The following is a 71,305-nucleotide window of genomic DNA, read 5'->3' as shown; positions in this document are numbered from 1 at the left end:
GGCCATACTTGCCTTAAGGGGACTGAAGGTCCCTCCCAGGAAGGCCCCTCGAGAAGGGGCAGTGTGTAAAAGTCCTTTAGAAACCGGGCTGGAGACGGCACTCCGCAGCTGATAAAAGCCACATCCTATGAGGGCTGTGACTGAGGTCAGTAACACCCCCCCATCTCCCCAACCCCAACCCCCCATGAGGAGTTTTTTCCCCAAAGACAGCCCAGAAGAGGAACGTTTCCTGGGAATGCTGCACCTTACCACAAGACAAAAGGACACCCCTGAATGCTCCTTTGCCTTGGCAGACTTTTTTGTTTAACCACAGAAAAGAGGGACCCATTCTTCAAGAGAACGTAGAATCACCTGAACTGCCAGAATCAGGCACAGCCTCGGACAGAGCCAGGACTGCATCTGCTCGTAGCTGCAGTATTCGTACCTTCTCCAGAACCTGGACAGACCCCTTCCTTCTGACTCCACGTTTCCTTTGTTTACCGTTTGGTCCAGTTGCTGCAGTAGCTGCACCGCACCCTCAGCCTGACCGGTTCCTGTTCTTTGTTCAAGGTTCGATCCCACAGGCGCCCCTGTCAGAAACAGCAGCAAGAACAAAAACACAAGCTCGCTCTCTCCACACTCCCTGCACACCCAACGGCAGACCCTGAAACCGAGAGGTCGGTCCAGACTCTGACTGACATCACGCCTGGGAGCTTTCAAAGCAATCACAGTGCAGACTGGTTGGAGGTAGGCTCCCATCTCACAGCCCGGCTCTGAAAGAGCTACGTAGCCTGGCTCTGTGGGTGGGAATTGCTTACAGCCAAAATCATTGCTGACCTACTGCTCTTTGGTGGTTCTAATTCCTAGTCTCACGTGCTGGAAAATACCAAACACCACTTTTAAAGGAAAACTATTACCAATGTCATCCTTGCGGCTTTTGACTTCATATGACCAATTCGAATGAAACAAGCCAGGAATTCCTTACTTACACAAACTCACCCGGTTACAGCCCACAGTAAGGGATGCTGGACTAAACTCACGCTCATCTTCTTTGGAGGAATTCTGAAAGGAAAAGGAACCCAAGAACTTTCACACCATGTAAAATTCTGTTCTACAGGAGATCTTTGTTTCTTTGCTTGCTTGCTTGAAGAACTAAAAGGCAGGGTCTGCTCTCTTGTTCTGTGACTGTATTTTCTTTCCTGCTACTATGAGGACCTTCTTCACCAATATCTTTCTGCCCCTCCCTCCTCAGGACGTTCCCAGGCCTAACATAAAGCTGGAATTCATTGACTAGACTTTAATATAGCAGATAGTGAAAGCGGGACACCAGCTACGGCACAGACAGACATTTTAAAAAACATCGACAGAGGTGCTGTGGGAAATAACAGCCGCTGGACAATACAGGCCCCTAGACATCAGCCCTGCTAAGACACACTCATAGGAAGCAGAGTAACAGGGCAGGGACAAAAGTGAAAAGTGCCAGAAGCAAGAGGTGAGCCAGCAATACCCATTCACAAGGCTATCAGCAATACAAAGGACCACAAACAACAAAACCACCCCGTAAGCTTCTTTAGGAGAAAGTGAAACAACTCTGTCACAGAGATAAGATAAGCAAAGAATAGATCCCTCCCTGATGGTGCTTCTCTTGCACTAAGCTCAGGTTCACCTGAAATTCCAGACTTTAGATGGCCAGAGATCTTTGCAGTTTAGTCTCAGAGCATTAACTAAGGTAGGAAAATTATCTGCAGTGACAGGCTGAGCGTCTCCCAGTTCTTTCTTCCTTGGACTTCTACTGGTGCTCTTGGTAAGCAGAAAGATGCACAGGCTCAACTCCAGTCACCCTGACCAGACAGCCTCCTGTCAAAATCACAGGCCTGGAAGGCATTTGGATGAGAGCTGAAAATGCAATCTGTTTAAAAGCCATGCAACTGCAGCACTCCCACGCTCCTCCTTCTGAATCGACTGCCGATGCTGTAAAGTCAGTCCTACGCGTACTAAGCAGACAGATTTCCTTCATGTTTTAACGAGAGCCTTCCCTTTTCGAGATGCACTCTAAAACACCAGCTGGATTTGGATCCAAAGTCATACACTGCTCATAAACTGAACAAGAGCCCTGGAGGAATGACCAGAAGAATCCTGAGAAAGCACAGGTGCTACTGAGATGGTTTTTCCTAAACCTGATCTTTCTTCTCATCCTGAATACCAAAAGAAAACAAATGGAAAGCAAACCAAACGGAAGGCGTGTCACAGAAGCACCTGGCCCTGATCTCCTAAGAAAGCACACGAGGGAGAGGTCATCTGCTCAGGATTCCATGCGGTGCTCCTGACATCTGGTCTGGTATTCATAAAGACACCAGTTTGTGTCTGGAGCTCCCTCTCAGTGTAACAGTGCCCTGACTAGTGCAAATTGCAGGTACGAGTCATGGTGGCACAAGCATCTCTTCTGGAGAAGGTTCTTCTCACCTGAACTGGTATTTGCCGACTTGATGATTCACTCATCATAGTTCCAGATTACCTGGAAAGAGCTCAGGACATGTCCTCCCACATCAGTTAACACAATAGGAGGTTACGGTGATGTCTGCCACCTACCACATCATTTCTCAGGGTCCAACATGCTAACCCGGAGCTCCAGCTTCCAAGGACCCTAATGTTTGGGAAATTCAGCCACTGTACAAGGAGCGGAGGCATTCTGGGGACAGCAGTTATGGCAAAGCGGGGAATAAAAAAAAGCATCTTTCAGACGATGACCCTTATCCCACCAACAGAGTGTTTGGAGCACCTGAGGAAAGAAGCCAGAAAGGGCACGCGTAGAGAGACCTGTCGCTAATCCTGCAAAGGTAAGCTGAAGGGAAAAAAAGGGATACAGGTTTTGGAGACAAATCAGCCTACTTGTTTTAGAGAAGTTCTGTACTGAAGGCTCCTGAGGAGTTACCAGACAGTCTCCTTCCTATCTTGAAAATCCAACAAACCTGTCAAAAACCCCTCTTCTGAAAGAAAGTTTTGGGCTTACAACAAGGTGAGGGCTCTTTCAATACAGGAGTTTACCTGGGCAGGCTGAAGGTAACCATGCAGCTAGCAGCACCTGAAATTGCAGGCCACTGTACATGCAGGGGATCCCTGCAGAGCAATTATGCTGAGATTGGCCCTTTGAAACTAGTCCTACAGCAGCAAGCAGGCAGCATGCCCTGGCCAGCAGGCGCCAAGCCCACAGACGATATTTGCGTAAAGGCTCAGCCAGTTGTGGAGAGGTCCAAAAGGTTTCTGAAATGGGGGCAGCACGTCATCATGCAGAAACACGCAGAAACCTGGGCATCTGATGCAACTCTTCCCCTCCCAAGGAACAGTGGGAGAAGAAGCTGTTCCTTTTATACCACCAGGCAACTTCCTTTGTGGACAACCCCAAGAGGAATGAGTTTGCCTCCTTTGAGAAGACTCTCTCCAAAGAGCTGGAGAGGTAAGGTGGCCAGGAAGGCAATAGTGTGGCAGGGGTTTGAATTAAATGCAGAATGGCTATCAGGATCCAGAAAATGGATGAAATGCACTGGGAGGATGGGCAACAGCCAAGAGGAGGAGAACAGGGGGGTGAGGGAAGACCCTCTTACCTAAAGGGTGTGCCTAACAGCAGCTCTGTCAGAGCAGCCTTTTAGCTTGTGGGCTACAAGAGAAAGAATCTTGCCCTCCTGACAAGGTCTCTGGAGAACAGTGGGTTTAGAAAGCAACTGCCAATCCCTCTGGGACAATCCTGTCGTAAATCTGCCTTCTGAGGACATAGCGAGAAAAAAACATGACACTGTTTCAAGAAGAGGGAGATGCCTGCAAGGCCATCTGCACAGAGAAAGGACACTGCTGAGGAGTGGCAAGTACTCGCACCGAAGCCAGCGTCAAGGTGTCAGCACCCACTGTTGGCCCTTCATGGAGTTCTGCACAAAGGAGCATGTGAGGTAAAAGAGGACTGGAGTCTCTTGAGGACAAGGCAGGGCAACCTTCAGGTTCAGCTGCGAGAGGCTAAGTTCACCCCTAGAGCTTGTAGCTTCACAGTCAGAAAAGCCTGTGTTGGTTCCCGGTAAAACTCACCCCGTGGCTAAGTTTGATGAGCAGGAATCACAAATGTCTCCATGCAGGTGATGCAGGTGAAAAGGGAAAAAAAGTTACCTGAAGGCATTTTTATGCTTGCCACTTTAAGAACCTAGGACTAAACAGATGCTGTTGTCTCTGAATATTCTGTAGCTTATCGTTTCAAATCCATGCTTTGCTTTACTCGTATGGCAAACGCGCTCGGCTCCAGTTCTGAAAATAAGTCAAACGGGTAAGAACTGAGTTTACCAAAAGTCACAAAAAGGAAGCAATCTTGTAAATGGCTGCTCAAGTATTTCATTAGAAAGCAGGGTTTTAGTACCTCCCTCTAAGCCAACAAGACAGGTACCCTTAATCTGTATTTGTACTCACGTTTCAAAGTCTCATCTAAAAAATGACAATAGGCACTCACTCCAGTATTAGGCTTTCTGCTTTTCTAGGAAGCCCAACAAGCAGTTAAAGAGAAAAACAGCGTGACGTGACAGGGAAAGGGGCATGAGCAGCAAGGTGAGAAAGCTTGCAAATCCTACAAGATTACTGACACAGGGAGAAGGGCAGGTAGCAAAGAACCATAGAAAGGTCTTACAAGACTCGGTCGTGGAGCAATAAAATGGCAGAGAGGTACAAAGTGGCGCACGTGGGGAAAAACAGTCCTGGCTTCACACACAAAGGCTCTAGAGCTTCTCAGCTGAACGCTTGAAGCAAAATTTCAAACTACCGTCAGTAAAACCAGCCTCTTTTCCCACTGAAGCACGAAATCCACGCGCGGCAGTGAAACAGGAGCGCTTTTTACAGCTCCCATTACTCGATGCTCAGCCCGTGCAAGCGCAGTAGCCCCTCGGAAGTGACCGCTTTCACGGTCAGTGAAAGAAGGCAGGAAAAGAGCAGCCCCCCCCGTCCGAATTTAGGGTCTCCTAGGAACTCACTGCTACCGGCAGGCCCCAAACCGCAGGCTGTAGCTTCAACACGCTCACCTGCCGATTTTAAGTCCGTACACACGCCTGCCTGCATGAAGAAACCTGGTTTCAGGCGACCGACAGGTACCTGCTTTCGAGGACGTCCTCCTTTCTCCCGGCCTAGGGAAGGAAGCAGGAGAGCCAACGGGACGCGACTGCTCTGGAGACGCCGCTGCCGACCTCCCTGAAGCTTGACAGGCCTCTTGCCCCGGGGGCTGCCAAGAACGCCCGGGCAGGACTGCGTCGCAGCCCGCCACCGACGCCAGGCTGTGAGGGAGGGACGGACACCCCCGCCGGCTGCGGGTCCCCGCGGGGACAGCCGGCAGAAACCCCTTTCTCTCCACAGCCGCACGTCTCCGCGGTGCCCGCCGGCCTCCGCCGGACAGCCACCAGCGGCAGGCAGTCCCCTGCTGCCCCCGCAGCCCCGGGGGCGGCAGGGAGGGGCCGGGGCTGGCCGGGCCTGCGGGGGGAAGGCCGGGTCCCGGCGCCCCGGCCTGCCGCGAGGGGAGATGCCGCCACCGCCGCCGCCGCCTCAGCCCCGCTGCCGGCCTGCGAGGCCCCCGGGCAGCCCCGGCGCTGGCGACCGCCGGGCAGCCCACCGCTCCACGGACGGGGAGGAGCCCCCGCCACGGCCACCGGCCCCGCCGCGCCCGCCGCCCGCCCTTGCCTCAGGCGGGGCCGGGCCGGGGCTGCGGCCGGAGCGGAGCCGAGGGCAGCCGAGCCCAAACGAGATGAGCCGAACCGAGCCGAGCGGAGCCGAGGGGAGGCGAGCGCCGCCGCAACGACATGAGCCGAACCGAGCCGAGGGAAGCCGAGCCCAGCCGAGATGAGCCGAGCCCAGCCCAGCCGAAGGGAGCCGAGCCGAGCCGAGATGAGCCGAGCCCAGCCCAGCCGAAGGGAGCCGAGCCCAGCCGAAGGGAGCCGAGCCCACCCAGCCGAAGGGAGCCGAGCCCAGCCGAGATGAGCCGAGCCGAGCCCAGCCGAAGGGAGCCGAGCCCAGCCCAGCCGAGGGGAGCCGAGCCCAGCCCAGCCGAGGGGAGCCGAGCCCAGCCCAGCCGAGGGGAGCCGAGCCCAGCCCAGCCGAGGGGAGCCGAGCCCAGCCCAGCCGAAGGGAGCCGAGCCCAGCCCAGCCGAAGGGAGCCGAGCCCAGCCGAAGGGAGCCGAGCCCAGCCGAAGGGAGCCGAGCCCAGCCGAAGGGAGCCGAGCCCAGCCGAAGGGAGCCGAGCCCAGCCCAGCCGAGGGGAGCCGAGCCCAGCCCAGCCGAGGGGAGCCGAGCCCAGCCCAGCCGAGGGGAGCCGAGCCCAGCCCAGCCGAGGGGAGCCGAGCCCAGCCCAGCCGAAGGGAGCCGAGCCCAGCCGAAGGGAGCCGAGCCCAGCCGAAGGGAGCCGAGCCCAGCCGAAGGGAGCCGAGCCCAGCCGAAGGGAGCCGAGCCCAGCCGAAGGGAGCCGAGCCCAGCCCAGCCGAGGGGAGCCGAGCCCAGCCCAGCCGAGGGGAGCCGAGCCCAGCCCAGCCGAAGGGAGCCGAGCCCAGCCGAGATGAGCCGAGCCGAGCCCAGCCGAAGGGAGCCGAGCCCAGCCCAGCCGAAGGGAGCCGAGCCCAGCCGAAGGGAGCCGAGCCCACCCAGCCGAAGGGAGCCGAGCCCAGCCCAGCCGAGGGGAGCCGAGCCCAGCCCAGCCGAGGGGAGCCGAGCCCAGCCCAGCCGAGGGGAGCCGAGCCCAGCCCAGCCGAAGGGAGCCGAGCCCAGCCGAGATGAGCCGAGCCCGGCCCGGGCGCCCCCTCCCTCTGCTCCAGCTCCCCACGCTGCTCTGCACTGGCTGCTGCTGCTGCTGCTGCGCTGCAGAGGCAGCTGCATTTTGGGGCTTGGAGCGCTTTGGGTTCCCGCGTGAGCCCCAAGCATCAGAGGAGTTGGCCTGTACCTCGTGGCAGGTCTTGCAGCTGCTTTCAGGGGGGTCTGGGCTCTGCCCAGGCCTCTCGAGTCAACGTTGACTCTGGTGCCTAATGACGGTATGCTGGCAGTGGCCCTGGTAGCTCAGCCCTTTCTCTCCCCAGTTGCAATGATGTCAGCAGGTTTGCCTTTTCTTGGTCCAGGCACCCTTCACGCAAAGATTCCCAGAGATTTTTTCATCCCTCCCCTACACACACAGTGGGATTCCTGGAGGGCCACAGAAATGCAACAGCAGCAGCGTTAGGCTCTTCTGGGGTTTGGGGGAGGAAACACCCTCATAGATAGCTGTCTGGAGCCTTTCTGGCAGCCACCTTTTACCTCTCAAACAGACACAACCGAAAAGCTCCGATGGTCAGTGACCTAGCCGAGCGATGATCAAAAATGCCCCTTTTTACCCCACAAAAGCCTAACAGCGACGTTTGTAGGAAAAACTCCCGCGACACGGGAGTTCAGCCGAGACACGGGCCCGTCGGGAGGAAGAGAGACTTCCTTTGTATTGCCGGAGTCGGCCAGCCACTTCATCCACCGTTTGTCCCTCGCCTTTTTTCCAGGACATCACTGCCAATGAGTTGGCATACAACGCTGGTACGTGTTGTAGAAACTTCCGCCCCAGGGGTTGTGTGCATTGGACTTCATCTGGATCTGTGGGTGACTGCTCGTTATCCGGATCATTATAAATCACCTCCAGCACGGCTAATTCCCTCAGGTACTGGATACCTCTCTGCATGGTGGTCCACTTGCCTGGCTGACACGTAACGTCTTCCTTGAAGGGGTATTTTTCCTTCACGCCTGACGGAAGTCCCCTCCAGAGGCTGAGGGCTCGTGTCTTTTTCCCAAACGCCTTGTCAGTGGCCCCTTCCCTAGACAGGGATCTCACCTGCTTGCCTTCCCTACCCTCTAATTCCAAGCTACCGGCCCGTTACCCCAGCAGCGGAGCAGCCGGGTAAAAATGTGCTCACCCGGATGGCGGCCGAAATGCTTTCGCGTATCTTGCAGCTCACTCAGGGATAGGGATCGGGTGATTATCTCGGGTTCTGCCTCTTTCTCCTGTTCTCGTGATGGCCCTGGCTCACCTCCATCCCTCGCTAAGTTGAACCGATTTCTCCGTGTATTTCTTTTTCTGCATAGGGGCGACTGACACCGGCAGAGGTCGGTTCTCTGGTTCAGCTGCAGCGCCTGTCGCCGGGGTTGGTTGGGGTAGCTGCAGTGCTTGTCACGAGGGCTGGAATAGCTGCAGTGCCTGTCGGTCTGTTTTCCCTCCCTTCCTCCTGAGGGTGCTGCATAATATCGAGCAGTGGTTGGTAGATACTGGCCAGGGCCCAGCACAGTGCGGTAAGTTGTGCCGCTTTGGAACAGGCACCGCATTTTCCTTTCCAACGGTCTATCGCTTCACCAGGGTCCTGTAGCTGTTTGGGAGTGAAGTTCCAAACCATTGGAGGTGAGAAGTCCTCTAGATACCTGCCCGTTTTCTCCCACATGCCACGCCACCCATGACTATTCAGCCTTGGGGCAGATCTCTGCGTGGTATTCTTAAAAAACTTTTTTGGAGCCCTAAACAAGACCTGAAACACATTCGGGAGACATAGCAAGACGAGCATGCTGGCTTGAACACCCCAGGGATCTTCAAACTTCTCAAAAGCTGCTGTAATTAGCCTGAAGGAGGAAGGGGAGGTGAACGAGCGGGGAGAAAGTACCCCCCCCAACTTCCCCACAGATTGGGTGCGATTACCAACAAGTTCCGAGAGAGGGCGCCCGAGGCACGGGAGTGACGTCGACGCCGCACGCAACTACCAGCTTAACCTCAGGACCCGTGACGTAATCATTTTGCGAGTCGACGTCACCCAGGACAGCAAAATGATAGTCCTGAGCCCGCGCCCAGAGGTGATAAACAGAGTGCATGTAAGAACTTGCACAACACCGCCACGGGAACAAATGAGCCAACACTGGGACCAGCGACTATTCAACTAATCTAAGAAATGCGTACAACAAATTCGTTTTAACACGCTCCGGCCAGATCTGTCGTTATCTCAACCCTTCGTGCCCCACGTTGGGCACCAAAAAGGACTGTTGTGGTTTCAGCCCAGCCGGCGACCAAGCACCACAAGGCTGCTCGCTCACTCCCCCGCCGCCACCATCTTTGTCCAGAAACAGGAACGAAGCCTCTCCCCGAGACTAACGTCCCGACGGTGCTCCACGAAATCTGGAGTCCCCTCGGACGCTGGCGGCAGCAAGCTAGGAAAATCCGAGTGCCAAAGCCCACGGAGTTTCTGCTCTCAGCTCCAGGAAAGATTCCTGTTCATCCGTAAGAGGGAAGCCAGCGTCACCCTTGCGCGGCGGGAAACAAGGCTTATCCGATCGACGCCGGAGCGCCGCGTGAAGCCAGAGCGCAAAGCTGGACAAAACCGGGGGGGCAGGGGGGAAAGCCCGGCCCGGCCCCTTGGGAACCCCGAGGGCCCCTGGGGAGCGCAAAGCCGGGCAGCTGCCCTTCCTCACGCTCCCGGCCAGCTCCTCCCTGGAAAAGCGGGCACCGGCCTCCTCAGCCATCCCGGGGGCCCGGCCGGGAAGACCCCCGCCAGGGACAGCCCCGGGCGGTGCTGCCCAGAGCCCACCCAGCCCCGCCGTCCTCCCCTCTGCGGCACCCACCCCTTCTCCCAAACGGAGCCCGAGGGGTCACGGCCCATGGGCCGAGACCAGCGGAGAGCCGCCAGGGAAACCGCCGCCTCCGTCCATCGCGCAGACGGGAGCCGCAGCAGCCGGAGAACGCTGGTGTACTGCATGCATAATTGTATCGTGCCGCTCCCAGGGCAAGCCCAGGCACCGCTTCACGCGTGGGACGTGCCGCCCCGAGAGCGGGGCTAGCCCAGGGGCGGCGGGGACAGGCTGGCCAGCAGCGCCGAGCCCGAGGCAAAGTCTGCCGTGGGTGCAGCCGAGGGCTGGCGCGGCCGGAGTCCTGGCTGGCCCTCGGCGCCTCTGCAGAGCGCCGGAGCCACGAGAACCGGCTCGGTCCCTTTGCGTCGGTGTCCATGGAACTGACTCGGTCCCTTTGCGTCGGTGTCCTTGCCACCGGCTCGGTCCCTTCGCATCGGTGTCCTTGCCACCGGCTCGGTCCCTTTGCGTCGGTGTCCATGGAACTGACTCGGTCCCTTCACGTCGGTGTCCTTGCCACCGGCTCGGTCCCTTTGCGTCGGTGTCCTTGCCACCGGCTCGGTCCCTTTGCGTTGGTGTCCTTGCCACCGGCTTGGTCCCTTCGCGTCGGTGTCCTTGCCACCGGGGCAATCGCTGCCTTCTTTTTTACCTTCTTTTAAATCTATTTTCACAGGTGCTGCTAATTTTGATTTACCAAGAATATTTGTTTCCCATACTGTAGGGATCACTGCAGCATCCACCTCTGGTGGAATTTCCTGCTCCTCCACCTTTTCTTGTATCATCAGGATTTCTCCCGGTTTTGACTCAGGTATTTTTTTAAAAAAGAGTTCTCCATCCTCAAAAACAATTTGTGCATTTAATTTGGATAACAAATCCCTTCCTAACAAGGGTATCGGGCATTCTGGTACATACAAGAATTCATGTGTAATTATTTTATTTCCAAATTTCAAACCCAGGGGCTGCAGGAATGGTCTGTTTTCTTCCCTCCCTGTGGCTCTTACTATGTTTGCTGGTTTTGTTCCAATTTCTCCTTTACAAGTATTTAACACCAAAAATGTTGCTCCTGTATCCACTAGAAATTTAACTTCTTTTTCTCCCAGCTTAATTACAACCAGAGGCTCAGCTGGGTTCCCCTCCAGTCCCCTTCATTCATCCAAAACCATCATTCTGGCTATCTCTTTCTGAATTACTCACCTTTCCGTGGTATCAGGACGATGGATTAGCCAGGGATGCTTTCAGGCAATTTAGAAAGCAAACAGGAAGCACGTTTTTCGCCCACACGTAATTAAGTCGTGGGACATATTGCCACAGGATGTCGTGAAGGTCAGAAGGACAAATGGACTCAAAACACCATTACACAAATTCACCAGAGGTAGTTTATATGTGTCTATTAAGCGCAACACTGCGTGCAGCATTTGGCTCAGAAGTCCCTGCACTGCTCACAGATGGAAACCGGGAGCGTGTCGGGGCAAAACCGCTCTGTAGGAGATCCCTCTTTTGTACCTTTTGCCCAAATTACCTGGACTGCCAGAGTGGGTATGGGCCAGGCAGACCTCCAGTCTGATCGCTGCGGTGACCGGTCTCACATAGCAGAGCCCCAGCACGTCTGTCCTACAAGAACCGTTCACGTTTCCCCTGGCAAAAAGCCCAAGCCCTGACACTCACCGCGGCTGCCATCATCCCCGCTGTTGCCCAGTGCAGCCGGAATTTTTTCCTCTTGCTTTGCATTGTGGCTGGTTTTTCTTTTGAAGGGGGTAGGGAAGGAAGAGGAGAGGAAACAGAGGTGACTGGAGCCAAAACACAGCCCCGAGGCAATAAACTAAATGCAAGACACATGTTCTTTAATTCTAGCTCAGCAGCCTCCGACACACGGGCTTCCTAGGGACAGCACCGAGACAGGACCCGATAGATTTGTGTCACACAGTAGAAGGGAAGTAAAAATAAAGTTTCCATTGGATTCTTTTTGTTTGTTTTTTTTCGGGAAAACCCACTGCCAATGAAGTTTCCACGATGGAACTGCAGCGCCAGGTTCCCTGCCGCGCGGCGAGCAGGCTGCATATGTGGCCGTGAGAGGGAAGGGGCCGAACCGCTCCTCGTGCCGGTGCTCCAAGTGCCAGTATCGGACAGGGGCACCATTATTCTCCATCTGCTCCAAAAACACTCTCTTTGCTCCTCCCCTCCTCCCTCACTAAGGAGCCTTTGAGTCCACGTGCCGAAGGAAAATCATCTCCGGGCTTTGCCTAAGGACTGGCCCCGCTGCTCGAGAGGGTCTGCCAGGAAGGTGCCGCTTGCCCCGGGGAGAAGCTCCTGCTGGGCTGCCCAGGGCAGGACGATGAGGGGGCAGAGGCTGGGAAGCGAGGAAGGCTCGTAGGAAGCACCCCTCATCCTCGGAAAGAGCCCGAAGAGGGGAGGTCTGGGCTTCCAGGGGCTGCTCGGCGGGGGAATGCCGGAGCGTGCCTCGCGGCCGGCGGGAAGCTTTCCCTGCGGAAGTTATAAATTAGGCATCTCCAGAGACCTCATTCATTTTACCCGTAATAAAATTACCACTTTTCAAAGGGGAAAACCCCTTTGAATGGCTTCAGTCAAACTAACCCCACGGGACGGCTTAGCTCAGATGCACGTATGCTCAATCTCAGGTTTGCGGGCAAGAATTATAGAGCTGCTTTGGGGACGTGGCTGATATTACAAGCAGTGTGACCCCTTCAAAGCCCACCCCAGCTACGTTCCTGAGGTCTGATGGGGCACAAAGCACCACCACTGCATCTCGGAAAGGAAGATGCAAATACAGCTACCTTGTTTCAACCTCCCCTGTTCCTTTTCTGACCTGTACTTTTCCCCCTGCTCTTTTCCAAGCAGTCCATATCCAACTCCCCCACCTCAGCAATGCCATTCACCCTTGTCCATAATGAAAAAAACAACAAAACCAAAACCCCAAAACAAAAAAACAAAACCCAAACAAAAAACCCCCACACACCTGAAGCTATTAATGCATCAGTTCAGGCTGAGACTTTTGATTTTAAAGAAAGAAGGGTTGCCTATTTGTTACTTGCCAACACCTCCTTATTTTGGTTAATCTTACCCTACAATGTTCTATTTGCTACAGCTTAAAAAAAAAATAGGCAGCTTACAACACAAATAGGGAACAGGATGTTTTTCCATGCTGCAGAGCCAGAGGAAAGCGAGGGACACAGAGCAGACAACAGGAGCGCTCCCCACACCAGCTGCCAGCAGTTACTGCCGATTCCTGACTTCGACACACCCCTCAAAGCGAGGGAAAACACCAGCTTCGAGATGAGTTAAACTTTGTCGTGAACAATATAAAGTAACACATTCACCCCCATGCGCGCAGACTAAATAGTCCAGGGCTGCTCTAAGCTCTTGAGGAAAAAAACCCCACCACTTCCAAACTAACATGCGTTTGTTTGAATCTGATGACTATGGACTGTATCTTGGAAAGCTCTCTGGGATATGGGAATACAGCTGAGGGAGACCCATTTGCTTCCAAACCCTAAAACTGCAGCATCTGCATTCCCTTGGGATGGTGCTACCACCTCAGGACTGTCGTTCTGAATTTTGTTCTTCCTCTTCTACTTTGACATTCAGTAAGCAAGCCTCCTGGACTGCAGCCACCCTGCTCCTACATCCCACCGGGATGACAACAGCTCCATTTCACCTGTTCAGCGAGACTCCAGCATCGGGACAGGCTTCAGAGCAGAAAAAAAGTCTGTTCACAATGAGTCAGAAGAGCACTGGTGTGAGGTGGAGAAGGATAAGACAGTACCTGCACAGTACCATGCTCGTGAGGGACCAGCATCTTCCCAGGAGGGAGGGGGCTGCGGCGTTACCCACCCCGTGCAGAGCTGCACCTTCCCTGCAAGCGGCTCACCCCAGCGAAGCCCCAGCCCAGCCACTTCCACGCTTTTATTATTTTATACTCCCATGTTCTGGCCAGGTCGCAGCTAGAGAAAGCTGCAACAGTTCTCTCCTCCTCACACAACCACTGACAGTTTGTAGTTCTCCGGCCCAGCATGAATCTAGCCCCAGGGGACAAAGCTTCCCTCAGTAAAGAAAAAGCTGGGGAGACAAATTCAGAAGACATGCAAGCGAACTCCTCTGGGCACTGCACCTGCATCAGACTGACACCGGAGCGCAGGGCTCTTCATTTTCTCTTGACCTTTCATCTCCAGCCTGTCCACCACGCCAGGCACTGGCAGGAGAGAGCTACAAGGTCACACCGCCCTAAGGCTGAAACGCAAACCCTCCTCAGGAGGTTGGCTCCTGCCCAAGAGAACTGGTTTAATTGGGGGAGACCTCACCTAGCAGGGAAGGTACTCAGTAAGGCACTGTTGGAGCTGCTGAACCCAAGTTACAGAGCTGAAGGACAGACAACCTCCTTCACAGATACATGGCAGCTTTTTTCCTCCCCTCGGCCAGAAACTCTGTCCGAGGAAAGACGACTGGCAGGCAATTTGAAACAGCAAATCCAGACAGGCTGCCTGCAACCGTGGCAGAGAGCTCAGCATGCCACACACACACCCCACTCAGGTGCTCAGGCTATCAGTAACGTTAACCACCCACAGTGCAAGAAGCCAGCTACCAAATTTCTACCTGGGAGATCACGCCTGAGGGTGAAAGGCATCCCTCAGCGGATACTGGAGCCTAGCAAGGACTGAGAAACCCTGTGAAGTGAAACCTTCTTCCTGGGGTGAGAAGCAGTAAGGATGGACATTCTCGAACTGCGCTAACGTCCAGACCCACTACTCCCCCACCAAAACCCCCGATGTTTTATTCTTCACATATCACTTGCCTAAGCAGCACCAAGTTGTAGCCAGAGCATCTATGGGTTGTACGTATACTCTGCAGTGAACCCAACGGATTTGTTTTAATCCTTGAGATCTGGAAGACCAGTATGTGGAACTCTGAACAACTGTGTGCGCATGTGTACACATCTACAGACCACCAAAGCAGTACTTTTGAGTTTAACACACTTTGCTCTGTGCAGCCCAAGCATAGTCGGTCCAGCCCAGGCCTTTGCTTCTTTTCCACACAGTGGAATACATTCTACTGCAAGAGTAGACTTTCCCAGTTGCAAGGTGCTCCAACACCAGGGTGAGGACAAACTGTTCACTAGGACACCAAATTGCACTGCTTGGCTTGGACAAGAAACCGGTCAACATTTTAAAGAGGGGATTTTATAGCCCGCACAACAGACTCCCAAGTTTCACTTTTCAACACACAAGTGTGGCAAAAGGGACAACCCCAGTCTAGAGTAAATGAATTCCACAAATATATAACAGTTTCAACAGCCTTGAGTACCGGTGCTCAGACTAAGGCTTTCTAATAAGTAATTCATCATAAAAATAAACCCAGTTTTCAGCTGGAAGTAAAAGGAAACCCAGGAGATTTGAAGCTTGACCTTTCTACATCTGTTGAAAAGCCATCAGGATCTTATCGGACCTGTTTAGCCCATGGAGCTCCCTTCCCAACCCTACATCGCAAGAGGTCAGGAAATGAAGGCTCTCAGTCATCACAGTTTGATTAAGATGGCTTAAAATTCGAGCTTTAATTGAAAGGGAAAGAAACATTCCAAAAGGATATATGTTTCATAGACTCAACTGAGTTACCAAATTTAGGTTTCATTGGATGTTATTGCAAACATGAACATTAAATCATAAGCACCGAATAGTAGAGAACTCAAAAAAAAAAAGATATAACCATACCATATCAGAAGGGATCGGACCAAATGCTTTTGTAGGCAACTATCCAAATGTGATGCACCAACACATTAGCTCAAAGGATGTAAGGACATCCCTGAACCCACCAGAAAAAACTTCTGAGGGCTGACTACATCAACATTTTCCTGGCAAGTATCTTCTCTGCCAGCAATAAATCCCAGCTCAATACATATCTAAAATGATATACATTAGAGGGCGTGTGTTTAAGAGTATTAAGTTGGCTTAAATTACTTGAGCAAAATTTTAAATATGTAATAGAAATCTAAAAAGGAACACAAAAAAATTGAGAACACCACTGCAATATTAATGCCAAGCTGTTACTTTTTTTTTTTTAAACAGATCTGTACAGCAACATAGCAAAGAATGCAGTGATCACAATTCAAGCCAGACAGCAATCTAAGGGAATACTAATCCTGTATACAGCAGAGCTGAAACACTCCCAACATTCAGATGCTCCAAGTATGTTGGCTACCCTAATGCACTCCAAACCAGTTCTACCTACATAGGACATTTTGGTGTGAAAAAGTTTCTGTAAAGTTCCCTTTGTTTCCAGTGTTTTTCTTGTACAAAATATTACAATGGTTTTTTATATATATGTTTACAGACTTGCACAGCTAGAAAAATATAAACTACAATTGGGCTTGGCAATCAGTTCTTTTCTTTAAATACATGACAATTCAGAGCAAAAATTGTAGTGGTAACATACCCTGCACTTCAAGCATCTGCACAGAAAAGCTTTCTTCCTTAAGCGTATCAAGCCTAAAAACCATGACTGCAGTGAGACATGTGCCACAGTAAGTGCAACGAATGCAATTCATCTACCTCCTGGCATAAGGAAGACACAAGATGAATGTTATTTGTGCAGGTTAGTGGCACAATATAGAAAAATCCGTAACTAAACATTAAATTCCTTAATAACATTCATTAATTTCATAGGCAGAGCCTGTTAAAAAAAGGACAACCGTTGTAGCTTTTAAGAAAAGCAGACGCTAAGTTCACGGGGCTTTATACATCTTGAACAAAAATGCAACCACAGTTAACATTTCGGGGCATTTGCTAGCTTCAAGCAAGCCCCCAGGTATTAAGGTTTTTTCCATTCAACTTTTAAGTAGAGGCCGGGGAGGATTTTTTGCTTTAAAGCTACAGTATCTGTCATTATGGCTTTTAACACCCCAGCTTTCACCCAGATGAGGTACATGTTTCTAGTGAAATGGTAACAGTTGAGCAGGATGAGTTTCAATGGACCACAAAAATCCACACATAGGTGTAAACAGGTTGTCTTATGAAAGGTTGCCAAACCAAATTGTAACAGCGCAAAACAAGATTTCTTCTTTTATTTTTCTCTGTAGAAAGCGTTGTCGAGGCATCTAGGACGTCGCTAGTAGTTAAGCCACTGAGCAAACCCTCTTTCCACCAGACTTCTGTTTACCGACACCACCTAAAAGGAGGTAAAAAAAAAAGTAGAAAGGTGAACAAACTACTAGCAAGAAGCATCAGCAAGTTCCTAACCAGCAATAAAAAGTCTGCATAATCATATACCTTATCAGTGTTGAAAAAATAGGCATGTTAACATACCCACCTCATCTCCCATCAAGTTCCACAGCTGTATCAGTGGCAGACCTGTTGCGCTGTCATAATTTGTGACCTGGAAACACAGAAGAACATTAGCGTGCAGCAATTCTGGTCTGAGCCGTGCAGGGTGCAAGGCTAGCATCATTCACTGCATATCAGATCCTCAGACTCAGCGTAGGCTCGTGGAAATGTAGCTCCTGCCACCAGGCAGCTGGGACACCCTGCTGGCAAGTGCGCTCTGGTCGCTCAAATCCGTGCCCTTGCTAGAATTAGTGATGCATTTGAGCACTGCACTAAAACCCAAGGAAGCTGCGAGATTGAGCGTCACAAGCGCTATCGGCTTCCCACTCGTCCCAACTGCCTTACGTGGACAGCTACAGCCACTGTCAGAGGCACTTCGGAAGAGGCAAGTGCCTCTTCGCTGAGACCAGGCACTGCATGCAGAAGCCTTTGGGATGCCCTTACTTCTCCCTCCGGCCAGCCAGAGGCCAAGTCCTGGATGTCAGTCTTGCAAAGACTGTTGAGACTGGCAAAGCAGCGCAGACCCAGGTGAATATTTGATCCGCTGGACAACAGGCCACTTTGTGCTCTGTAAATCCATCCAGGTGCCCTTCCTCTCTGCCCGCATCAGTAACAAGAGGGAATACTCATCCCTTCCCAGCCAGGCAGTCCTGAGTGGTCCTGGTGCCACACAAGGAAGTTTTCGGCGCCCGAGATTGCTCGACGAGAATCCTGCCCAGCAGCCAGGCTTACAGGCTGTGGCTTTGTTTTCGATTTTAACACGCACGGTATGCGAGGGGGCAGAGAGGACAACAGCAGCAGTCAAATTGGCAACCAGACTTCCAGGCAGCTCTCGTGTACCTGTGCCACTAGGACTGCGCCTTTGGTCATCTCACTAACAGCGGCGTCGGCTTCAGGTGAAAAGTGATCCTCGTCTTGGGAAAGAAAAGAGCAGGAGAAAACAAATGAGATATATTCTTCACAGGCTTTAAAGGCCAGAAGGGACTATTAAGCTAATCTTGCCTGACCTCCTACATAAGTTAGGCCAGAGAATCCTCACCTACTGTTGCTGTACGCATTTGCTGAAACCAGTCTATTAAGCTGGAGATCACACAAGTATTGTGCCTGCTGTGTTGCTGAAGGGAAAGGATGAAGTGCTTTCTAAAGCCACTAGCTCAGTTAATGTGAACATAAGTGGCTGATGAATTAGGAGGCTTTAAAGACAGAAAAGTCTACTTCTGCAGTACGTTTGAGCTGCCATTAGTATTTTGATCCTTAATAAACTAAGCTCAGGGGCCTCAGGACATTACTGACCCTGCACAGAGTGCAATACTGTGAACGGGAACTCCGAAGCATTTGTATCACAGGCCGGCTGGCACCTGAACAGTGCCAAATGCACTCTTGGCAGCTCAGGTCTCTCAGCCTGCACAGCTTACGTGGGCACTGTTGCTAACTCCACACCTGTAATGCAGCAGGAAACTCTTGTGTCCCAGGCAATACAGTTACAATCTACACTGCAGACCAGACATTTCAGAAGTATTTTCATTTTGGAGGAAAGTTGCTTATTTCCTACCAAATCACTGCAAAATGAAGTTTCTCCTTTGTGCTCCCCACCCTGAGACCGCCTCCAGCAGCAAGTGAACTCCTTACAAATCCCGAAGGAGGTCGATTACCTCAGGGAACATGGAAAACACTGACTTCTGCAAGAAGCAGCTTAAACCTCGCCATCCATCTACAGTCTTGGCAGAGCCTCCTGTACCTCCTGGTTAGAGCACGCATCTCTAACACCACTAGAAAAAAGGAAAAAAAAAAAGGGGGGGGGGGGGGCAAACCAAAGCATTTCTAGGTAGTGACTGACATTCTTCCAGTGCTTGGAGGGTAGTCTTTTGAACACAGAATTATACACATCAGTCATTTTAGTAGGAAAATGTCAGATATTCATCTAGCAGATTAAAAACTAAGTTTGCGTTTACAGCTACTCTATGACAGAAGAAGGCAGAGTAGTTACAGCTGCTTCACCTGTACCCTGCCAGTCCTGCCAACTTGCTGTTTAGGAGAGTAATTCATTCTCTCCTCCACCCAGGAAAAAGCCTGAACATTTATCATCTTTCCCCTGGAGCCTGACAGGTTATGCCATGCTAGCACATTTAGAAGAATAAAATACAATTTTTCCAATCTTGCTCTAGTCACATCAGAGGCTGCGCTTGCAATAGGAGGGAAAAGGTTTAGACAGAATCATCGCTTGTACACAGTTGGTATCCATTTAAACCTGCAGGAGGAGCACCAACGGTATGTCTTGAGAGCTCCATTACCTGGGAGTGGCACCACGTTGTCTAGTAAAACTTCTGCTCCTTGGAAAGGTAGTGATAAAAAATCAGACCTTAAAGAAAAGAGAATCAATCAGAGTAAGAACACGGCTTTAAGTTTCTCCTGTATTCTTTTAGAGCAATTGATTAATCAATGTCACCTTACAGGAATTCAGTTTGAAATTGATGACAGTAAAAAAAAAAAAATCAGATTGTTCTCCCAGCAATCTAAGCAACAGCAATAAATAGTCTGATTAGCACGCCAAGTTGGATTGGGCTCCAAGCAAAAACCACCTCCATAATGGAAGCTGTACTGCTTTTCTCCCACCTCTGGGGCACAATCAAGTATTTAATGGGCTTGTCTAAGAAAACCCCCATCCAATACAGCTCTCCCAGCCAATGGGGCTGGGGCACAGAGAATCTGAATCTTCTTTCTAGCTCATCAATTAACTACAATTTAGGGCCTCCTGAAGGCATCCTTTCACTCAGCTTCCACGCTGAAGTGGCAGAAGTTGCAATTTCCTCTCCCCTCCCCTTCGAAAAAGCCTTGCAAGAGCTTGCTGTGCTCCCAAGGAATTCACAGCTGCTGCTGAGCCAAACCTTTCCACCGTTTTCCGCTTCAGCTGTGGAAAAACCTATAAGCAATTCAAACGGTATATGAAGATTCAAGCCAGATATTGCCTTAGGCCACAGAAGAGGAGCTAAAGACCTGATTTGTCTGAGTGTGTCAATCTTCACTTTGTCGTATCCTCCATAGTCCACGTATCTGAGCTCCACTTCACCGGTCTCTTCGAAGTAGCTAATAACTTGAGCCCGGAACCATGCCCCATCCAGGCCTGGAGCCGCGCAGATAATGCCAACTGCAAAACACAGGAGTACAGAGGAGAAAGGCTCAGCGTAAGTGGATTTCCAGAAATTAGCACTTCAGGCATCAGTACTTATCTACTGAGAATCAACAGCATTTCTTACGCTGCCAACATCTTCTTTCACCACCACCCACACCCCCACCAGACAAGGCCTGCAGCTGGGACGCAGGAGAAGTGGGTTTTACTCTCAAGTCTCTGTCTGCCACTTCCATGCTGTTCTACCCAGGTGTACAGTTCCCTTCCAGCCTTCGGTCACTAACAGTGAGGTCTGTCCCCAAAAAGGAAAGTTAGCGCTAGTAACCCCCTTCCATGTGATGCACCCTCCACTTTACACCACGTGCAGACTGTGACACTATGAAGATTTGGGAGTAGTTCCATACTTTGTCAGCAAAAATACACCAGATGCCAAGTTGATTAGAAATAGCCTGAGATGGACTTTATCTCATTCTGAATTTCAACATGCAACTAAGTGGCTGGGGAGGTACTCCAGGGATGAGTGGGGTAAGGAAGAGTAGAGCAGCATCTGTAGTCTGCCAGCGGCTTAAAAAAATATGAAATGACAAGTGAACTATCACATTCTCATCCACTGGGAAACTTCCCAAGCCTAACTCAGTGGCATCAGGCTTTCGTGTGACCCTAGAAGTTTCTCAGCTGAACAATTTGTGAGCAATCACATTACATGCCTTCTACTGGAGTTGGCAGGGTTGGAATTTCCAGTTGAGAATAGCAGGCGTACATCTGCTGGTCGAGGCTACGCAGACCATGGAAAGTGGGGTGCGTATGCTGCTGTAGAAACATGTGCCCTGCATCGACTTGGTTTGCCACGACGACCTCTACAGAGACTCCGTCTGGGAGGAAGAGCTGTCATGTGGAGAAAAGAAATTCTCATTAGCGTTCACTGCAACACAAGCTTCATTCACAGCAACTCCATGTTCCACCAGCAACTCCTGAGGCTTACAGCCATGGGTGGAAAAGCCCTGGCACTCCGGTATTTCACTTCCAAAAGCTACTCACTGTTACTCCCTGCTGCTCTAACAGAAATCAGACTTGAGGCGGGGCCCGCCTTGCATACAAAAAGACTATCGGCATGAAGCAGTCGGAAGACTTATTTACCCAAGGGATCCGGGGAACTACAGGCCTGTCGGTCTGACCTCGGTGCCAGGGAAGGTTACAGAGCAGATCATCTTGAGTGCCATCACACAGCAGGTACAAGACAACCAGGTGATCAGGCCCAGTCAGCGTGGGTTTATGAAACGCAGGTCTTGCTTGACTAACCTGATCTCCCTCTGTAGCAAGGTGACCCACTTAGTAGATGAGAGAAAGGCTGTGGATGTTGTCTACCTAGACTTTAGTAAAGCCTTTGACAGCATTTCCCACAGCATTCTCCTGGAGAAACTGGCTGCTCATGGCTTGCATGGGCGTACTCTTACTAGGTAAAAAACTGGCTAGATGGCCAGGCCCAAAGAGTGGTGGTGAATGGAGTTAAATCCAGTTGGCAGCCAGTCACAAGTGGTGGTCCCCAGAGCTCAGTTTTGGGGCCAGTTCTCTTTAATATCTTTATCAATGATCTGGACAAGGGGATCGAGTGCACCCTCAGTAAGTTTGTGGATGACACCAAGTTGGGCAGGAGTGTTGATCTGCTCGAGGGTAGGAAGGGTCTCCAGAGGGATCTGGACAGGCTGGATGGATGACCTGAGGCCAGTTGTATGCAATTCAACAAGGCCAAGTGCCGCGTCCTGCACCTGGGTCACAACAACCCCACGCGGCGCTACAGGCCTGGGGAAGAGTGGCTGGAAAACTGCCTGGTGGAAAAGGACCCGGGGGTGTTGGTCAACAGCCGGCTGAATATGAGCCAGCAGTGTGCCCAGGTGGCCAAGGTGGCCAACGGCATCCTGGCCTGTATCAGAAATAGTGTGGCCAGCAGGAGCAGGGCAGGGATCGCCCACCCAGGGATCAGCACTGGTGAGGCTGCACCTCGAATACTGTGTTCAGTTTTGGGCCCCTCACTAGAAGAAAGACGCTGAGGTGCTGGAGCGTGTCCAGAGAAGGGCAACGAAGCTGGTGAAGGGTCTGGAGCACAAGTCCTATGAGGAGCAGCTGAGGGAACTGGGGTTCTTCAGTCTGGAGAAAAGGAGGCTGAGGGGAGACCTTATCACTCTCTACAGCTACCTCAAAGGAGGTTGTACCGAGGTGGGTCTTGGTCTCTTTTCCCAAGTAAGAAGTGACAGGATGAGAGGAAACAGCCCCAAGTTGTGCCACGGGAGGTTTAGATTGGATATTAGGAAAAATTTCTCCACTGAAAGGGTTGTCAAGCATTGGAACAGGCTGCCCAGGAAAGTGGTTGAGTCACCATCCCTGGGGGTATTTAAAAGACGTGTAGACGTGCTGCTTAGGGACATGGTTTAGTGGTGGACTTGGCAGTGTTAGGTTAATGGTTGGACTTGATGATCTTAAAGGTCTTTTCCAACCTAAATGATTCTATGATTCTACATTTCTCAGCTCAGGCAGAATGGAAACTGCAGTGGAAGAGCAGGTAGGCAAATCTGATCTGTAACAGTTACATAAGCTGGACAGCAGAGAGCCACACAAAATCCAACTGGTTTTGAGGGCATCTGTGAACCAGCCACGTTGACGTAGCATACTATGACAGCAGCGACCAACAACAGCCTTCCACCCTGACATCAGCATAGCCAGCAAGCTGGGACTTACCCAGGCAGTCATAAGGAGGGAATGAAGCGTCAGTGGTGTTGGTGGAGGTAGAGCGTAGATGTTGGTGAGACACAGCTCTTTGAACTTCTTGCCAATCAGGCTCAGTACTTTTTTGACTTGTTGCGAAGAGCCTGGAAGACAAAAATCCCACAGAAAGTCTGTAGTACAGATATGCTGAGGACACCCCCACCCCGTGAAGTGCCTTCTGCGCTACATCAACGATTTAATTTTTAATAGATTGGCCATGTAACCTGATATCAGACCAACATGAGCAACTCAGGCCCCAGTTTCAACAGCGTTAGCCTCCAGTATGAACCCAATTCACTGGCAGATATTTTTCAGCCACAATTAATCTAACATCCTTCACAGTCAAGACCGCACTTGCTGATACACATCCCATAGCTCCTCCTTCAAGCCTGAAGGGATCCTTCAAAACGTGTTGGTTAAACTACAGCAGCCGAAGATGTTAAAATGCATTCTCACCTCTAGAATAAGAGGGTTCAAATGCCAAGGCACAGGCAACTTGGCATACACCTCTACTGTAACAGCACCGATTAGAAAAGTTTTGTAAAGCACTAGGCTCACAAAGCCACTAAATCTGTTTAAATTCCTTGCCCATCTAATTAAGGCCCCCAAGCTACATATTAGACCATGAATAAAGAGACATTCCGCTTACCTTCAATGTGACAGACTTGGGAGTCACGGAAATAAGGTAGTGTTGAGACATAAATTTTGGCACCAGACGATTGCCTCAAGAAGCTCATAAATTTTCCTTGTTTGCCGATCAAGCGGCCAACTAATTCCTTTATGAAAGTAACAAGAAAGCAACAGTCAGGAAGAGAAACATAGATCAAACAACACCGTTCTCTGTGGCTTATTTCACCCACATTCCCAGTTCCTGTAGCACAGGGCCAGGCAGAATAAGTATAAGGGAATGCTGGACCAGCGCAGAGTTCAGCAGGTCTATGACAAGTCAAGGTAGATACAGATCAGTAAGCACAGCTTGTTTTGATAGATCCGTCTTCGTATCTTGTAGAATGACACAAAGACACGATGGTTTTTACCAGGCCTGGTAAAAGCTACTGTCTTCCTACAGTCAAGTGAAGTCACGTCCTCTCCCAATCTCCTACCATTTCTTGTTTTAAAAAAGCATGCTACATGCCTTTTTCATTCAAATATGAAATACTAAGTTTTAGCAATTTTTAAACAAGCTAATTAGATTAGATAGGGAGTAGACAAATTCATGGGAGAGTAAACCAGGCTATCATGCCCATTAGACTGCAGAGTCCCAGGACAGCTGTGCGGGATGATGAAGAGATGTCTTTGCATGCCCTATTACTTCTACTCTTTCACTGGCACCTGCCACCACCTACTGTCAGAGACCAGGTACCAGAGCAGAAGTGTTGGGCCCAAGTCAGTATGGATAATCCTATACAATGTAGAGTTGGCTACTTCAAGAAAAGTGACAGCCTGTCTTCATGAAACACTGAAACATATTTTTCTGCTGTAGAACTGCTTCTTTAGCCTGTGTTTTACTGATCCATTAAAATGCACGTTACACGTCTTCCCTGGGCTCACAGCATCCAAGCACTCGAGGCAGCATGCTTATCCTGCCGGGAGCTGCTGTCTCACATTACTGGCTGTCATTATTCGGGTCTGCTGAGCAGCAGAACTGCAAGAGCGATGCTGTGCAGGACAGCCACAGATGATTTTGCATACACAAAGCAGGGAAGAAGGTATGAACGTAGTCCTAAAAACACAGTCTCTCTCTCAACGCAAAAGAAAGCTCACTATAAAGACAGAGACACAGCAGCTCTACAGAATAGCTCATACGAGCATTCAGCTTGTGAGGAAGGGTTTGGACAGGCAGTTGAAACATAACCCTCCTACATAGCAGGGAAAAAAAAAAAAAAAAAATCACCTGCCCTTAATAACTGTGTACTCTCAAAGCCTTCTGAATGCTTTCAGAGCATCGGACTAACAGATTGGGGTGGAAGATAATGGGGAATAATGAGTCCAGCAACCAACATTACCCTGGGCATAACCCTGACATGCCTCTTGTTTACAGGTGTGTACTGGCTCTTTGTTCCTGTTGAGTCCTAACGGGAGCTAAATGCTTAAATCCTCGTTGATTTGTTGTTGATCTCTCTGGGATGGCACTGAGCCAGTACCAGGCTGGAAGAACCAGAAGATGGCTATGTAGGGCAAGGCAGGATGCGCGAGCAGGCCAACGGCTGGTTACCTTTGGAACCTCTATCTCCCAGATAACGACGCCGGACTTGCTGGATTCTCCTCTTAGCTTAGAGTTCTGCCGACTCACTGTCTTCCTCATGGCACAGCCACTGTCCACAAAGTCCACGCTATTTACATCCGAACCTACAAGACATACAGACATGTCAGTATTCAGACAACCCACACAATCCAGCTACCAGACACAAGGCCATGAAAATATATAATTTCATAGAGAGGTGACATTGAGCTCTTCCTATGCATTTAGTTGGGATGATCCTGTATCAGGTTCTCTGGTATTTCAGAAAGGGTAAAGTCCCATCACACGCGGCCTGCTACAAGTTTCCTTTTATTGCTGGAGAAAAACCTGCACACCTCTGGGAATGCAACAGAAGGAGGCCCGAGTTCAGCAGGAGTCCTTCAAACATGGTGACACCTTATGCAGCAGCAGAGACAAGACACTTTAAGTCAAAAGTTACCAGCTGAACGAGAGCTATGCTAACACCAACACTGAGCTGCTGCTGCAGCAAGGTATTTTGCATTTTCCCCACATGGTTTAAACAGGGCTTTTCACAGGGAGTTCAGCATGCAGGGAGGGATGTGCAACCTATTCGTCTGCTCTTTGCATTGACATTACATTCCTGCCCCAACGAGGGTTGCACGGTGACCTGAGCACCAGCTGTGCCCACTACTAGCTGTGGTAGAGGATTGTCTCTTGCCCAGATTTGTCATATGCTTGAAGAAACAAGGTGCCAGAGCTGAGCTACGTTTTGTTCCCAAACCATCAGCCGATACCAGGAACATTCGTACTTGGGAAGGGGACAAACTCAAACAGCTTCCTCCTGGTCAGATCCCAGATACAGTCAGTGTAACAAGATCAAGAACAAGAACAAGGCTGATCCTTCCTCCAGATTAACAAGCAGAAACATGAAGATCCTCACTTGCTTGCAAGAATTCAGATCACCCAGTACAAGACCGAAGAGAAAAATAAGCCCAACAGCTGCCTCACATTTGCCACATCTTAATAAGTAACACAGCACAGATGCCTCGAAAGTCAAAGGCAAGCAGTGCAGCTGTCTGCAATAGACTTGCTAGACAAGGATGAGGATTTAAGTCTCACAGCCTGGGTGCAAAGGTCAGCTGTAGGACCTCTTATCCAACACAGCCACATTATCAACTTTACCTGCTATACGCCGTCTCCCTACCTGTCTCCCTGCAGAGCTTTCAGCCCTTGTCATCACCAGGCTCCACAACACACCATTGTACCTTCTCATCACACCAGCATTCACAACAAGGCAAAACCATTTTCCTCCTGTGGTTACTCTCACTAGTGAAAATGTTTTGTGGGTTTAATCCTTAATTGTTGGCAAACTCACTCCCCATGTCTCACAACAAGCAGCGTTCCAACTACTTTGTAGCAATTACAAAAGACATCCTGTCATTAAGGGCTGTTGGCGCCACAGGGTCCTATAAAGGATTTTAACATCCATCCCCAAGGTCACACGGGTTAACATTTGCTCAGACAGCTTTGTATTCTGCCAGGCACACATCATCCAGGATCTAGAAGGCAAAAGCAACGCAGAGACAGATGGGGGAACTCCACGAACATTGCTCCCTGTTGGGATTTCTTGGCATGCACCTACCCTTCCAAGCAAAAAGGCTTCAGGGTAATTGGTCTGCAACCAACTGATTTTATCACAGCTCGTCAGAGCACTTCCCTGGTTCATCCAACAGCACCTCAGAAACCTGCCTTACAGCCTCCTTTCGGCAGCAGCCCACAAACACAGATAAGAACCCAGTCCTTACTAGAGGCTGCCCGAACTGAAGCAGAAACCATTTGCATTAGCAGGTCTCAAACCAGCAAGGTGTTCAACAGCCTGGCCTACATCCAGACACAGCCCATTTCACTGGGCTACTCAAGCACATGCTTCGCTTTAGACAATAAGCTTTGTGCTGAATGCAGACCAGTCTGTTCAACCTTTCGTCGTATACCCTGAAGATCACCCAGCTAACACGGGATCCTACAGGGACGGGAATTCTGAGAGCAAATGCATACCCACCTGCACACGAGGCCTAAATATTCATCTACTGGCAAAGGTAAAGATGAAGAGGACTTATCTGAACATGTTCTGAAGCAGAAGGGTTACAGCACATAAAATATTTGTTCACCACATTTTCATGGGAGCATTTTCAAATCCCTTACCTCCTGAGCGATCTCCATCCACCTCTGCTGCCCTGCGACGCTCATGATTCAAGCCTGGACCATCCTCCACGATTCCCAAAGACTCTCGTGTCAGTGTCGCTGATGCTGATGGCCACTGATCTTGGTTTGCACTAGAGCTTGAATCCTGTACAAGGCTCAGCGCAGCACTGCCGTGACACTCTGTGCTCTTTGAGATCAGAGGGAGAGAAACACAAGCAGGGACACCGCTTTCATCTTGAGATCCTGTCGTTTCTAGTTTTTCACTGTCGTCCTCAAGGGTGCTGGGCTGCGTTGTCACTACTGACAGGTCTGGAAGGTCCTGTGAGAGATCTAGCCTCTCGTGAGTTTGAGACAGAAGAGAGGGCGTCGTCGACCCTGCTGAGAGCAGGGAGGTCGAGGTTTCGTTCTCTCGGCATTCCTCTTCTGACGAGAGAGGCAGTCTTCGAGGAACACATGCTTCTGTTTTGGGTGGTGAATCATTCTCTGGCGCTTCTTCCTGCTGCTCTTCTTCAGTGGCTATTGCTTGTTTATCGTGATAGCTTGCATGCTTTTTTCTACGGGAATAGATCCACCAGCAGCCAACAAGTGCCAGCACTCCAGGTATGGCATATGGGATAATATTGCGGAAACGTGAAGCCATTTTACAGATCCTTAGCAATTATGTCTAGAAGAAGAAACAAAAGCCATGTTACAATAGTCACAGGAAAGGTAACAGCAAGGCTAAAGTTTCATAAATGCCTTGAGGTATTTCTATTAGCATGAACAGACTCATTTTCTAGCCACTCCTTAAATTCACATCTCTGCTCCACCAACAGACCACAGAACAAGATCCTGACCTAAGACTAGGAATATCTGGACATTTCTCACCATTACGCTCACCAATTTCACCTTATCCCACCTTTACATGTAAAACAATTTCACCTTCTTTCTCCTGCCTCACCTTCGCAGGTCAGTACTACACACAAGGACAGCATCCGGCACTGCAAGTCTCTCCAGCATCAGGCTGGGTTCACAGCACAGCGGTACCACCAGCACTCCGAGACACAGACTTGACACGCTGCAGGTCTCCCCACTTCTCTGCTTGAAAGGCAGCACCACATTCCTGAGAGTTTCATAGGTTGACAACACGCACTTCTCTAAAACATAATAGCTCAGTGAAGGTGAAGTGCTTTGCAAATGTTCTCATCCACAGCAACTGCGAGAGGCTGGTGAGCGGGCACACGACAGAAGTCTGCAGTTAAGTAGACGCTAAACAGCAACACGCAGCTACTCCATTTACTTTTATACACACAGTGTAGGAATTCCTAAACAAAGAACAGCTACAGCCTGATCAAGCAAGTGCCTCCCAATAACCAGAAGTGCCTCTACAAGATTTTGCAGCAGTGAAGATGGGAAATCTGCTATAGCGCCCTTACAACCGCAGTATTTATCTAGCAAAAGCAGCCCGGATAGGGACACTACTACCTAGGAACCCAGCTCCAAAGTTTGTTCTACATTACTATGTTGACAGCTGCTGCTTCTCTGACTTTCCAGAGTCGAAAGCTGTCTCTCTGACTTAGAAAGTGTGTGCACCCTTCCCCACCTGCACACCGCCGAGACTCATGTCCCAGTCATGCTCCTCCATTTACAAGCCTCACCTGGGTTATCCGAGGCAGGGCTGACATGCCTTTCCTTTTCCTTAAGGAAAGTCTACAGCTGGAACACAAAGCTAAACAGTTACCCACATCCCCAAAACAGCCTTGCTGCAAAGCACTTACAGTTTATATTTTCACTGAGCAGGAATTAAAGCAAAACATCACATGTCTGGTGATGCTTACACATGACAGATTTTTCTCCAAACAGGCCTCAAGAGCCTGTTTTTGCCAATGAGCAACAAAAATAAAGATTGTTTTCAGGAGATAGCAAAGTCCTAGAAATGGGAACCACGCACTGGAAAAGAGCATTATCTAGCTCCTCTTTAGAAGCATAATATTTCCGAGACAAGACAAGGCAATCAAGTCATTCTGTCAACTATGCTTAGTCTGTCTCAACCGGAAAAAAACTTGTTATCAGAGCAAGCCTCCTGACCACAGCTTCCAAATACAACTCTCCTTTAGGGCCTTGATTTTCACGACAAGCTGATTACATTCTAGCCGAGGGACAAAAACATGCCTCCCTCAGGCTCAAACCGAGCATCCAAGCCTCAGAAAAATTAATATTCTCTCCAGATTTCTCACCTCCTCCAGCCACACCCTCCCATGCCACAAGAGCAAATACACAACTTTATCCAAGCTAGCTCAGACGCCAGCCTTGCTTCTGTACTGTTTACCACGGAGTCCTAACGACCGAGGCAAGTAAATACATGACTGGCAAAAACAGGGACTAGAAAATTTCTTGCTTAATCCCAAATCAAAGGTCAGCTGCAGACATGACTTAAGAAATCCAGTAATATCTCCAGTATATCACAAAAGAGGTATTTACGTTGTTCTACAAAGAAAACTTGAGTGTGTGTTAATTGGACATTCATAGCTGCTTTCTTCTAAATCCAAGTTACTTCCAGCTGGCTTTACACAGTCAGGTAGCAGGGCTCACTGCTGAGGATGAACTTTCAGTTAACGGCAACATCTGAGATTTGGAATTTAAAAAAAAAACCAAAACCAAAACCAAAACCAACAAACCTATGCAATAATTTGGATGTTTGGTTTTTGGAACTTGGTAAATGGAAAGGGTGAAGTCTGTACATTCCCAAGACAAAAGGTTCACATTTATGCTCTCCAGCACAATGGCACATTGTGAGCCACTGCGAGTGCTCGTCTGCTGTCTGCTTAAGTTGTTATAATTAATGCAGAACCACCCTACAAGCTGTCTCGCAGGCGTACCACAAACTCAAATTAAAGTAGCTCACATAAGTCCATTCCGAGCAAGCTTTCCTGATTAAACAGACAGCCCTATTATTATCCGATTCCCTATTAAGTTGCACCAACTGTACAAACAATAGTCCCACACAATTCCGCAGCGCAGGAAGGCAGTAGCAGGATGCCCCACAGAGGGCCAGGCCTATCCCAAAGCCTGGCAGACAAAACAGTTCTAAGAGTCATTTTCAACATTAATATAATTTAACATAAAGATCTTCACTCTTCTGTGATATTTAGATCAGTGAGGACTGGTGGATTAGCTGACTGCTCCTTGTGAAGCTCATTTAATTTCATGTTTTTAATTTGACTAATTTTAGCAAGAGCTGCATTATACTATCAGTGATCGTGTTAAATGGGAATTCCACATCCTTCCATCAGCTAGAAAGGGATGAAAGGCGGTGGGTCTGTACAAGATGCCAGCAGACACCCTAAAGCACCGGGTCGGCTAGGGGACAGCTAACACCAACAAACATCTCCTAACGTAAAAGTGATGGGAAGACTTCATTGGCCTGATTTCGATACGCTGGTCACAATGTCACTTTTTACGTGATGCCTAGAAGATGACTGATTTTTAACCTGCTCAACCAAACGGTTGTAAGATGCAGCACATACTTCTCTTCCATTGCCTCCACAGGAGAGCTCCTAAAGCCCACGTGCCTTTTCCAACACGTTTAAGAGCGACAAAACCCGCTCTCCGCTGCCAATTTGACAGCCAGTTCAGGACTGCAGGGGCAATAGGATCATTTAAACACATGGGGGGAAGAAAGCCTGCGATTCTCCTGCCAGCAGCAGAACAGAACGTGGCAACTTGTCAAATCACATGGCTTTAAACACTGCCAAACTGGAGGGAGCCTGGCCCGACAGTCCTCGCACTCTCCAGGCAGGAGGAGCCAGCTGGAGAAACGCAGCAGCTCTGGAGGCTTTGGACCGGAGACGATCGGCTCGTAAGAGCCAGAACCAGTGTGAAGGGCTGGATGCCCCAGTGCCGTTTCCCAACACGCAGGGCCCCATGCAGTCCCGCACCAAAAATAGCGCGGAGCTCGCACACTGTATGCGCTCACCCCGCACCGCCAGCCACTTCCACTTCTTTCTGGCATGTCAGGAATCCGGTTTAAATGTCACACCTTCTGTCAAGGCAGGGCCAGAGAGCTGCAGCTAGGACATGAGACTTTTCCAACTTGCTAAATAATCCCCACGGTAGGTCAGGATGGGATTAAGACAGCAAGGGGAGAGTAGGGGTCAGTCAGCTCTCCAAATCTCTATCCTGACTTGATTTATGGAAAGCTCCTGGTAAAGACCAGGGAGATGAGAACAAGAATGAACGCACACCCTTGCCTACCTTAAAAAAAAAAAAAAAAGCGCCAAGGACAGTCAACTTATTCTACTTGTTCACATTAGGGTCCCAGAGCAGTTTTAAGCCACCTTGTTTCCCTAGCCAGGACAAACAACCCTTCAGTATACACATCCTTATTAGGTTAGAAATGTTTGCAGCATGAGGTTCAGAGAAAAGCCAGATAATTCACTCTCAAGGTTCGAGAGGAGACTTCAGCAAGCACTTGCTCCGGATTTTCAGGGCTTTCTACACACAAGGAGGTCTGTTCTGGGGGCAAGCTGCTTCAAGTCTCTACAAGAAGAGAGACAAGTCCCAAGCGACTGAGCCCCGGTGCTCTGCAGGGACATACCCTACACTGCTGCCAGTCCCTGCCTCCTCCGCTCCCCTTCCGCCCCAGCGCTGGAGAGGTTACACTTCCAAACCCCAAAAGCAGTGGAAATCCAGGCTGGAATTAAAGGCTGTCCTGAAGGACCACAGAGCAAACGAGCAGGCAGCTAAATTGGAAATGTAGCTTCAACAGCAAGGCCGGGATGCCTCCCTGCAAACCCTATAGTTAGTGATACAGCACTCAGGAAATAAATACTATCTGGGTGAAAGAGAACTGGACAAGGTTGGCACAGTTAAAACTAAATGGGACCATGTGGGCTCTTAAAATTTTCCATGCTAAAAATAACCAGTAGCACATGCTCTGCCTTATAGGAGACATAAGGAGTTGACAAAAACCTAAAGAACTGGAGGCCCTACCATTAAGATTAAAATAAGAGAAATTACTGCAGAGAAACAGACATAGACTTACTTGATCTACATTTGGCGTAAGGCTTTTCTTTTTCCATTGAAAGTCCAACTGGCATAGGGTACTGCAGTATCTAAACCACAGCTTCTTTGCTTTTTCGTACAAAGATAAAGGAGGCAGACAGTCAGCCACAGAGGGACCACCTGCTGCTTCCTCTCTGGAGAGAGAGCCTCTCCAGAGTGAGGTTCAAACTGGAGAGCAAAGACAACTCCTACCCACTCAGGTTTGCATCAGAGGCTGACCTCAAGGGACACATCTGTGAAGTCACAGTGGCCTGCCATGTCACGGGGCTGCAAGCCCTTGCATCACGCACTCCTGATCACCAGGGTGTCAGTCGGCCACAAGACTTTGCAGCCTTTCCCGCACTCTTTTCCCAGGCCAGCCTGGTGTACCACCATCAAAACCACCATCACGCAGAGGTGAGAGCTGGCAAAACATGACTCAGTGGCTACAAACCTCCAAAGACAGGTAGGAGCCAGGCAAGCAAGATCTCAAACCGGATGGCGCTTATTTTAAAAAGAAGTGAACAGGTAAGTTTCTCTATACTTAAGTAATTAAAGTGCTCTGCAGCAATTTCTGCTTCCAACAGCAGCCAGCAGCACTGAAAGACAACAGCAGCAAGAGATACCCCTTAAGCAATACCGCCTTTTCCCAGCCCAGTTAACATGGGCTACAGAGCTCCAGAAACAGGCTCCTCTGAATTCAGAAAACTACTAATAAAGTCTCTCCACAACCTTAAAATATTTGAGAACCAACAGTCCTATTTGCAGCCGGATTAATTACAACATCAGTAAAAGGCTGAAAAAGCTGGTTGCTGTAGAGCAAAACAAGAGCTCTGGAACAAGAAACACCACCAACACCGGGCTGTCTTTTATCTCCAAGATAAAATCTCCTTTCAGTGTAATCAGCTTCACTGGTGTTCCCACAACAGCTCAGTCCCCTCCTTTGCAGCTGAAGCTGCTACACTGATGGCCCAGGCTTTGTTCGTATTTCATTTTACAGTCACGGCCAAACAGTGGCCCAGCACAGCTCCAGCAGTACCACTTCTGGGCCAAAGCAGGACTCAAAAGAGTTTCTATTTACACTGGAAAGCATGGGTTTACAATAAAAGTATCAACCTAGCCAAACTGTAGGGTTTTTTTTTACAGGTGTTTTGGAAATCACCAAGAAGCTCATATATATACAAACACCAACCACCAGCAACCCTCAGCACCTGCACTGCCTAAAGGATTAACGCAAGGCCCTGGGCTGATCACTCCTGCTATGCCATAAGTCACAGGTTACACTTTGTAACTAACATTAACCCTATCAGATTATCAAGCTCCTTACTGTACTTTATATCTTATTACCTTCCTGCTCCCATCGTTTCATTATTTATAGTTTCCTCAACCAAGCTAGAGGATTCACAGGGAGAGACACCATTACAGAGGAAGGCAAGATCAATTCTTCGCCGCTTTGCCAGAAAGGTATTTCAGGTACAGGAGCAAATTTCAGAAACTGCTTCTGTACCACTTTACCAATACCACCTTTACCTTTCGTGGCTATTCCTCAAGATACGGTGGAGGGTTGGTTTGTTGGTTTGTTTTTTGGGGGTGGTTTTTTTTCCAGTTTTGGAGTCTGCTCCAGAAACAGAGCCAGACCAAATGTTCTGCTCCTTCGAGCAAGCCAGGAGAGTTTAGCGCATAAGCCAGAGGCCACACAACCTTTCTATTATCACCCAGCTCCAAACTGCAGAGAAAGTCCTCTGATTCAGACTAACCCACTCTGTGCACAGGTATCCCTGACTGGGGAATGAACACTGCTTTTACAGCCAAGAGGCTAAGACACCAGTTGTTGCGATTCTTTCTTTCCTCCTTGACACACTTACCAGTCCAGATTCAACTCTTTTAAAAGCACTTTTCATAGAAGACTAAAGAGAATCAGTCCTCCACAGTACAGGCAAAGCAGCTTTTATTACCTTTATAATCTACCAACACATTACAAAAGTTTTCCCCAAATCCAGATTTTATTGTCTTTCTTTCTTTCTGCATTTTCACCCAGGTTGGAGAATAGAACAAGTTACTTTCCAGAATTTCAGAAAAAATACATCCAATACTTAGTATTTTGTGTTTGCTTCTACACCAATGAAGCTAATGCAGCCCTTGCTATGGGCAATGCTAACGAGTGTAGTGTCCACTACCGGTGCAGCTTAAAAATTAAAATTTAAAAGCAGCCAGCTAAGTCAAATGTCTGGCACCTACATCAATTGCCACAAAACAGGCATGTACAGCACTCAGGAGCAGAGACTAAACTAACCAAAGGCTTCCAATATACTCTGCACATTAAAAAAACAACAACAACAACAACAACAAAAAAACAGACCTGAATTTTCAAGGAGACAGAACAGTGAGGTTTACATCACGACACACTGATACTGCTGCAAGAGACAGTGAGAAAAGAGGCAGCACTGAGACCAAACAGGTATCCGGAGAACAGCATCAAGAGCTGTTCACTGGGAGGTTTACTGTGCACAGCAACAAGACCTTGATAAGCAGCTTCTCAAAACAAAAGCTGGACTAGACTTAAACAGAAAAGCAAAAAGCAGTGTTGTTCAGTTGGAAGCCTTGAACCCAGGGCTTGGCTTGCTGAGAATAAGTTGCAGAAGCACACAGAGAGGAAGAATATCAAATATTTGTGAAAAAGGCACTCCATGTTCATCTGCACCAGGAAGGAACAGCAAAGATTTCACTGAGAGTCATTTAGACTGAACGAGCAGAAAGATAACTTGTATGCATTAACAAGCTTGCAACAAGAAGTCACACAACATATTTGAGACCTAATCAGAGAGAGAGACAGGCTTCGCTTTGATCTGTGTTACAGTAGCACTGGCAAGCCCTGCCCAGGTTACACTAAGGGGCTGTTCTACACAGAAAGGCTTCCCCCAAAGACTGCAGGCTGCCTCCTCTCCTCAGCTTTGGCAGTCCTTTTTTTAAAAAGCCAAGCCGAGACACAGATCAAGTGACCTTCCTACAGTCACATCAGGTTGGAGGGAACACAAGGAATATAAAATAGGTACTCTTAGCTCAAGAGACAGGAGCCCATCCCCTTTACCAGGCAGCAAACAGAACACTACACTCCATTCAACTTGAACTACTTTAGGGGAGTGATGGGCAAGTTTCTTTCCTGCACCCCTGAACACCAAAAAATTCTTCCTAACCCTGCATTTCAACAAGAAGTGGAATACAAGTCCAAGCTCATAACAAAAGGGGCTCCTCTTTAAGGAAGGAAAAACTGCAAGGTCACAGCCTTAGGATTTATGGGGGTACACACTCCAGTCCTTGTCCCGGAGACTTCAAGTTTCCAATTCACAGATTTATCTCTATGCAAAGCTAATACTCCCAATACAAGAGGCACATGCAGACCATGAGCTTTTGCCAGGAACTGCTGCTATTTATACGCAGGGAGTCAAAATCAGCTATAGCACATGGTAAGTTTCTCATCCTCATTGCCAGGTGGCAGCAGAGGTCAAAGGCAATCAGGACCTCTTCAGGTCTACAAGCAGTGATTTGTTTGCTGAAGAAAGATTTTAAATGATCTTTTATGAAACATTCAACTCTGCTAATAGCAATGTATAGGGCCCATAAATTCAGAGACAGCTTCCAGCCAGGGTACAAAATGCAGGAACAGCAGAGTTAAACAGAATCCCTGTGGTGGACAATAAAAAACCCCACGGTAAACCAGCTGAAGACAGATCATTTGCAAAAGCAGCAAGTGACATGCAAACATATCACCTTCAGCAATCCTCATGAGAAGCAAACTCAACAGCTTTAATTTCCAGGAAATATTAAGCACCTGGTGAATAAAATAGCTTCTTCCAGGTACCTGAAAGTGGCTGCCCGAAGTTAATCAATCATCACTTCATAAAGTTTAACCAGCCATTTGCATTAAGAGTTCCACAGAAGCACTGTAGTTAGAAATCAGGATTTAAAAAAGGCTTGTCATTAGATCTGAAACATTAAACAATTAAAAGTCGTTAATGTTTTAATTAATGTTTTTTATTACTTCTAGATGTTGCTAAGGGCACATAGGATACCAGCCCTGATCTTATTACAGTCTCCCTAGACACTAGAAATACCTTAAATAATTTTTCCACATCAGTTAAGTGCATATGAAAGATGAGAGCCATAGAGAAGTGGGGTATGTTGCTTTTAAAGCATTATGCTCTTCAGATAACTCTCCTACTGGAAAAGCCTACTTGCTCCCAAATACCCCTGAAGTCAGCCTACAATGTTTTCAAAATGAACACAAGAGTCTCACCATAGCAAATCGACTGCTTCCAGCTCTGAACAGCTTTGGCTGCAATCCTCAAACAAACAAACTCCTGTCACAGTTAACTCCCAAGAGAACCTGCAGGAACTGGGAACCTTATGTACCATGGTGGATCTGAACTGCAGGTAACTTGAGCTCACACCCTGGGTGGTGAGGGGAATTCCTGTTGCCTAATTTCAGGCATTATGGAGTGTCTAGGTTAAAGTCAAGGCTTTCTAGGCAGTTGATGATTTTCAGTATTAGTATCTCAAAGTATCTCCAGAGATCTTTAAGGAGGAATCTGGTTCCTGGGACAGGTATCTAAACTCAGTGTGACTAAGGAGAGCACACCTAAGAAGCAGCAACCAGAACACACAATAGCTGGGTTCCTGCAGCACCGTCCATTCGGACCCTCCAAACTGAACAACATGATTTGTCTCACGTCCGAGAGCAAACAGCCTGTAGCCCTGTTGTGCAAGATACGTTACAAACGTGATGAGATTCACCCGCCTAAACCCCCCAGCACGGTGTCCCATGAGAGCTTTTAAAAGTCCTTCAAGAGCTCAATGAAACATTGAAACAGAAGCTGAAGGACTGTCAGGGGAGTGGTACCAGGACAGCAGGCGATGCAATAAGAAGGTGGATTCTAGAAAGCTTTGAGCACAGCTCAAGTTCTACAGGCTTCTTGCTCCTCTTAACTTACAAAAAAGTTGCCACTTCCTTCAGTGCACTCAGCAGCACATGCAAGCAAACCAGTTCATCAAGAACTAAACTGTGCCATCAAGATACATGTAGTGAAGCCGTACTACTCTTTTTCAGAATCACAGGTACATGGACATTACTAGATGACAGGTACTGTGGCTCTGGCAGATGCCTGCACAGTATTTCACCCTTTACACAGGACGCTCATTAAAGAATGAGGAGGTTAAGTGACTTGAACTGGGTCACACAGTGACCCCCCAGCAGAGGAGCAAGCTCAGCTCAGTTGCTCTGACAGCTCTGGTCCACGTGCTACCGAGAAAAAGCCGTACCTCCCTCAGGAGTCGTGCTGCTCTCCAGCACGTCATGCGCTCTTCCTCGGCTATACTGTGCACACACGCAGGGCTGTAACTCAGTAGATTCAAGTTAAGAACTTCTTCCAAGGTACATCCAGGTAACTTAGATAGGAAGAAGACTATAATGAGCTACAAGCTCTTTCACACCAGGTCTAGAGCTCAGAATCGCTTTGAAAGGGAACAGTGAGGTTAGCAACCGTCAAAAAAATGCCAACACGTTCTCTATTTTACTGCATCTTACAATGCTTCGGGAACTCCAGCTATTACAGACTAGAATGTAAATAGGAGTCCAAATCTGTCCCTTCATTTCATAAAACGTAACCAATTCACAAATATTGAATCTGGAAATACAGTGCTAAAAAATGTGAAAGGCTAACAACTTGTCAAACCAAAAAATGACTTTTCTGCAAAGCAAATACTTTAAGAATAGACCATCCATGTATCCTATTGACCATTAAATCTACATATCAATGTCCAACAGATGTAACAATACAATTCAAACTGTATGCCAAGTCTAAATTAACTAAGCTTTCGCTTTCATACAAGCAAAATTCCTTGCATCCCCTGACTCTGGCCTTAGCCCCAGCTCCACACAGACTTCCAAATCCGCCCAAAATGAACCCATGGCGAGAAAACCACCTTTTCTCATGCTAACAACTCTATTGTAATAACATCTTCAGAGGCCATACTCCAGGTCTCAGGGAAAAGTAAACCACTGCAGCGCTTAATACCACAACAGCGCATTAACTCGTTCACACCCAGACAACCTTGCCAAACAAGGAGGAGTTTTCTCTCACATTTTCTTGATTTATATTTTCACAGCTGTCAGAGAGGAAAGCATGTAGGAAGCAAGTTATGTAAACCACGCCATTAGGCTGAAGTCCTCGGTGTGGATCACACCTCCTTCCCTCTCCCACCTCCCTGCACCCTTGCACAGAGAAAGCAGAGGGACTCGATTACAAAAGGTTACATTTTCAAAGATTAAACTGGTCACTATTTGCATTGCTAGCTGTGTTATAATGCATGACACCGTACAACCAAAGGAGGAAATTCTCATTCTCACATTCTGCTGTCGGCAGCCTCACTGCTTTCAGCTTTGGTTTTCTTGTAAGACAGCAAGCACTGAGGCTCTGCTAGAGGTGTGCCTGGAGCAGAGACGGGGTTTGAGAATGTTACCGAAATCTCGGAATAAAAACTTATCAACACCAATTTAGTGTAGATAAGCAGACCCTTCTTTATTGACGGCTGGGTGCGCGGGCGAGTCCTCTCACGAACCACGCACACCTGTCACCAAAACAACACACCTTATATTGAACTTACTCATGCATATTCATAAGATTACAAAGACGTCATTTACATATTCATCAGATTTCCAGGAAATCATTTGCATATGTTAATGTCCATCACGCAGGCGCACTAAAGGTCTCTGGTGGTCTTCTAGAGTCCTCTGGTGGTCTTTCGTAGTCTTCCTCACTCGTCCGCTTCTTGACCTCTCAGGTGTTTCCAAGCAGCAAGCTGGTGTCCCTAACGGTTTCCTTAGCCTTTAAAACAAACACTACGAGACTACCAATCTTTGTCAAAACTTCTGTGGTTAAGTGATTTTGAACAATACTTAAATTCTTATGGTTACACATTATACGTTTTCTAAGCTCCTAAGTTCCTAAGGCTACATTTCAAACTTAACACTCCCATACTTACGCTTCACAATTTTCTACTTTTTAGTCAAACCAAACTCTTTCATGATCAGATTTTAACTTCTTTTATCTCGTTATCTAAGTTCTAAATGTTCCTACTAGACGATTTTAGCCAATTTCTCCGGCCTTGATACAGGGCTATACAGGGGATTTCACAGCAGATACTGGTTATTGGTTAAATATATAAAATGCAACATACATATAATTTTGCTAAAATATTAAAATTGAATATGATTAATTCTAACTAATAACAAATCAATGGCAAATCAGTAACATTTCCCCCCTTTGAAAGTGTTGAAAATTATTTCAATACTTTCACATCATCTACATGTCATTTATCTGCTACTATTTTGAGAGTCAGTATTTGTTTCGGCATATTCTGGTGGTGGACTACATTCTGGTGGAACAATTGGAATCTCTCTCATGATCATGCGATTGACTGCAATTCTACTGGTAAATTGTCTCTTCAGACAAGTATATAGTAGCATGATCATCAAAAAGACAATTAGTAACAGAAACAGAGTTTTGATTATAGACCATAACCAAGAGCTCAGATTCTATCCCAATCCACTAAAAATTTCTTCCTAGCCAATCTTCTGACATATTTTCTCAAATAGTTTTAGTTAATTTGAAATCATTTTTGAGTCCTCTACACAAATAGCCATATTTCAAGGTCGTAGCTAAAAGAAAAATTCTTTCGATTGCTGGGTCTTTATTACTACAATAATACATTTTTTTCCACATCTTTACCGAGATACTAAATTTTCTTTTTCCCATAATGAACTCCCCCTGTCATCTACTGATGGCCAGGCTGTATTAACTGATCCATCCCAAGTAAAGCACCGAGAAGTTTTGGCCATATATTGAAATTGAGACAATATGGTCATAGACCATACTGAACCCCAGCTAACTGTTTTTTCTGCTATGGTTTGATTGGTCTCACCACATTTTCATTCTATGACGCTCCGGCTTTCATTGCTTTTGACTCGTACATCATATGAACACCAACCCATAGGACTACCTACCGTAAACATGTCTCCTCTCATAGGACTACCTACCGTAAACATGTCTCCTATAGAGGAGGCTGGTATAAAATGATAATTTAATAATTTCAAGCAATCTTCTTCTCTGCCCATCTATTTCCATTGTTTTCTGATGATCTTTACCTGTTCAGACCATTTAGTCCCTGGCCTTTGTTTGCAATAGGTGGTTTTGTTTCTATGTTCCAGGGTAGTTAAATTCATAGTTAAAATTCCCCAAGGAATAGATTCCCCCACCGCTCTTGGTATCGGCAAACAAGCAGTAATTTGGGTAACATTTTGCAAGCTGGCAAATCTCTTAATCAATCTTAACATTACATTTTCTTCAGACGTTTTTTTTCAGGAATGCCAATCAGTTGTTCTGTTTCTACTTGTCTTTTGTTCCTAATCATCAAATCAGTCCGGGTTTCCACCATCATTATCTGCCGAGCTAATATAAAGAGAACAACCACAAACAGATATAAAAAAATTAGACATGTTTCAGAGTCAGTTTTAAAGTCTTTGGATCACGGCTAATAATCTTCCATGGAGTAGGTGCCTTCTTCACTCGGGTGTAGTGTATCCAAGCATCCGATTCTGCAATTTTAATAGCCGTAAAGGTGGTTAACAGTATCTGGAAGGGTCCTTTCCAACGTTCCTGCAGGGGTTCGGAAGTCCACGTTTTCACATAGACAGAGTCTCCTGGTTGAAAGTCATGCACCGGAACCTCCAGGGGTAATGGTCTGTTTCACACCACTGCTCTCTGAACTGCAGTCAAAGTTTTTCCTAAGGAAAGCAAATAGTTATACACATCCTGTTTTCCTTTTACATGCATGTTCGGGTTTGGTTCTGGAGATTCATAAGGTTTCCCATACAATAATTCATAAGGACTGACTGAGGTTCCACTCTTTGGCTGTACTCTGATTCGCAATAATGCCAATGGAAGCGCTTGAGGCCATTTTAAATTAGTCTCTTGACAAACTTTACTTATCTGCCTTTTTAAGGTTTAATTCCTTTTTTTTCTACTTTTCCACTGGATTGTGGCTTCCATGGGGTATGCAAATCCCATGTGATACCCAGAATTTTGCTAACATTTTGGACTACTTCTGCAACAAAGTGTGGACCTCTGTCAGAAGAAATTCCAATAGGAACTCCAAACCTTGGAATTACTTCTCGTAGTAACCACTTTACTACTTCCTTTGCTTGTGTAGAACGACAGGGAAAAGCTTCTGGCCATCCTGAAAAAGTATCAACCCCCACCAGGATGTACCGATACCCATTTTGCCTAGGTAGTTCTGAAAAATCTACTTGCCAATAATCTCCAGGCTCTGTACCAGATTTTATTCGACTCATTTGAACCTTTTTCCTGATCACTGGATTGTTTTTCAAACATACTTCACATTTTGCAGTTATTATTTTAGCTATTCCTAACATTCTGAGGGATACCACTGGTTTTTGTAAGGAAGTTACTAAGGCCTCTGCTCCCCAGTGACACTCCTGATGCTTTGTCTGAATTATTTCTCTCATCAAAAAGGGTGGAACTACTACCTGTCCTTTAGGTGTTACCCACCATCCGGCTAGGTTTTTCTTAGCATTTAATACTTGACCTAGCCTATCATCCTCCTCTGAGTATTTTGGTTCTTCCTTAGGGAGAGTTACTGTTTTGGAGGGAATTAATGCCATTTGCAATGCTCGTCCCTTTGCTACCTTTCTTGCCGTTCGGTCGGCTAAATTATTTCCAGCCATTTCCTTTATGTTTCCAATTTGATGTGCTTTACAGTGCATGATTGCTACCTGATCTGGTTTCTGAACTGCTTGTAATAATTGTAAAATTTCATCTTGGTGTTTAATATTTGATCCCTGGGAGGACAATAATCCTCTTTCTTTCCACAATGCTGCATGGACATGTACCACTCCAAAAGCATACTTTCAATCTGTCCAGATATTTGCTTTCTTCTTCTCACTTAGTTCTAAAGCTCAAATCAAAGCAATAAGTTCCGCTTTCTGAGCTGAGGTGGTACTTGGCAATGCTTCTGCTTCTATAACTGTGGTGTCTGTTGTTACCGCATACCCAGCGTATCGGACTCCTTGCTCCACAAAGCTGCTGCCATTCGCATACAGTTCCCAGTCCGGTCGCTCCAATGGTACATCCTTCAAATCTTCACGACTGGAATAAACATACTCAATAGCAGCCAGGCAATCATGTTCCAATTGTCCTTCTTCCTGTATGGAACTTAAAAACACAGCTGGATTTGCCAGGTTAGTTGTTTTTAAAATTACATCATCTTGTTGAGTTAATATTACCTGGTACTTCATCATTCTGCTCGGAGATAGCCAGTGTCCCCCCTTTTGTTCTAGAACAGTTTTCACCATGTGTGGGACATAGACTGTTATTGTTTTTCCCAAAGTCAATTTCCGAGCTTCTTGTATGATCATTACTGTAGCAGCTACTGCTCGAAGACAATTTGGCCACCCTTTACTCACTGTGTCCAGTTGTTTGGAGAAGTAACCGACTGGTCGTTTCCAGCTTCCCATCTCCTGGGTTAACACACCAAGTGCCAGGCGTTGTCTTTCATGAACAAACAACTGGAAATCTTTAGTTAAATCAGGGAGGCCTAAAGCGGGTGCAGACATTAAAGCGCGTTTTAACTCTGTAAAGGCCCTTTGCTGTTCTGGACCCCACACAAAGGAAGAGTTCTTTTGGGCCTCCTATAACGGTTTAGCTATTAGACCGTAGTTCATAATCCAAAGGCGACACCACCCTGCCATTCCCAAAAATGCTCTGAGTTCATGGATATTGTTCAGTTCAGGTATACTGCAAATGATTTCTTTGCGATCCTTTCCCAGTTGTCGCTGTCCTTTTGAAATCTCAAAGCCCAAGTATATCACAGTCTGACATGCTATTTGGGCTCTCTTCCTGAATACCTTGTACCCAGTTAGTCCTGGAAAATTCAAAAGGTCAATGGTTACCTGTATGCAGGTGACTCTTTCTTCTGTAGCAATCAGTATATCATCCACATATTGTAGAAGTAAATGTTCAGGCCTCGGTTTGTCCTGTTTCCAGATTTCAAGCTCCTTTGCCAGCTGGTTTCCGAAGATCGTCGGGCTGTTTTTAAATCCTTGGGGTAGTCTTGTCCATGTCAGCTGCATTTTTCGTCCAGTTTGTGGATTTTCCCACTCAAAAGCAAACAGCTTTCTGCTTTCCTTTTCCAAGGGTATACAAAAAAGCATCTTTCAAATCAAGCACTGTAAACCACTAATGAGTCTCCTTTAATGCTGTTAACAATGTGTAAGGATTTGGAACCACAGGATATATGTCCTTGGTTATTTGATTTACTGCTCTCAAATCTTGCACTAACTTATACTCACCCGAGGGTTTTCTAACTGATAAAATAGGAGTATTATATTCAGATTCACATTCTTCCAAAATTTTATACTCTAAAAATTTATCAATCAATTTCTTCAATTCCTGCCTAACTTCCGGTTTGATTGGGTATTGTTTAATTTTTACTGTTCCTGCACCTTCTTTTAAATCTATTTTCACAGGTGCTGCTAATTTTGATTTACCAAGAATATTTGTTTCCCATACTGTAGGGATCACTGCAGCATCCACCTCTGGTGGAATTTCCTGCTCCTCCACCTTTTCTTGTATCATCAGGATTTCTCCCGGTTTTGACTCAGGTATTTTTTTAAAAAAGAGTTCTCCATCCTCAAAAACAATTTGTGCATTTAATTTGGATAACAAATCCCTTCCTAACAAGGGTATCGGGCATTCTGGTACATACAAGAATTCATGTGTAATTATTTTATTTCCAAATTTCAAACCCAGGGGCTGCAGGAATGGTCTGTTTTCTTCCCTCCCTGTGGCTCTTACTATGTTTGCTGGTTTTGTTCCAATTTCTCCTTTACAAGTATTTAACACCAAAAATGTTGCTCCTGTATCCACTAGAAATTTAACTTCTTTTTCTCCCAGCTTAATTACAACCAGAGGCTCAGCTGGGTTCCCCTCCAGTCCCCTTCATTCATCCAAAACCATCATTCTGGCTATCTCTTTCTGAATTACTCACCTTTCCGTGGTATCAGGACGATGGATTAGCCAGGGATGCTTTCAGGCAATTTAGAAAGCAAACAGGAAGCACGTTTTTCGCCCACACGTAATTAAGTCGTGGGACATATTGCCACAGGATGTCGTGAAGGTCAGAAGGACAAATGGACTCAAAACACCATTACACAAATTCACCAGAGGTAGTTTATATGTGTCTATTAAGCGCAACACTGCGTGCAGCATTTGGCTCAGAAGTCCCTGCACTGCTCACAGATGGAAACCAGGAGCGTGTCGGGGCAAAACCGCTCTGTAGGAGATCCCTCTTTTGTACCTTTTGCCCAAATTACCTGGACTGCCAGAGTGGGTATGGGCCAGGCAGACCTCCAGTCTGATCGCTGCGGTGACCGGTCTCACATAGCAGAGCCCCAGCACGTCTGTCCTACAAGAACCGTTCACGTTTCCCCTGGCAAAAAGCCCAAGCCCTGACACTCACCGCGGCTGCCATCATCCCCGCTGTTGCCCAGTGCAGCCGGAATTTTTTCCTCTTGCTTTGCATTGTGGCTGGTTTTTCTTTTGAAGGGGGTAGGGAAGGAAGAGGAGAGGAAACAGAGGTGACTGGAGCCAAAACACAGCCCCGAGGCAATAAACTAAATGCAAGACACATGTTCTTTAATTCTAGCTCAGCAGCCTCCGACACACGGGCTTCCTAGGGACAGCACCGAGACAGGACCCGATAGATTTGTGTCACACAGTAGAAGGGAAGTAAAAATAAAGTTTCCATTGGATTCTTTTTGTTTGTTTTTTTTCGGGAAAACCCACTGCCAATGAAGTTTCCACGATGGAACTGCAGCGCCAGGTTCCCTGCCGCGCGGCGAGCAGGCTGCATATGTGGCCGTGAGAGGGAAGGGGCCGAACCGCTCCTCGTGCCGGTGCTCCAAGTGCCAGTATCGGACAGGGGCACCATTATTCTCCATCTGCTCCAAAAACACTCTCTTTGCTCCTCCCCTCCTCCCTCACTAAGGAGCCTTTGAGTCCACGTGCCGAAGGAAAATCATCTCCGGGCTTTGCCTAAGGACTGGCCCCGCTGCTCGAGAGGGTCTGCCAGGAAGGTGCCGCTTGCCCCGGGGAGAAGCTCCTGCTGGGCTGCCCAGGGCAGGACGATGAGGGGGCAGAGGCTGGGAAGCGAGGAAGGCTCGTAGGAAGCACCCCTCATCCTCGGAAAGAGCCCGAAGAGGGGAGGTCTGGGCTTCCAGGGGCTGCTCGGCGGGGGAATGCCGGAGCGTGCCTCACGGCCGGCGGGAAGCTTTCCCTGCGGAAGTTATAAATTAGGCATCTCCAGAGACCTCATTCATTTTACCCGTAATAAAATTACCACTTTTCAAAGGGGAAAACCCCTTTGAATGGCTTCAGTCAAACTAACCCCACGGGACGGCTTAGCTCAGATGCACGTATGCTCAATCTCAGGTTTGCGGGCAAGAATTATAGAGCTGCTTTGGGGACGTGGCTGATATTACAAGCAGTGTGACCCCTTCAAAGCCCACCCCAGCTACGTTCCTGAGGTCTGATGGGGCACAAAGCACCACCACTGCATCTCGGAAAGGAAGATGCAAATACAGCTACCTTGTTTCAACCTCCCCTGTTCCTTTTCTGACCTGTACTTTTCCCCCTGCTCTTTTCCAAGCAGTCCATATCCAACTCCCCCACCTCAGCAATGCCATTCACCCTTGTCCATAATGAAAAAAACAACAAAACCAAAACCCCAAAACAAAAAAACAAAACCCAAACAAAAAACCCCCACACACCTGAAGCTATTAATGCATCAGTTCAGGCTGAGACTTTTGATTTTAAAGAAAGAAGGGTTGCCTATTTGTTACTTGCCAACACCTCCTTATTTTGGTTAATCTTACCCTACAATGTTCTATTTGCTACAGCTTAAAAAAAAAATAGGCAGCTTACAACACAAATAGGGAACAGGATGTTTTTCCATGCTGCAGAGCCAGAGGAAAGCGAGGGACACAGAGCAGACAACAGGAGCGCTCCCCACACCAGCTGCCAGCAGTTACTGCCGATTCCTGACTTCGACACACCCCTCAAAGCGAGGGAAAACACCAGCTTCGAGATGAGTTAAACTTTGTCGTGAACAATATAAAGTAACACATTCACCCCCATGCGCGCAGACTAAATAGTCCAGGGCTGCTCTAAGCTCTTGAGGAAAAAAACCCCACCACTTCCAAACTAACATGCGTTTGTTTGAATCTGATGACTATGGACTGTATCTTGGAAAGCTCTCTGGGATATGGGAATACAGCTGAGGGAGACCCATTTGCTTCCAAACCCTAAAACTGCAGCATCTGCATTCCCTTGGGATGGTGCTACCACCTCAGGACTGTCGTTCTGAATTTTGTTCTTCCTCTTCTACTTTGACATTCAGTAAGCAAGCCTCCTGGACTGCAGCCACCCTGCTCCTACATCCCACCGGGATGACAACAGCTCCATTTCACCTGTTCAGCGAGACTCCAGCATCGGGACAGGCTTCAGAGCAGAAAAAAAGTCTGTTCACAATGAGTCAGAAGAGCACTGGTGTGAGGTGGAGAAGGATAAGACAGTACCTGCACAGTACCATGCTCGTGAGGGACCAGCATCTTCCCAGGAGGGAGGGGGCTGCGGCGTTACCCACCCCGTGCAGAGCTGCACCTTCCCTGCAAGCGGCTCACCCCAGCGAAGCCCCAGCCCAGCCACTTCCACGCTTTTATTATTTTATACTCCCATGTTCTGGCCAGGTCGCAGCTAGAGAAAGCTGCAACAGTTCTCTCCTCCTCACACAACCACTGACAGTTTGTAGTTCTCCGGCCCAGCATGAATCTAGCCCCAGGGGACAAAGCTTCCCTCAGTAAAGAAAAAGCTGGGGAGACAAATTCAGAAGACATGCAAGCGAACTCCTCTGGGCACTGCACCTGCATCAGACTGACACCGGAGCGCAGGGCTCTTCATTTTCTCTTGACCTTTCATCTCCAGCCTGTCCACCACGCCAGGCACTGGCAGGAGAGAGCTACAAGGTCACACCGCCCTAAGGCTGAAACGCAAACCCTCCTCAGGAGGTTGGCTCCTGCCCAAGAGAACTGGTTTAATTGGGGGAGACCTCACCTAGCAGGGAAGGTACTCAGTAAGGCACTGTTGGAGCTGCTGAACCCAAGTTACAGAGCTGAAGGACAGACAACCTCCTTCACAGATACATGGCAGCTTTTTTCCTCCCCTCGGCCAGAAACTCTGTCCGAGGAAAGACGACTGGCAGGCAATTTGAAACAGCAAATCCAGACAGGCTGCCTGCAACCGTGGCAGAGAGCTCAGCATGCCACACACACACCCCACTCAGGTGCTCAGGCTATCAGTAACGTTAACCACCCACAGTGCAAGAAGCCAGCTACCAAATTTCTACCTGGGAGATCACGCCTGAGGGTGAAAGGCATCCCTCAGCGGATACTGGAGCCTAGCAAGGACTGAGAAACCCTGTGAAGTGAAACCTTCTTCCTGGGGTGAGAAGCAGTAAGGATGGACATTCTCGAACTGCGCTAACGTCCAGACCCACTACTCCCCCACCAAAACCCCCGATGTTTTATTCTTCACATATCACTTGCCTAAGCAGCACCAAGTTGTAGCCAGAGCATCTATGGGTTGTACGTATACTCTGCAGTGAACCCAACGGATTTGTTTTAATCCTTGAGATCTGGAAGACCAGTATGTGGAACTCTGAACAACTGTGTGCGCATGTGTACACATCTACAGACCACCAAAGCAGTACTTTTGAGTTTAACACACTTTGCTCTGTGCAGCCCAAGCATAGTCGGTCCAGCCCAGGCCTTTGCTTCTTTTCCACACAGTGGAATACATTCTACTGCAAGAGTAGACTTTCCCAGTTGCAAGGTGCTCCAACACCAGGGTGAGGACAAACTGTTCACTAGGACACCAAATTGCACTGCTTGGCTTGGACAAGAAACCGGTCAACATTTTAAAGAGGGGATTTTATAGCCCGCACAACAGACTCCCAAGTTTCACTTTTCAACACACAAGTGTGGCAAAAGGGACAACCCCAGTCTAGAGTAAATGAATTCCACAAATATATAACAGTTTCAACAGCCTTGAGTACCGGTGCTCAGACTAAGGCTTTCTAATAAGTAATTCATCATAAAAATAAACCCAGTTTTCAGCTGGAAGTAAAAGGAAACCCAGGAGATTTGAAGCTTGACCTTTCTACATCTGTTGAAAAGCCATCAGGATCTTATCGGACCTGTTTAGCCCATGGAGCTCCCTTCCCAACCCTACATCGCAAGAGGTCAGGAAATGAAGGCTCTCAGTCATCACAGTTTGATTAAGATGGCTTAAAATTCGAGCTTTAATTGAAAGGGAAAGAAACATTCCAAAAGGATATATGTTTCATAGACTCAACTGAGTTACCAAATTTAGGTTTCATTGGATGTTATTGCAAACATGAACATTAAATCATAAGCACCGAATAGTAGAGAACTCAAAAAAAAAAAGATATAACCATACCATATCAGAAGGGATCGGACCAAATGCTTTTGTAGGCAACTATCCAAATGTGATGCACCAACACATTAGCTCAAAGGATGTAAGGACATCCCTGAACCCACCAGAAAAAACTTCTGAGGACTGACTACATCAACATTTTCCTGGCAAGTATCTTCTCTGCCAGCAATAAATCCCAGCTCAATACATATCTAAAATGATATACATTAGAGGGCGTGTGTTTAAGAGTATTAAGTTGGCTTAAATTACTTGAGCAAAATTTTAAATATGTAATAGAAATCTAAAAAGGAACACAAAAAAATTGAGAACACCACTGCAATATTAATGCCAAGCTGTTACTTTTTTTTTTTTAAACAGATCTGTACAGCAACATAGCAAAGAATGCAGTGATCACAATTCAAGCCAGACAGCAATCTAAGGGAATACTAATCCTGTATACAGCAGAGCTGAAACACTCCCAACATTCAGATGCTCCAAGTATGTTGGCTACCCTAATGCACTCCAAACCAGTTCTACCTACATAGGACATTTTGGTGTGAAAAAGTTTCTGTAAAGTTCCCTTTGTTTCCAGTGTTTTTCTTGTACAAAATATTACAATGGTTTTTTATATATATGTTTACAGACTTGCACAGCTAGAAAAATATAAACTACAATTGGGCTTGGCAATCAGTTCTTTTCTTTAAATACATGACATTTCAGAGCAAAAATTGTAGTGGTAACATACCCTGCACTTCAAGCATCTGCACAGAAAAGCTTTCTTCCTTAAGCGTATCAAGCCTAAAAACCATGACTGCAGTGAGACATGTGCCACAGTAAGTGCAACGAATGCAATTCATCTACCTCCTGGCATAAGGGAGACACAAGATGAATGTTATTTGTGCAGGTTAGTGGCACAATATAGAAAAATCCGTAACTAAACATTAAATTCCTTAATAACATTCATTAATTTCATAGGCAGAGCCTGTTAAAAAAAGGACAACCGTTGTAGCTTTTAAGAAAAGCAGACGCTAAGTTCACGGGGCATTATACATCTTGAACAAAAATGCAACCACAGTTAACATTTCGGGGCATTTGCTAGCTTCAAGCAAGCCCCCAGGTATTAAGGTTTTTTCCATTCAACTTTTAAGTAGAGGCCGGGGAGGATTTTTTGCTTTAAAGCTACAGTATCTGTCATTATGGCTTTTAACACCCCAGCTTTCACCCAGATGAGGTACATGTTTCTAGTGAAATGGTAACAGTTGAGCAGGATGAGTTTCAATGGACCACAAAAATCCACACATAGGTGTAAACAGGTTGTCTTATGAAAGGTTGCCAAACCAAATTGTAACAGCGCAAAACAAGATTTCTTCTTTTATTTTTCTCTGTAGAAAGCGTTGTCGAGGCATCTAGGACGTCGCTAGTAGTTAAGCCACTGAGCAAACCCTCTTTCCACCAGACTTCTGTTTACCGACACCACCTAAAAGGAGGTAAAAAAAAAAGTAGAAAGGTGAACAAACTACTAGCAAGAAGCATCAGCAAGTTCCTAACCAGCAATAAAAAGTCTGCATAATCATATACCTTATCAGTGTTGAAAAAATAGGCATGTTAACATACCCACCTCATCTCCCGTCAAGTTCCACAGCTGTATCAGTGGCAGACCTGTTGCGCTGTCATAATTTGTGACCTGGAAACACAGAAGAACATTAGCGTGCAGCAATTCTGGTCTGAGCCGTGCAGGGTGCAAGGCTAGCATCATTCACTGCATATCAGATCCTCAGACTCAGCGTAGGCTCGTGGAAATGTAGCTCCTGCCACCAGGCAGCTGGGACACCCTGCTGGCAAGTGCGCTCTGGTCGCTCAAATCCGTGCCCTTGCTAGAATTAGTGATGCATTTGAGCACTGCACTAAAACCCAAGGAAGCTGCGAGATTGAGCGTCACAAGCGCTATCGGCTTCCCACTCGTCCCAACTGCCTTACGTGGACAGCTACAGCCACTGTCAGAGGCACTTCGGAAGAGGCAAGTGCCTCTTCGCTGAGACCAGGCACTGCATGCAGAAGCCTTTGGGATGCCCTTACTTCTCCCTCCGGCCAGCCAGAGGCCAAGTCCTGGATGTCAGTCTTGCAAAGACTGTTGAGACTGGCAAAGCAGCGCAGACCCAGGTGAATATTTGATCCGCTGGACAACAGGCCACTTTGTGCTCTGTAAATCCATCCAGGTGCCCTTCCTCTCTGCCCGCATCAGTAACAAGAGGGAATACTCATCCCTTCCCAGCCAGGCAGTCCTGAGTGGTCCTGGTGCCACACAAGGAAGTTTTCGGCGCCCGAGATTGCTCGACGAGAATCCTGCCCAGCAGCCAGGCTTACAGGCTGTGGCTTTGTTTTCGATTTTAACACGCACGGTATGCGAGGGGGCAGAGAGGACAACAGCAGCAGTCAAATTGGCAACCAGACTTCCAGGCAGCTCTCGTGTACCTGTGCCACTAGGACTGCGCCTTTGGTCATCTCACTAACAGCGGCGTCGGCTTCAGGTGAAAAGTGATCCTCGTCTTGGGAAAGAAAAGAGCAGGAGAAAACAAATGAGATATATTCTTCACAGGCTTTAAAGGCCAGAAGGGACTATTAAGCTAATCTTGCCTGACCTCCTACATAAGTTAGGCCAGAGAATCCTCACCTACTGTTGCTGTACGCATTTGCTGAAACCAGTCTATTAAGCTGGAGATCACACAAGTATTGTGCCTGCTGTGTTGCTGAAGGGAAAGGATGAAGTGCTTTCTAAAGCCACTAGCTCAGTTAATGTGAACATAAGTGGCTGATGAATTAGGAGGCTTTAAAGACAGAAAAGTCTACTTCTGCAGTACGTTTGAGCTGCCATTAGTATTTTGATCCTTAATAAACTAAGCTCAGGGGCCTCAGGACATTACTGACCCTGCACAGAGTGCAATACTGTGAACGGGAACTCCGAAGCATTTGTATCACAGGCCGGCTGGCACCTGAACAGTGCCAAATGCACTCTTGGCAGCTCAGGTCTCTCAGCCTGCACAGCTTACGTGGGCACTGTTGCTAACTCCACACCTGTAATGCAGCAGGAAACTCTTGTGTCCCAGGCAATACAGTTACAATCTACACTGCAGACCAGACATTTCAGAAGTATTTTCATTTTGGAGGAAAGTTGCTTATTTCCTACCAAATCACTGCAAAATGAAGTTTCTCCTTTGTGCTCCCCACCCTGAGACCGCCTCCAGCAGCAAGTGAACTCCTTACAAATCCCGAAGGAGGTCGATTACCTCAGGGAACATGGAAAACACTGACTTCTGCAAGAAGCAGCTTAAACCTCGCCATCCATCTACAGTCTTGGCAGAGCCTCCTGTACCTCCTGGTTAGAGCACGCATCTCTAACACCACTAGAAAAAAGGAAAAAAAAAAAGGGGGGGGGGGCAAACCAAAGCATTTCTAGGTAGTGACTGACATTCTTCCAGTGCTTGGAGGGTAGTCTTTTGAACACAGAATTATACACATCAGTCATTTTAGTAGGAAAATGTCAGATATTCATCTAGCAGATTAAAAACTAAGTTTGCGTTTACAGCTACTCTATGACAGAAGAAGGCAGAGTAGTTACAGCTGCTTCACCTGTACCCTGCCAGTCCTGCCAACTTGCTGTTTAGGAGAGTAATTCATTCTCTCCTCCACCCAGGAAAAAGCCTGAACATTTATCATCTTTCCCCTGGAGCCTGACAGGTTATGCCATGCTAGCACATTTAGAAGAATAAAATACAATTTTTCCAATCTTGCTCTAGTCACATCAGAGGCTGCGCTTGCAATAGGAGGGAAAAGGTTTAGACAGAATCATCGCTTGTACACAGTTGGTATCCATTTAAACCTGCAGGGGGAGCACCAACGGTATGTCTTGAGAGCTCCATTACCTGGGAGTGGCACCACGTTGTCTAGTAAAACTTCTGCTCCTTGGAAAGGTAGTGATAAAAAATCAGACCTTAAAGAAAAGAGAATCAATCAGAGTAAGAACACGGCTTTAAGTTTCTCCTGTATTCTTTTAGAGCAATTGATTAATCAATGTCACCTTACAGGAATTCAGTTTGAAATTGATGACAGTAAAAAAAAAAAATCAGATTGTTCTCCCAGCAATCTAAGCAACAGCAATAAATAGTCTGATTAGCACGCCAAGTTGGATTGGGCTCCAAGCAAAAACCACCTCCATAATGGAAGCTGTACTGCTTTTCTCCCACCTCTGGGGCACAATCAAGTATTTAATGGGCTTGTCTAAGAAAACCCCCATCCAATACAGCTCTCCCAGCCAATGGGGCTGGGGCACAGAGAATCTGAATCTTCTTTCTAGCTCATCAATTAACTACAATTTAGGGCCTCCTGAAGGCATCCTTTCACTCAGCTTCCACGCTGAAGTGGCAGAAGTTGCAATTTCCTCTCCCCTCCCCTTCGAAAAAGCCTTGCAAGAGCTTGCTGTGCTCCCAAGGAATTCACAGCTGCTGCTGAGCCAAACCTTTCCACCGTTTTCCGCTTCAGCTGTGGAAAAACCTATAAGCAATTCAAACGGTATATGAAGATTCAAGCCAGATATTGCCTTAGGCCACAGAAGAGGAGCTAAAGACCTGATTTGTCTGAGTGTGTCAATCTTCACTTTGTCGTATCCTCCATAGTCCACGTATCTGAGCTCCACTTCACCGGTCTCTTCGAAGTAGCTAATAACTTGAGCCCGGAACCATGCCCCATCCAGGCCTGGAGCCGCGCAGATAATGCCAACTGCAAAACACAGGAGTACAGAGGAGAAAGGCTCAGCGTAAGTGGATTTCCAGAAATTAGCACTTCAGGCATCAGTACTTATCTACTGAGAATCAACAGCATTTCTTACGCTGCCAACATCTTCTTTCACCACCACCCACACCCCCACCAGACAAGGCCTGCAGCTGGGACGCAGGAGAAGTGGGTTTTACTCTCAAGTCTCTGTCTGCCACTTCCATGCTGTTCTACCCAGGTGTACAGTTCCCTTCCAGCCTTCGGTCACTAACAGTGAGGTCTGTCCCCAAAAAGGAAAGTTAGCGCTAGTAACCCCCTTCCATGTGATGCACCCTCCACTTTACACCACGTGCAGACTGTGACACTATGAAGATTTGGGAGTAGTTCCATACTTTGTCAGCAAAAATACACCAGATGCCAAGTTGATTAGAAATAGCCTGAGATGGACTTTATCTCATTCTGAATTTCAACATGCAACTAAGTGGCTGGGGAGGTACTCCAGGGATGAGTGGGGTAAGGAAGAGTAGAGCAGCATCTGTAGTCTGCCAGCGGCTTAAAAAAATATGAAATGACAAGTGAACTATCACATTCTCATCCACTGGGAAACTTCCCAAGCCTAACTCAGTGGCATCAGGCTTTCGTGTGACCCTAGAAGTTTCTCAGCTGAACAATTTGTGAGCAATCACATTACATGCCTTCTACTGGAGTTGGCAGGGTTGGAATTTCCAGTTGAGAATAGCAGGCGTACATCTGCTGGTCGAGGCTACGCAGACCATGGAAAGTGGGGTGCGTATGCTGCTGTAGAAACATGTGCCCTGCATCGACTTGGTTTGCCACGACGACCTCTACAGAGACTCCGTCTGGGAGGAAGAGCTGTCATGTGGAGAAAAGAAATTCTCATTAGCGTTCACTGCAACACAAGCTTCATTCACAGCAACTCCATGTTCCACCAGCAACTCCTGAGGCTTACAGCCATGGGTGGAAAAGCCCTGGCACTCCGGTATTTCACTTCCAAAAGCTACTCACTGTTACTCCCTGCTGCTCTAACAGAAATCAGACTTGAGGCGGGGCCCGCCTTGCATACAAAAAGACTATCGGCATGAAGCAGTCGGAAGACTTATTTACCCAAGGGATCCGGGGAACTACAGGCCTGTCGGTCTGACCTCGGTGCCAGGGAAGGTTACAGAGCAGATCATCTTGAGTGCCATCACACAGCAGGTACAAGACAACCAGGTGATCAGGCCCAGTCAGCGTGGGTTTATGAAACGCAGGTCTTGCTTGACTAACCTGATCTCCCTCTGTAGCAAGGTGACCCACTTAGTAGATGAGAGAAAGGCTGTGGATGTTGTCTACCTAGACTTTAGTAAAGCCTTTGACAGCATTTCCCACAGCATTCTCCTGGAGAAACTGGCTGCTCATGGCTTGCATGGGCGTACTCTTACTAGGTAAAAAACTGGCTAGATGGCCAGGCCCAAAGAGTGGTGGTGAATGGAGTTAAATCCAGTTGGCAGCCAGTCACAAGTGGTGGTCCCCAGAGCTCAGTTTTGGGGCCAGTTCTCTTTAATATCTTTATCAATGATCTGGACAAGGGGATCGAGTGCACCCTCAGTAAGTTTGTGGATGACACCAAGTTGGGCAGGAGTGTTGATCTGCTCGAGGGTAGGAAGGGTCTCCAGAGGGATCTGGACAGGCTGGATGGATGACCTGAGGCCAGTTGTATGCAATTCAACAAGGCCAAGTGCCGCGTCCTGCACCTGGGTCACAACAACCCCACGCGGCGCTACAGGCCTGGGGAAGAGTGGCTGGAAAACTGCCTGGTGGAAAAGGACCCGGGGGTGTTGGTCAACAGCCGGCTGAATATGAGCCAGCAGTGTGCCCAGGTGGCCAAGGTGGCCAACGGCATCCTGGCCTGTATCAGAAATAGTGTGGCCAGCAGGAGCAGGGCAGGGATCGCCCACCCAGGGATCAGCACTGGTGAGGCTGCACCTCGAATACTGTGTTCAGTTTTGGGCCCCTCACTAGAAGAAAGACGCTGAGGTGCTGGAGCGTGTCCAGAGAAGGGCAACGAAGCTGGTGAAGGGTCTGGAGCACAAGTCCTATGAGGAGCAGCTGAGGGAACTGGGGTTCTTCAGTCTGGAGAAAAGGAGGCTGAGGGGAGACCTTATCACTCTCTACAGCTACCTCAAAGGAGGTTGTACCGAGGTGGGTCTTGGTCTCTTTTCCCAAGTAAGAAGTGACAGGATGAGAGGAAACAGCCCCAAGTTGTGCCACGGGAGGTTTAGATTGGATATTAGGAAAAATTTCTCCACTGAAAGGGTTGTCAAGCATTGGAACAGGCTGCCCAGGAAAGTGGTTGAGTCACCATCCCTGGGGGTATTTAAAAGACGTGTAGACGTGCTGCTTAGGGACATGGTTTAGTGGTGGACTTGGCAGTGTTAGGTTAATGGTTGGACTTGATGATCTTAAAGGTCTTTTCCAACCTAAATGATTCTATGATTCTACATTTCTCAGCTCAGGCAGAATGGAAACTGCAGTGGAAGAGCAGGTAGGCAAATCTGATCTGTAACAGTTACATAAGCTGGACAGCAGAGAGCCACACAAAATCCAACTGTTTTTGAGGGCATCTGTGAACCAGCCACGTTGACGTAGCATACTATGACAGCAGCGACCAACAACAGCCTTCCACCCTGACATCAGCATAGCCAGCAAGCTGGGACTTACCCAGGCAGTCATAAGGAGGGAATGAAGCGTCAGTGGTGTTGGTGGAGGTAGAGCGTAGATGTTGGTGAGACACAGCTCTTTGAACTTCTTGCCAATCAGGCTCAGTACTTTTTTGACTTGTTGCGAAGAGCCTGGAAGACAAAAATCCCACAGAAAGTCTGTAGTACAGATATGCTGAGGACACCCCCACCCCGTGAAGTGCCTTCTGCGCTACATCAACGATTTAATTTTTAATAGATTGGCCATGTAACCTGATATCAGACCAACATGAGCAACTCAGGCCCCAGTTTCAACAGCGTTAGCCTCCAGTATGAACCCAATTCACTGGCAGATATTTTTCAGCCACAATTAATCTAACATCCTTCACAGTCAAGACCGCACTTGCTGATACACATCCCATAGCTCCTCCTTCAAGCCTGAAGGGATCCTTCAAAACGTGTTGGTTAAACTACAGCAGCCGAAGATGTTAAAATGCATTCTCACCTCTAGAATAAGAGGGTTCAAATGCCAAGGCACAGGCAACTTGGCATACACCTCTACTGTAACAGCACCGATTAGAAAAGTTTTGTAAAGCACTAGGCTCACAAAGCCACTAAATCTGTTTAAATTCCTTGCCCATCTAATTAAGGCCCCCAAGCTACATATTAGACCATGAATAAAGAGACATTCCGCTTACCTTCAATGTGACAGACTTGGGAGTCACGGAAATAAGGTAGTGTTGAGACATAAATTTTGGCACCAGACGATTGCCTCAAGAAGCTCATAAATTTTCCTTGTTTGCCGATCAAGCGGCCAACTAATTCCTTTATGAAAGTAACAAGAAAGCAACAGTCAGGAAGAGAAACATAGATCAAACAACACCGTTCTCTGTGGCTTATTTCACCCACATTCCCAGTTCCTGTAGCACAGGGCCAGGCAGAATAAGTATAAGGGAATGCTGGACCAGCGCAGAGTTCAGCAGGTCTATGACAAGTCAAGGTAGATACAGATCAGTAAGCACAGCTTGTTTTGATAGATCCGTCTTCGTATCTTGTAGAATGACACAAAGACACGATGGTTTTTACCAGGCCTGGTAAAAGCTACTGTCTTCCTACAGTCAAGTGAAGTCACGTCCTCTCCCAATCTCCTACCATTTCTTATTTTAAAAAAGCATGCTACATGCCTTTTTCATTCAAATATGAAATACTAAGTTTTAGCAATTTTTAAACAAGCTAATTAGATTAGATAGGGAGTAGACAAATTCATGGGAGAGTAAACCAGGCTATCATGCCCATTAGACTGCAGAGTCCCAGGACAGCTGTGCGGGATGATGAAGAGATGTCTTTGCATGCCCTATTACTTCTACTCTTTCACTGGCACCTGCCACCACCTACTGTCAGAGACCAGGTACCAGAGCAGAAGTGTTGGGCCCAAGTCAGTATGGATAATCCTATACAATGTAGAGTTGGCTACTTCAAGAAAAGTGACAGCCTGTCTTCATGAAACACTGAAACATATTTTTCTGCTGTAGAACTGCTTCTTTAGCCTGTGTTTTACTGATCCATTAAAATGCACGTTACACGTCTTCCCTGGGCTCACAGCATCCAAGCACTCGAGGCAGCATGCTTATCCTGCCGGGAGCTGCTGTCTCACATTACTGGCTGTCATTATTCGGGTCTGCTGAGCAGCAGAACTGCAAGAGCGATGCTGTGCAGGACAGCCACAGATGATTTTGCATACACAAAGCAGGGAAGAAGGTATGAACGTAGTCCTAAAAACACAGTCTCTCTCTCAACGCAAAAGAAAGCTCACTATAAAGACAGAGACACAGCAGCTCTACAGAATAGCTCATACGAGCATTCAGCTTGTGAGGAAGGGTTTGGACAGGCAGTTGAAACATAACCCTCCTACATAGCAGGGAAAAAAAAAAAAAAAAAATCACCTGCCCTTAATAACTGTGTACTCTCAAAGCCTTCTGAATGCTTTCAGAGCATCGGACTAACAGATTGGGGTGGAAGATAATGGGGAATAATGAGTCCAGCAACCAACATTACCCTGGGCATAACCCTGACATGCCTCTTGTTTACAGGTGTGTACTGGCTCTTTGTTCCTGTTGAGTCCTAACGGGAGCTAAATGCTTAAATCCTCGTTGATTTGTTGTTGATCTCTCTGGGATGGCACTGAGCCAGTACCAGGCTGGAAGAACCAGAAGATGGCTATGTAGGGCAAGGCAGGATGCGCGAGCAGGCCAACGGCTGGTTACCTTTGGAACCTCTATCTCCCAGATAACGACGCCGGACTTGCTGGATTCTCCTCTTAGCTTAGAGTTCTGCCGACTCACTGTCTTCCTCATGGCACAGCCACTGTCCACAAAGTCCACGCTATTTACATCCGAACCTACAAGACATACAGACATGTCAGTATTCAGACAACCCACACAATCCAGCTACCAGACACAAGGCCATGAAAATATATAATTTCATAGAGAGGTGACATTGAGCTCTTCCTATGCATTCAGTTGGGATGATCCTGTATCAGGTTCTCTGGTATTTCAGAAAGGGTAAAGTCCCATCACACGCGGCCTGCTACAAGTTTCCTTTTATTGCTGGAGAAAAACCTGCACACCTCTGGGAATGCAACAGAAGGAGGCCCGAGTTCAGCAGGAGTCCTTCAAACATGGTGACACCTTATGCAGCAGCAGAGACAAGACACTTCAAGTCAAAAGTTACCAGCTGAACGAGAGCTATGCTAACACCAACACTGAGCTGCTGCTGCAGCAAGGTATTTTGCATTTTCCCCACATGGTTTAAACAGGGCTTTTCACAGGGAGTTCAGCATGCAGGGAGGGATGTGCAACCTATTCGTCTGCTCTTTGCATTGACATTACATTCCTGCCCCAACGAGGGTTGCACGGTGACCTGAGCACCAGCTGTGCCCACTACTAGCTGTGGTAGAGGATTGTCTCTTGCCCAGATTTGTCATATGCTTGAAGAAACAAGGTGCCAGAGCTGAGCTACGTTTTGTTCCCAAACCATCAGCCGATACCAGGAACTTTCGTACTTGGGAAGGGGACAAACTCAAACAGCTTCCTCCTGGTCAGATCCCAGATACAGTCAGTGTAACAAGATCAAGAACAAGAACAAGGCTGATCCTTCCTCCAGATTAACAAGCAGAAACATGAAGATCCTCACTTGCTTGCAAGAATTCAGATCACCCAGTACAAGACCGAAGAGAAAAATAAGCCCAACAGCTGCCTCACATTTGCCACATCTTAATAAGTAACACAGCACAGATGCCTCGAAAGTCAAAGGCAAGCAGTGCAGCTGTCTGCAATAGACTTGCTAGACAAGGATGAGGATTTAAGTCTCACAGCCTGGGTGCGAAGGTCAGCTGTAGGACCTCTTATCCAACACAGCCACATTATCAACTTTACCTGCTATACGCCGTCTCCCTACCTGTCTCCCTGCAGAGCTTTCAGCCCTTGTCATCACCAGGCTCCACAACACACCGTTGTACCTTCTCATCACACCAGCATTCACAACAAGGCAAAACCATTTTCCTCCTGTGGTTACTCTCACTAGTGAAAATGTTTTGTGGGTTTAATCCTTAATTGTTGGCAAACTCACTCCCCATGTCTCACAACAAGCAGCGTTCCAACTACTTTGTAGCAATTACAAAAGACATCCTGTCATTAAGGGCTGTTGGCGCCACAGGGTCCTATAAAGGATTTTAACATCCATCCCCAAGGTCACACGGGTTAACGTTTGCTCAGACAGCTTTGTATTCTGCCAGGCACACATCATCCAGGATCTAGAAGGCAAAAGCAACGCAGAGACAGATGGGGGAACTCCACGAACATTGCTCCCTGTTGGGATTTCTTGGCATGCACCTACCCTTCCAAGCAAAAAGGCTTCAGGGTAATTGGTCTGCAACCAACTGATTTTATCACAGCTCGTCAGAGCACTTCCCTGGTTCATCCAACAGCACCTCAGAAACCTGCCTTACAGCCTCCTTTCGGCAGCAGCCCACAAACACAGATAAGAACCCAGTCCTTACTAGAGGCTGCCCGAACTGAAGCAGAAACCATTTGCATTAGCAGGTCTCAAACCAGCAAGGTGTTCAACAGCCTGGCCTACATCCAGACACAGCCCATTTCACTGGGCTACTCAAGCACATGCTTCGCTTTAGACAATAAGCTTTGTGCTGAATGCAGACCAGTCTGTTCAACCTTTCGTCGTATACCCTGAAGATCACCCAGCTAACACGGGATCCTACAGGGACGGGAATTCTGAGAGCAAATGCATACCCACCTGCACACGAGGCCTAAATATTCATCTACTGGCAAAGGTAAAGATGAAGAGGACTTATCTGAACATGTTCTGAAGCAGAAGGGTTACAGCACATAAAATATTTGTTCACCACATTTTCATGGGAGCATTTTCAAATCCCTTACCTCCTGAGCGATCTCCATCCACCTCTGCTGCCCTGCGACGCTCATGATTCAAGCCTGGACCATCCTCCACGATTCCCAAAGACTCTCGTGTCAGTGTCGCTGATGCTGATGGCCACTGATCTTGGTTTGCACTAGAGCTTGAATCCTGTACAAGGCTCAGCGCAGCACTGCCGTGACACTCTGTGCTCTTTGAGATCAGAGGGAGAGAAACACAAGCAGGGACACCGCTTTCATCTTGAGATCCTGTCGTTTCTAGTTTTTCACTGTCGTCCTCAAGGGTGCTGGGCTGCGTTGTCACTACTGACAGGTCTGGAAGGTCCTGTGAGAGATCTAGCCTCTCGTGAGTTTGAGACAGAAGAGAGGGCGTCGTCGACCCTGCTGAGAGCAGGGAGGTCGAGGTTTCGTTCTCTCGGCATTCCTCTTCTGACGAGAGAGGCAGTCTTCGAGGAACACATGCTTCTGTTTTGGGTGGTGAATCATTCTCTGGCGCTTCTTCCTGCTGCTCTTCTTCAGTGGCTATTGCTTGTTTATCGTGATAGCTTGCATGCTTTTTTCTACGGGAATAGATCCACCAGCAGCCAACAAGTGCCAGCACTCCAGGTATGGCATATGGGATAATATTGCGGAAACGTGAAGCCATTTTACAGATCCTTAGCAATTATGTCTAGAAGAAGAAACAAAAGCCATGTTACAATAGTCACAGGAAAGGTAACAGCAAGGCTAAAGTTTCATAAATGCCTTGAGGTATTTCTATTAGCATGAACAGACTCGTTTTCTAGCCACTCCTTAAATTCACATCTCTGCTCCACCAACAGACCACAGAACAAGATCCTGACCTAAGACTAGGAATATCTGGACATTTCTCACCATTACGCTCACCAATTTCACCTTATCCCACCTTTACATGTAAAACAATTTCACCTTCTTTCTCCTGCCTCACCTTCGCAGGTCAGTACTACACACAAGGACAGCATCCGGCACTGCAAGTCTCTCCAGCATCAGGCTGGGTTCACAGCACAGCGGTACCACCAGCACTCCGAGACACAGACTTGACACGCTGCAGGTCTCCCCACTTCTCTGCTTGAAAGGCAGCACCACATTCCTGAGAGTTTCATAGGTTGACAACACGCACTTCTCTAAAACATAATAGCTCAGTGAAGGTGAAGTGCTTTGCAAATGTTCTCATCCACAGCAACTGCGAGAGGCTGGTGAGCGGGCACACGACAGAAGTCTGCAGTTAAGTAGACGCTAAACAGCAACACGCAGCTACTCCATTTACTTTTATACACACAGTGTAGGAATTCCTAAACAAAGAACAGCTACAGCCTGATCAAGCAAGTGCCTCCCAATAACCAGAAGTGCCTCTACAAGATTTTGCAGCAGTGAAGATGGGAAATCTGCTATAGCGCCCTTACAACCGCAGTATTTATCTAGCAAAAGCAGCCCGGATAGGGACACTACTACCTAGGAACCCAGCTCCAAAGTTTGTTCTACATTACTATGTTGACAGCTGCTGCTTCTCTGACTTTCCAGAGTCGAAAGCTGTCTCTCTGACTTAGAAAGTGTGTGCACCCTTCCCCACCTGCACACCGCCGAGACTCATGTCCCAGTCATGCTCCTCCATTTACAAGCCTCACCTGGGTTATCCGAGGCAGGGCTGACATGCCTTTCCTTTTCCTTAAGGAAAGTCTACAGCTGGAACACAAAGCTAAACAGTTACCCACATCCCCAAAACAGCCTTGCTGCAAAGCACTTACAGTTTATATTTTCACTGAGCAGGAATTAAAGCAAAACATCACATGTCTGGTGATGCTTACACATGACAGATTTTTCTCCAAACAGGCCTCAAGAGCCTGTTTTTGCCAATGAGCAACAAAAATAAAGATTGTTTTCAGGAGATAGCAAAGTCCTAGAAATGGGAACCACGCACTGGAAAAGAGCATTATCTAGCTCCTCTTTAGAAGCATAATATTTCCGAGACAAGACAAGGCAATCAAGTCATTCTGTCAACTATGCTTAGTCTGTCTCAACCGGAAAAAAACTTGTTATCAGAGCAAGCCTCCTGACCACAGCTTCCAAATACAACTCTCCTTTAGGGCCTTGATTTTCACAACAAGCTGATTACATTCTAGCCGAGGGACAAAAACATGCCTCCCTCAGGCTCAAACCGAGCATCCAAGCCTCAGAAAAATTAATATTCTCTCCAGATTTCTCACCTCCTCCAGCCACACCCTCCCATGCCACAAGAGCAAATACACAACTTTATCCAAGCTAGCTCAGACGCCAGCCTTGCTTCTGTACTGTTTACCACGGAGTCCTAACGACCGAGGCAAGTAAATACATGACTGGCAAAAACAGGGACTAGAAAATTTCTTGCTTAATCCCAAATCAAAGGTCAGCTGCAGACATGACTTAAGAAATCCAGTAATATCTCCAGTATATCACAAAAGAGGTATTTACGTTGTTCTACAAAGAAAACTTGAGTGTGTGTTAATTGGACATTCATAGCTGCTTTCTTCTAAATCCAAGTTACTTCCAGCTGGCTTTACACAGTCAGGTAGCAGGGCTCACTGCTGAGGATGAACTTTCAGTTAACGGCAACATCTGAGATTTGGAATTTAAAAAAAAAACCAAAACCAAAACCAAAACCAACAAACCTATGCAATAATTTGGATGTTTGGTTTTTGGAACTTGGTAAATGGAAAGGGTGAAGTCTGTACATTCCCAAGACAAAAGGTTCACATTTATGCTCTCCAGCACAATGGCACATTGTGAGCCACTGCGAGTGCTCGTCTGCTGTCTGCTTAAGTTGTTATAATTAATGCAGAACCACCCTACAAGCTGTCTCGCAGGCGTACCACAAACTCAAATTAAAGTAGCTCACATAAGTCCATTCCGAGCAAGCTTTCCTGATTAAACAGACAGCCCTATTATTATCCGATTCCCTATTAAGTTGCACCAACTGTACAAACAATAGTCCCACACAATTCCGCAGCGCAGGAAGGCAGTAGCAGGATGCCCCACAGAGGGCCAGGCCTATCCCAAAGCCTGGCAGACAAAACAGTTCTAAGAGTCATTTTCAACATTAATATAATTTAAGATAAAGATCTTCACTCTTCTGTGATATTTAGATCAGTGGGGACTGGTGGATTAGCTGACTGCTCCTTGTGAAGCTCATTTAATTTCATGTTTTTAATTTGACTAATTTTAGCAAGAGCTGCATTATACTATCAGTGATCGTGTTAAATGGGAATTCCACATCCTTCCATCAGCTAGAAAGGGATGAAAGGCGGTGGGTCTGTACAAGATGCCAGCAGACACCCTAAAGCACCGGGTCGGCTAGGGGACAGCTAACACCAACAAACATCTCCTAACGTAAACGTGATGGGAAGACTTCATTGGCCTGATTTCGATACGCTGGTCACAATGTCACTTTTTACGTGATGCCTAGAAGATGACTGATTTTTAACCTGCTCAACCAAACGGTTGTAAGATGCAGCACATACTTCTCTTCCATTGCCTCCACAGGAGAGCTCCTAAAGCCCACGTGCCTTTTCCAACACGTTTAAGAGCGACAAAACCCGCTCTCCGCTGCCAATTTGACAGCCAGTTCAGGACTGCAGGGGCAATAGGATCATTTAAACACATGGGGGGAAGAAAGCCTGCGATTCTCCTGCCAGCAGCAGAACAGAACGTGGCAACTTGTCAAATCACATGGCTTTAAACACTGCCAAACTGGAGGGAGCCTGGCCCGACAGTCCTCGCACTCTCCAGGCAGGAGGAGCCAGCTGGAGAAACGCAGCAGCTCTGGAGGCTTTGGACCGGAGACGATCGGCTCGTAAGAGCCAGAACCAGTGTGAAGGGCTGGATGCCCCAGTGCCGTTTCCCAACACGCAGGGCCCCATGCAGTCCCGCACCAAAAATAGCGCGGAGCTCGCACACTGTATGCGCTCACCCCGCACCGCCAGCCACTTCCACTTCTTTCTGGCATGTCAGGAATCCGGTTTAAATGTCACACCTTCTGTCAAGGCAGGGCCAGAGAGCTGCAGCTAGGACATGAGACTTTTCCAACTTGCTAAATAATCCCCACGGTAGGTCAGGATGGGATTAAGACAGCAAGGGGAGAGTAGGGGTCAGTCAGCTCTCCAAATCTCTATCCTGACTTGATTTATGGAAAGCTCCTGGTAAAGACCAGGGAGATGAGAACAAGAATGAACGCACACCCTTGCCTACCTTAAAAAAAAAAAAAAAGCACCAAGGACAGTCAACTTATTCTACTTGTTCACATTAGGGTCCCAGAGCAGTTTTAAGCCACCTTGTTTCCCTAGCCAGGACAAACAACCCTTCAGTATACACATCCTTATTAGGTTAGAAATGTTTGCAGCATGAGGTTCAGAGAAAAGCCAGATAATTCACTCTCAAGGTTCGAGAGGAGACTTCAGCAAGCACTTGCTCCGGATTTTCAGGGCTTTCTACACACAAGGAGGTCTGTTCTGGGGGCAAGCTGCTTCAAGTCTCTACAAGAAGAGAGACAAGTCCCAAGCGACTGAGCCCCGGTGCTCTGCAGGGACATACCCTACACTGCTGCCAGTCCCTGCCTCCTCCGCTCCCCTTCCGCCCCAGCGCTGGAGAGGTTACACTTCCAAACCCCAAAAGCAGTGGAAATCCAGGCTGGAATTAAAGGCTGTCCTGAAGGACCACAGAGCAAACGAGCAGGCAGCTAAATTGGAAATGTTGCTTCAACAGCAAGGCCGGGATGCCTCCCTACAAACCCTATAGTTAGTGATACAGCACTCAGGAAATAAATACTATCTGGGTGAAAGAGAACTGGACAAGGTTGGCACAGTTAAAACTAAATGGGACCACGTGGGCTCTTAAAATTTTCCATGCTAAAAATAACCAGTAGCACATGCTCTGCCTTATAGGAGACATAAGGAGTTGACAAAAACCTAAAGAACTGGAGGCCCTACCATTAAGATTAAAATAAGAGAAATTACTGCAGAGAAACAGACATAGACTTACTTGATCTACATTTGGCGTAAGGCTTTTCTTTTTCCATTGAAAGTCCAACTGGCATAGGGTACTGCAGTATCTAAACCACAGCTTCTTTGCTTTTTCGTACAAAGATAAAGGAGGCAGACAGTCAGCCACAGAGGGACCACCCGCTGCTTCCTCTCTGGAGAGAGAGCCTCTCCAGAGTGAGGTTCAAACTGGAGAGCAAAGACAACTCCTACCCACTCAGGTTTGCATCAGAGGCTGACCTCAAGGGACACATCTGTGAAGTCACAGTGGCCTGCCATGTCACGGGGCTGCAAGCCCTTGCATCACGCACTCCTGATCACCAGGGTGTCAGTCGGCCACAAGACTTTGCAGCCTTTCCCGCACTCTTTTCCCAGGCCAGCCTGGTGTACCACCATCAAAACCACCATCACGCAGAGGTGAGAGCTGGCAAAACATGACTCAGTGGCTACAAACCTCCAAAGACAGGTAGGAGCCAGGCAAGCAAGATCTCAAACCGGATGGCGCTTATTTTAAAAAGAAGTGAACAGGTAAGTTTCTCTATACTTAAGTAATTAAAGTGCTCTGCAGCAATTTCTGCTTCCAACAGCAGCCAGCAGCACTGAAAGACAACAGCAGCAAGAGATACCCCTTAAGCAATACCGCCTTTTCCCAGCCCAGTTAACATGGGCTACAGAGCTCCAGAAACAGGCTCCTCTGAATTCAGAAAACTACTAATAAAGTCTCTCCACAACCTTAAAATATTTGAGAACCAACAGTCCTATTTGCAGCCGGATTAATTACAACATCAGTAAAAGGCTGAAAAAGCTGGTTGCTGTAGAGCAAAACAAGAGCTCTGGAACAAGAAACGCCACCAACACCGGACTGTCTTTTATCTCCAAGATAAAATCTCCTTTCAGTGTAATCAGCTTCACTGGTGTTCCCACAACAGCTCAGTCCCCTCCTTTGCAGCTGAAGCTGCTACACTGATGGCCCAGGCTTTGTTCGTATTTCATTTTACAGTCACGGCCAAACAGTGGCCCAGCACAGCTCCAGCAGTACCACTTCTGGGCCAAAGCAGGACTCAAAAGAGTTTCTATTTACACTGGAAAGCATGGGTTTACAATAAAAGTATCAACCTAGCCAAACTGTAGGGTTTTTTTTTACAGGTGTTTTGGAAATCACCAAGAAGCTCATATATATACAAACACCAACCACCAGCAACCCTCAGCACCTGCACTGCCTAAAGGATTAACGCAAGGCCCTGGGCTGATCACTCCTGCTATGCCATAAGTCACAGGTTACACTTTGTAACTAACATTAACCCTATCAGATTATCAAGCTCCTTACTGTACTTTATATCTTATTACCTTCCTGCTCCCATCGTTTCATTATTTATAGTTTCCTCAACCAAGCTAGAGGATTCACAGGGAGAGACACCATTACAGAGGAAGGCAAGATCAATTCTTCGCCGCTTTGCCAGAAAGGTATTTCAGGTACAGGAGCAAATTTCAGAAACTGCTTCTGTACCACTTTACCAATACCACCTTTACCTTTCGTGGCTATTCCTCAAGATACGGTGGAGGGTTGGTTTGTTGTTTTGTTTTTTGGGGGTGGTTTTTTTTCCAGTTTTGGAGTCTGCTCCAGAAACAGAGCCAGACCAAATGTTCTGCTTCTTCGAGCAAGCCAGGAGAGTTTAGCGCATAAGCCAGAGGCCACACAACCTTTCTATTATCACCCAGCTCCAAACTGCAGAGAAAGTCCTCTGATTCAGACTAACCCACTCTGTGCACAGGTATCCCTGACTGGGGAATGAACACTGCTTTTACAGCCAAGAGGCTAAGACACCAGTTGTTGCGATTCTTTCTTTCCTCCTTGACACACTTACCAGTCCAGATTCAACTCTTTTAAAAGCATTTTTCATAGAAGACTAAAGAGAATCAGTCCTCCACAGTACAGGCAAAGCAGCTTTTATTACCTTTATAATCTACCAACACATTACAAAAGTTTTCCCCAAATCCAGATTTTATTGTCTTTCATTCTTTCTGCATTTTCACCCAGGTTGGAGAATAGAACAAGTTACTTTCCAGAATTTCAGAAAAAATACATCCAATACTTAGTATTTTGTGTTTGCTTCTACACCAATGAAGCTAATGCAGCCCTTGCTATGGGCAATGCTAACGAGTGTAGTGTCCACTACCGGTGCAGCTTAAAAATTAAAATTTAAAAGCAGCCAGCTAAGTCAAATGTCTGGCACCTACATCAATTGCCACAAAACAGGCATGTACAGCACTCAGGAGCAGAGACTAAACTAACCAAAGGCTTCCAATATACTCTGCACATTAAAAAAACAACAACAACAACAACAACAAAAAAACAGACCTGAATTTTCAAGGAGACAGAACAGTGAGGTTTACATCACGACACACTGATACTGCTGCAAGAGACAGTGAGAAAAGAGGCAGCACTGAGACCAAACAGGTATCCGGAGAACAGCATCAAGAGCTGTTCACTGGGAGGTTTACTGTGCACAGCAACAAGACCTTGATAAGCAGCTTCTCAAAACAAAAGCTGGACTAGACTTAAACAGAAAAGCAAAAAGCAGTGTTGTTCAGTTGGAAGCCTTGAACCCAGGGCTTGGCTTGCTGAGAATAAGTTGCAGAAGCACACAGAGAGGAAGAATATCAAATATTTGTGAAAAAGGCACTCCACGTTCATCTGCGCCAGGAAGGAACAGCAAAGATTTCACTGAGAGTCATTTAGACTGAACGAGCAGAAAGATAACTTGTATGCATTAACAAGCTTGCAACAAGAAGTCACACAACATATTTGAGACCTAATCAGAGAGAGAGACAGGCTTCGCTTTGATCTGTGTTACAGTAGCACTGGCAAGCCCTGCCCAGGTTACACTAAGGGGCTGTTCTACACAGAAAGGCTTCCCCCAAAGACTGCAGGCTGCCTCCTCTCCTCAGCTTTGGCAGTCCTTTTTTTAAAAAGCCAAGCCGAGACACAGATCAAGTGACCTTCCTACAGTCACATCAGGTTGGAGGGAACACAAGGAATATAAAATAGGTACTCTTAGCTCAAGAGACAGGAGCCCATCCCCTTTACCAGGCAGCAAACAGAACACTACACTCCATTCAACTTGAACTACTTTAGGGGAGTGATGGGCAAGTTTCTTTCCTGCACCCCTGAACACCAAAAAATTCTTCCTAACCCTGCATTTCAACAAGAAGTGGAATACAAGTCCAAGCTCATAACAAAAGGGGCTCCTCTTTAAGGAAGGAAAAACTGCAAGGTCACAGCCTTAGGATTTATGGGGGTACACACTCCAGTCCTTGTCCCGGAGACTTCAAGTTTCCAATTCACAGATTTATCTCTATGCAAAGCTAATACTCCCAATACAAGAGGCACATGCAGACCATGAGCTTTTGCCAGGAACTGCTGCTATTTATACGCAGGGAGTCAAAATCAGCTATAGCACATGGTAAGTTTCTCATCCTCATTGCCAGGTGGCAGCAGAGGTCAAAGGCAATCAGGACCTCTTCAGGTCTACAAGCAGTGATTTGTTTGCTGAAGAAAGATTTTAAATGATCTTTTATGAAACATTCAACTCTGCTAATAGCAATGTATAGGGCCCATAAATTCAGAGACAGCTTCCAGCCAGGGTACAAAATGCAGGAACAGGAGAGTTAAACAGAATCCCTGTGGTGGACAATAAAAAACCCCACGGTAAACCAGCTGAAGACAGATCATTTGCAAAAGCAGCAAGTGACATGCAAACATATCACCTTCAGCAATCCTCATGAGAAGCAAACTCAACAGCTTTAATTTCCAGGAAATATTAAGCACCTGGTGAATAAAATAGCTTCTTCCAGGTACCTGAAAGTGGCTGCCCGAAGTTAATCAATCATCACTTCATAAAGTTTAACCAGCCATTTGCATTAAGAGTTCCACAGAAGCACTGTAGTTAGAAATCAGGATTTAAAAAAGGCTTGTCATTAGATCTGAAACATTAAACAATTAAAAGTCGTTAATGTTTTAATTAATGTTTTTTATTACTTCTAGATGTTGCTAAGGGCACATAGGATACCAGCCCTGATCTTACTACAGTCTCCCTAGACACTAGAAATACCTTAAATAATTTTTCCACATCAGTAAAGTGCATATGAAAGATGAGAGCCATAGAGAAGTGGGGTATGTTGCTTTTAAAGCATTATGCTCTTCAGATAACTCTCCTACTGGAAAAGCCTACTTGCTCCCAAATACCCCTGAAGTCAGCCTGCAATGTTTTCAAAATGAACACAAGAGTCTCACCATAGCAAATCGACTGCTTCCAGCTCTGAACAGCTTTGGCTGCAATCCTCAAACAAACAAACTCCTGTCACAGTTAACTCCCAAGAGAACCTGCAGGAACTGGGAACCTTATGTACCATGGTGGATCTGAACTGCAGGTAACTTGAGCTCACACCCTGGGTGGTGAGGGGAATTCCTGTTGCCTAATTTCAGGCATTATGGAGTGTCTAGGTTAAAGTCAAGGCTTTCTAGGCAGTTGATGATTTTCAGTATTAGTATCTCAAAGTATCTCCAGAGATCTTTAAGGAGGAATCTGGTTCCTGGGACAGGTATCTAAACTCAGTGTGACTAAGGAGAGCACACCTAAGAAGCAGCAACCAGAACACACAATAGCTGGGTTCCTGCAGCACCGTCCATTCGGACCCTCCAAACTGAACAACATGATTTGTCTCACGTCCGAGAGCAAACAGCCTGTAGCCCTGTTGTGCAAGATACGTTACAAACGTGATGAGATTCACCCGCCTAAACCCCCCAGCACGGTGTCCCATGAGAGCTTTTAAAAGTCCTTCAAGAGCTCAATGAATCATTGAAACAGAAGCTGAAAGACTGTCAGGTGAGTGGTACCAGGACAGCAGGCGATGCAATAAGAAGGTGGATTCTAGAAAGCTTTGAGCACAGCTCAAGTTCTACAGGCTTCTTGCTCCTCTTACCTTACAAAAAAGTTGCCACTTCCTTCAGTGCACTCAGCAGCACATGCAAGCAAACCAGTTCATCAAGAACTAAACTGTGCCATCGAGATACATGTAGTGAAGCTGTACTACTCTTTTTCAGAATCACAGGTACATGGACATTACTAGATGACAGGTACTGTAGCTCTGGCAGATGCCTGCACAGTATTTCACCCTTTACACAGGACGCTCATTAAAGAATGAGGAGGTTAAGTGACTTGAACTGGGTCACACAGTGACCCCCCAGCAGAGGAGCAAGCTCAGCTCAGTTGCTCTGACAGCTCTGGTCCACGTGCTACCGAGAAAAAGCCGTACCTCCCTCATGAGTCGTGCTGCTCTCCAGCACGTCATGCGCTCTTCCTCGGCTATACTGTGCACACACGCAGGGCTGTAACTCAGTAGATTCAAGTTAAGAACTTCTTCCAAGGTACATCCAGCTAACTTAGATAGGAAGAAGACTATAATGAGCTACAAGCTCTTTCACACCAGGTCTAGAGCT

At 47.3% G+C, this 71,305-nt stretch overlaps 2 protein-coding genes across 2 annotated transcripts; both read right to left on the bottom strand.

Moving 5' to 3' along the window:
* Positions 1–15,831: 15,831 nt before the first annotated feature.
* On the bottom strand, positions 15,832–32,507 carry LOC142027879 (A-kinase anchor protein 1, mitochondrial-like). Its single transcript, XM_075022072.1, has 11 exons — positions 32,244–32,507; positions 27,221–27,884; positions 25,031–25,164; positions 23,465–23,591; positions 22,789–22,919; positions 20,763–20,940; positions 19,923–20,073; positions 19,220–19,287; positions 17,769–17,842; positions 16,915–16,980; positions 15,832–16,773 (listed from the first exon to the last, which is right to left on the bottom strand). Exons 2-11 carry the CDS (start codon positions 27,858–27,860, stop codon positions 16,714–16,716), a joined length of 1,629 nt encoding a protein of 542 aa, XP_074878173.1. The 5' UTR covers positions 27,861–27,884; positions 32,244–32,507; the 3' UTR covers positions 15,832–16,713.
* A 16,892-nt stretch (positions 32,508–49,399) lies between these two features.
* LOC142027878 (A-kinase anchor protein 1, mitochondrial-like) lies at positions 49,400–62,156 on the bottom strand. The gene is made up of 10 exons (XM_075022071.1): positions 60,785–62,156; positions 58,595–58,728; positions 57,029–57,155; positions 56,353–56,483; positions 54,327–54,504; positions 53,487–53,637; positions 52,785–52,852; positions 51,337–51,410; positions 50,483–50,548; positions 49,400–50,341 (listed from the first exon to the last, which is right to left on the bottom strand). Exons 1-10 carry the CDS (start codon positions 61,422–61,424, stop codon positions 50,282–50,284), a joined length of 1,629 nt encoding a protein of 542 aa, XP_074878172.1. The 5' UTR covers positions 61,425–62,156; the 3' UTR covers positions 49,400–50,281.
* Between the last annotated feature and the right edge of the window lie 9,149 nt (positions 62,157–71,305).

The sequence above is a fragment of the Buteo buteo genome, unplaced genomic scaffold (assembly GCF_964188355.1).
Source record: "Buteo buteo unplaced genomic scaffold, bButBut1.hap1.1 HAP1_SCAFFOLD_76, whole genome shotgun sequence".
Lineage (NCBI taxonomy): Eukaryota > Metazoa > Chordata > Aves > Accipitriformes > Accipitridae > Buteo > Buteo buteo.
Note: the sequence above shows the minus strand (reverse complement) of the source record. Positions and strands in the feature narration are given on the sequence as shown.

Coding starts and splice junctions, on each gene's coding strand:
- LOC142027879 (XM_075022072.1), bottom strand. CDS start 27,860: ATGGCTTCACGTTTCCGCAATATTATCCCATATGCCATACCTGGAGTG. Junction 25,165..27,220: donor GGATGGAGATCGCTCAGGAG/GTAAGGGATTTG, acceptor TATGTCTTGTAG/GTTCGGATGTAAATAGCGTG. Junction 23,592..25,030: donor GGGAGATAGAGGTTCCAAAG/GTAACCAGCCGT, acceptor ACTTTCATAAAG/GAATTAGTTGGCCGCTTGAT.
- LOC142027878 (XM_075022071.1), bottom strand. CDS start 61,424: ATGGCTTCACGTTTCCGCAATATTATCCCATATGCCATACCTGGAGTG. Junction 53,638..54,326: donor CCTGCCAACTCCAGTAGAAG/GCATGTAATGTG, acceptor TGTGTTTTGCAG/TTGGCATTATCTGCGCGGCT. Junction 51,411..52,784: donor CAACGTGGTGCCACTCCCAG/GTAATGGAGCTC, acceptor TTCTTTCCCAAG/ACGAGGATCACTTTTCACCT.